The 72,089-nt window shown below is 42.0% G+C and overlaps 1 protein-coding gene across 1 annotated transcript; it reads left to right on the top strand.

The window, feature by feature from the left end:
• The first annotated feature begins 24,831 nt into the window (after positions 1–24,831).
• On the top strand, positions 24,832–54,892 carry LOC147711518 (guanylin-like). Its single transcript, XM_086920203.1, has 3 exons — positions 24,832–25,123; positions 51,699–51,987; positions 54,531–54,892. Exons 1-3 carry the CDS (start codon positions 25,043–25,045, stop codon positions 54,593–54,595), a joined length of 435 nt encoding a protein of 144 aa, XP_086776329.1. The 5' UTR covers positions 24,832–25,042; the 3' UTR covers positions 54,596–54,892.
• The last annotated feature ends 17,197 nt before the right edge of the window (positions 54,893–72,089 follow it).

Here is a 72,089-nt window from a genome sequence, read left to right on the forward strand (position 1 = left end):
TAACAACTTCTGATGATCATGAAAAAATGGCTGAATTGAAATCTCAATTAGAAATTACTTTACAGGAAAGAATAAATAAAAGATGGGAAGCAAGTAAATCCTCTCAATTTGAATTGAAGTTTTTTACAATTGAATTCCGTGGCAGCACCACTAGAGGGCAGTAGAGTGCAGTGCAGAGTGCGGAGCAGTGCGCGGTGCATCAAAGGAGCGAGAGGGAAGGCGAGAGGAAAGCGCACCGTCTCCACCGGCTACACCGGCCTGTTGAAACCTGCCCCCCCGCGCAGTGAGGTGTTGAAACGCGGGGGGAGTGCGGGCACGGGAGGCCGCGGAAGGCCGCCAGTAATCAGAGCCCGGCGCTCGCAGCTGCACCGGGAGACAAGCGGGAGCCGCCCGGTGGCGGCAGGAACCACTGCGGAGCTTCTATCCTGCAAAGGCTCATTCCAGGCTCATTTCAGGCGGCTGGGACAGCGGAGCGGAGCGGGAGCGGGTTCCGAAAATAAAACAAAAAAACAGACAGAGACAAGGACACTTTGCAAACCTTACAGAGACACTCGAGTGGCTTGCCTGCTTGCCTGTAAGGGGTGGAGCAATTATTGGAGAGCCAGCATCTGATCAAGCAGTAGCAGCATTTCGGGACAAACAGTTTTGTCATTTTATCATCAATCCTCCATCAATCCGCAGCTACACCATCACGCTCAAAATCCATAAAAAGCTGCAAAGGGAAGAACAAAGCGGTGGCTGCACTTGGGACGAGCAGCTCGGGCTCACAAGGAGACGTGAGCTGAGAAGCAGTAAGCGGCAGTAAGCGGTAAAGCAAGCATCGCAATGGTGAGTGAAACCAGCAAGGGTGCCTAGGGGGGTGGTCAAGTCACCGTTACAGCCGTCCCAGCCGTCCCCCGCCCGCCCTGCCCGCCCCACAGCCAGCAGCTCACCCCATGGTCAAACACTGTGCATTGGGGTGGCAAGACACCCCACCCTCCCATAGGGGCCTGAGACTTCAGCAGGAAAGGGGCTGAGCCAGCTCTGACCAGGGTTAGAGCACTGAAGTATAGGAGGCCGGCCTAGAACTATAAAATTACCTAAAGTGGAGGTTGCGGCGCAGAGCCTGCGCGGTCCCGGACCCTGCCCTAGCCAGAACCTGTACCTACCTGTACCTACCGAAGTTTTGGATAATATCTTACTCCTCGTTACCGCTCCTAACCCTCCCTGATGGCAGCCGCCCTTCCTGTGAGGGGTAGACAGGCTTGGGAGCACGCTGAGGAGCTAGCGTGGGGTTAGTGCAGGTCGCAGGGTAAGGCAAGGCAAGGCAAGGCAAGGCGACATGAGATCAGGGCGAGTTTGTGGATGTCCCACTAGTAAAGGAGGGACAAACAATCGGTCAAACAAACGAAAAAGATCTCCGAAGGCAGGCGAGGGGGCTAGGGAAGATCAAACAAGAAAATCCAGGCAATTAACTCGGAGTGAAGGCTCATTAACTGACATAGCAACCGACAAACTTGATCTTATCTGCGCAAGCAGTGAACAACCGGCAAATAGAGAGAAGAGCAGTAAAACAACAAAATCCAACCTTGCAATGCTCCAACCAAAAATCTTCACAAAACTTAATTTACTAAAAAACACGGGGGACACATCACCCTCCAACACCAATGAATCTTCAGGCCTTCAGGAACCTATTGAACCTTCCCAGACTTGTCAGTTAGTGTCTGTGCACAATACAGGTTCAGCAACCAACGACAAAAGTCAGAGAAGCCCTATCTCTACAGTCAGAGAATCACTACAAGTGACATCAACCCCTCAGGGAGAGAAAGATAATTTCCCAATGGCTGCTACAACTAAAGGGCCAATATCCGGTACGAAAATCGTTTTAGAACCAAACCTTATTCAAGTGCACAGAGCAATCGACAATAATATAAGCCGGCCTGCACATATGTCACCCAAATGCCTTACAGACCCCGGCAAAACTGCTAGCAATAAACTATGTGAGAGGATGGCATCTGGCAAGGGTAGCGATCCCGACAAACCTCCCCATCGCATTACGAACTGTACGTCAAAAATCCAAGCACCAAACAAAGGCCCTACATACCACAACGGGGCAAGTGGGAAAGACACAAAGGAGTGTTGGGAAGAGAATGTCTTAACTCTTGGGGATCCAACCTTAACACATACCGAATGTACAACTGACCATAACACCACGATGGGGCCAGGAAAGGATGCAGCAGACACACACAGGTCACCAACCTCGCCCCTAGATGTGATAGAAATATCCTCATACCTGGGTAAGGAAGAGTGGGAAGATCTCGTAGCAGCATACACCCAAGACAAAAGCAGCAGTGAAACAAGCACAAATATGTCTTTACCGATCACCATAAATGATGCCTCATTGGATCACCCAGTAATGGACATCGGGACTCCAGAGCTGGCCCAAAAAATCCCCTCGTCTGAGGATAATCTGGTCAATACCTCGAATCAAACAAATCAGGGAGATGCGTGGAATAGCCTGCTCAAAACAACACAACTCCTGGTAGATGCCCTCAACTACCAATCTGACAAAATGGACATCCAACTATCGCTACTTGATACATTGGCTGTATTTGTGGTGGCCATTGACGGGAAGCTGGGCACGCTTAATACGCTTCTTCAGAATAAACCGCCATTGTCGGACCAGGCATCTGGGTCTTATAATGAAGGATGCGGATGCGGCCCAATAATCGACAAGCTGTCGAGTCTACCAACAATAATGAGCGATTTGTGTACAGAACTTAGAAGTACACCCAAGTGCAGGCAAAGTAACTCCTGTACCAGCCCTATCGTGGCGGTGATAACCCATCCAATGACCAAAGAAGCGCTGGGGAGCAAGGGACAAAGCAACCCTATTCCAAGGGCCCCCACACCCACAAAACCACCAAGTCCAGCGGCCAGCGATACAGGAAACTCAGAACCTCAATTCCCCGATAACACAGAAGAAGAAACAACAAATTTAAAAATGAACGCCAAACAAAGACGAGCAAAAAAACGCAAAGGCAGGAAACATAAAATAGATTTGCAACGTAACGGATTCCAACAACTTTTTGGGAACATACCGAACAGGGAACAAAGCGCAGCACACCCTGAGGGTGCCACGCACCCACCAGAATCTGACGAAGTCAACGGCACACCTGAGCCCCCGATCAAGGCAACAACCACCAAAGGGCTGGGGGGTAACAGCAAAACAAAAACAAATCCAGAACTACATAGCATCTGCACTCAAAAAGAACCCGGAAGAGGAACACAAAATTCATGTCTCCAATTCAAAGATACTAGTAACATAACCCCTGCCTCCTGTGCGATACAAGCACAAACAAGCAGTATGCAGCCTAGCTCGGCAGGCCAGCAAATAAAAAATTATGGACCCACTAAGGGAACACAGTTTGGGATCAATCGAGGACCGGCTATTGTTGAGACAGGCAATCAGCTGCTAGTATGCTTTCCAGCCATGACTATGGAAGATGTACTGACTACAAGAAGTGAAGCAGACTCAGCTATTATGGGGACATCGGGCCCTACATGCAATATCTCTAGACCTTGTGAAATTCCCCATCTAGACGGGTCAGTAAGAAGGAACGATCACATCTCTGCCCAAGAACTAAGAATAACTACAAGTAACTCAAATGACGTCAAAGCCACTGCAGCACGACTAGTAGAGGTTAAGGGACGGTCAGACGAACGATCATATGCTGAACCGTTCGTACCAAATGAACTTTTACTCGGCTGACGGTTAAGAGTCACTGCACCCACCGCCAGCCAACTGGAAACAACTTCAACACGACGAGTAGAATTCATGGGACCTAGCCAACCAATAACAAAGAGTGCAACAGCGGGAGAACGAAAAAACTCAACTGGCACTGTCTGGTTTAACCCGGATTACACATCACAAGGAAGACACGACACTCTCAACAGAGGTAACATCTTAAGGCTGCTATCGCACATTCCATCCTTGACAGAATTAAAAAGCTCTGACCTGGAATCCATTGAATTTGTAGTCGATGAGGCTACAGGCAAAGAAAAAACAAAAGCAACCTGGAGAACCCTGGCAATTTCACAAAAAATAATTGCCGAGGCTGACATCTTTGGAAGCTGGGGGATCACAATAGAGCCTTATGTCAAACCAAGGTACCCTGACATACTTGTCCCGGTGGAAAAAGCGGCAGCTCCAGTTATCATGAATACTCTAAAAAACTCGGTCCTCAGAGGAGCGGTAGGACCAGGGAGCAACAAAATCGATCTACACATCAATAGCACTGGAGCCACTGTAGATGAACACACACAAATGTTCGACTCAGGATGGATTGCCAGAACACTAAATAACAACGAATGACAAATTGGCCACAGGCCAAAGGAAGACGCATACGGCTCATTAAAAATATGCTCATGGAACATCAATGGCCTGGCTTCCAAAATAACTGACTCAGATTTTATGAATTACATCAGAAAATTTGACATAGTGGCACTCCAAGAGACATGGCTCGCAGACCCCCCCAACCTCCATGGCTACTTACGTTTTTTCGCAGCTGCAAGTAGGACGGCTAAATATGGGCATTCCAAAGGCGGCCTAGTAACCTATATACTGGTCACAAGTGTACTGACAGCAACAGAAGATGGACCATCCTCTACAGCCGCACTGGCTGTAAAAATCCGCTTGCCACCCAAACAAGGCAATACTGAAACCGATTTCCTTCTAATAAATGCCTACATCAACCCAAGAAGGAAAGGGAAAGCAATTAAAAACCTCTGTAGCCTCATGGAGACACATATAAGGGAAAGATCCATACCAAATGTTGTTCTTACCGGGGTCTTTAACCTTAACCTCATGGGCGAGACGCAGGAAGATGAACAACTAATACAAAAAGCAACTTGGGACATCCCAACACAAGCAACCTCTCAGTTAACCAAAAAAACCAAGCTAGGTAACAGGACACTAGAAGATCTGGAAAACTTTAACATTAGGGCCCTCAACGGTAGGACCTCTGGAGACAATCCCCCAGTCGCAACCTTTCACTCAACAAAAACAAGCAGTATTCTAGACTATACTTTTATATCATTACCCTTTTTCCAGTTTTTAATATCATACCGGATTGGCTGCAGCGGGGAAAGTGATCACTGTCCCCAAGAAATTATCATCAAGATCATAAAGCCGAACTTTGAGCGATCAAAAGCGCCTAAAGAGTCAATCCAAACCATCAACTTTAAAAAAATCAAATACTCATCAGCAACGGATGGAACGCTAGTGGAAAGGGCAAAACAGCACTTCGAGAGTCGCTCTGGGGATAGTGAAATAACAAAATGGGAACATTTTACAAGTACCATGTCTATGTATGCTACAAGACCCAAGTTTCAGTCACAACTGGAGGACGCAAGTTTCTGCAAATTCTCTAGAGAAGACCAAGGGAAAATTAAAGACATAAAGACACTAATCTACCGCACAATGAGAGAACTCCAACGGAAACCCATGGATAACCTAAAGCAAAATCATTTACGAGAACTAAAATCAACACTAAAAAAATTAAAATGGGAAGCAAACAAATCAGCTGAGGATAATTTATGGGCGAGACTTCATTCCGATATTAAACGGAACGATGGAGCAAGATTCTGGAAATCAATAAATGCATTCATAAGACCTGCGCATCACGGGGTTTCCTCAAACATCTCGGAGGAAATCTGGGTTAGCTTTCTTGGCACCCATTTTAGTCAGACTGAAGGGAACAACCAACATTACGAGCCTGACATCTATAAAAATTATACATCAATTACTGACACAAGGCCCACAGAATGCTTTACTCCAAATGATATTGTGAACTTGTCGAACTTACAAAGCACCATCCAGCGCCAAATCAAAAAAGGAAGAAAGGAGGTAGCGCCAGGGCCAAATGGCATACCTCCTATTCTCTACAAACAAGATGTGCCAGGCTGGGCAGCAGCCTTGGAACCCCTCTTTCTGGAAATACGACAATTCAACATCATTCCAAGGTCCTGGAGGGGCTCTATCATCTCCCCAATCTATAAGGCAGGAGATAAGGCTGCCCCAAACAACTACCGACTGGTGGCTTTAATTGACAACGAGGCAAAATACTTTGCAGGTACCCTTCTTGAAGAGCTGACAGCCTGGGCTACAGAGAGATCCTTAATCCCTGCCAACCAGACAGGCTTCGCTAAGTCAGTAGGCACGATGACGAACATCCTGAGCATGGGTATGCTCATAGACAAAGCAGAATCTAACAAAATGCCCATCCATTTCTGCTTCATCGACTACAAGGCCGCTTTCGATAACGTAAATCGGAAGCTTTTGTGGTCTAAATTGAACGACTGGGGGATCTCGAGACCCCTGCTGGATCTGCTCATCAACCTGCACACAGAGACCTGGGTACAGATAAAAATAGGGGATGGATCCGCCTTGTCAAGGCCCATACAGACCAATAAGGGCCTAAAGCAAGGCTGCGTCCTGGCCCCCATGCTTTTTAACCTATTCCTAGGTGACCTTGTCCCAATACTAAATGGCTGCAATTCCCACGCCCCTAAACTAGGAGGGCTCCAGCTACCTTGTCTACTATATGCAGACGATATCGTCTTAATAAGCCACACTAAGGTAGGACTTCAACATCTTTTAGACGCAACACAAAGGTACTCAAGTAAGAACGATCTTACAATAAATCTGGGGAAAACCCAAACAATGACCATTAGCAGGAAAAAAAGGAAACCAACATCATGGCATTGGAACACGACAAGAATCGAAGAAACTCCGACATACAAATACCTAGGAGTGAAGATCGATAACGGTGGGCAGTTCTCGGTTCAGAGATCAAGCATACGAGGGAAAGGTCTTTCGCTAGCGATTTCGTTGAAGGCGCTAAATCACAAACTCTCCGGCCCATCCCTGTTACCCCTGACGCAAGTAATTCGTGCTAAACCTCTTCCAACAATTACTTACGGGAGCGAGGCACTCAGAGGAAGGGATGCTAAGATCCTTGATAACACTATAACAGCAGCTTACAGAACTATTTTCAGTCTACCCAAGCAAACCTCACCCGCTCAAATCAGGCTCGAATTTGGCATCGACCAACAACTCCTGGCAAGGCAGGGAGCCTACGTGATAGCCTGGGACAAAGTGAGGAGATCAAAACAAGGAACCCTGAATGAACACCTGTGGAAGGAGTTAGAACAGCATCCTTCCTCAGCAGCAGCTAAGTACCTCACGGGTAGCCTGACGAATACAGGTCTAGAACAGCTCTGGAACACTCCAACAAGTCATACAAATTTAAAAAAAACTGGTAAAAAAATCAATCAAATTACAATCATGGTTGCAAGACAAGGAAACCCTCTCGAAGAGAACACACGGCTGGTTGACTCTGAATTCGTACACAACTAAAGCACAACAGCGCTATCTGGCCGAGGGTTATTCCAAAAGTGTCAAGATGTGCTTTCTAAGGCACAGGTTGGGCCTGCTACCTTGTACTCAAAACCTCCCACGCTGGCTCAAAATCAAAGCTGACCCCCTCTGTCGGCTATGCGGCTTGGCACAGGAGGACATGCTGCATTTGATATGCTCTTGTGAAAAACTACGAGACGAACGGAAACGCTGGCTAAAACATCACTTCAATCGGCAAGGGATCCGCACTAGAAGGGCGGCGGTCCTTGCATGTTTTCATCCTAATGACCCTGGCTTGAACTGCAGCTTTGTAAAATTCCTGAAGGCAGTTGGGAAAAAGATGCCAAAAAACTCAATCCATAACTGCCCCAATCCAACCGACTTGACATCACTTCGCTGACCGTTTCACTGACCTTATGAGCTCATGAGGACACTGAGCAATAACTTACAAATATTAAGTCCAACTACAAGCACATCGGTCATAAGGAAATGTGAACATTTTAAATTTTAAATTTTAGAGTCTTTTAAAACTGTAGTTTTATCCTTTCTGTTCTTAAATCATTTTTACACTGCAATGGTTTTAAGTAACTATGCTAAATAAAGATTACTTACTTACTCTCAATTTGAATTCAGAGAAGCTGCAGGGAAGGTACTAGCGTGGAAAATAAGAGCTGAAAAAAATCTCAATTACATCAGAGAAATTAAGATACCTGGAGAAGCAGAAACAAGATCCACTAGCTCAGAGATAGGAAGAGCCTTCTTGGATTTTTTTGAGGAGATTTATAAAGAAAATCTCCCTAACGATCAGCAAGCAAGGGATAGCTGGCTAGAAGCCATAAACCTCCCGGCTCTATCAATAAGCCAGAGCAACTTTTTGGAGGCTGAGATCACTGAAGACGAGGTCAAGAAAGCAATTCGCCACTCAAAAAAAGGAAAGGCGGCCGGTCCAGATGGACTGCGGGGAGAAATTTATAGAACGCTTGAAAATATAGTAGCCCCAGTGCTTACCTCACTTTTCAATGGCATATTGATACAAGGGATGCAGTCCCCAAAAACCTGGGGAGAAGCAACAATTGTGCTTATCCCGAAACCAGGGAAATCAACACTGGACTGTGGGTCATACAGACCAATATCATTACTAAACAATGACTACAAACTCTTCACAACTATAATAGCTACAAGACTGGCTAGTGTCATTGGAAAAATCGTTCATCCTGACCAAAAAGGTTTTATCAAGGGCAGACAATTAGCGGAGCTTACACATGAAGCTGTGGGAGCTATAGATATTGCTACGGCTTTCTCGCTACCATTAGCCACATTAACCCTAGATGCTACTAAAGCATTTGACAGGGTTAACTGGCTATACCTTAACGCTGTCTTGAAAAAATTCAACTTCGGGGAGAACTTTCGTAGGATAATTAAACAACTATACAGTACTGCTTCTGCCAGGTTACTGGTTAACGGATCTCTAACCGAACCATTTGAAATAACTAGAGGCACAAGACAGGGCTGCCCGCTTTCCCCTCTCCTATTTAATCTTTATATTGAACCATTTGCTCAGCTTTTAAGAGACGAGACTAATATTCCATCTTTTAGCTTTGGAGAGTGGGAAAGGCGGGTAGCAATGTACGCTGATGATATCATGATTTTTACATCAGACCCAGCTAGAGCATATCCAGTAGTTATCCACCGGGCAGAAGAATTTGGAAGAATATTGGGATACGACATCAATTCCAGCAAAAGTGAGATAATGGTTTGGAACATACCCAATATCCAGCTGGGGGCAAAAATATCCACATCGATGCGCTACTTGGGAATTATAATAACTCAAGACGTGGCGAGAATTGGGCTTATTAATTTGGAACAGATACACACTGAGACAAAAAAACTTTTAAAATCTTGGTCACATCTTCCACTCTCTACCATTGGTAGGGTTAACCTGGTTAAAATGTGTATCCTCCCAAAATTCACCTTCATATTTAATTGTATTCCAACTGCCTTTGACTAAAAAATGATTGAAATTTCACAAAAAGAAATAAATTCCTTCATATGGAACTACAAAACTACAAGAATTGCGTGGAAAAAGCTAAGGAGAAGGAGAGAGAAAGGAGGCCTAGCACTGCCAGATTTACTGTACTATTCATGGGCATTCCAACTATCACACACAAAAATGCTTTTAAAGATGCCATCTAATCTTGCAACTGACTCCATGTATAAGGCTATGCTAATCGGGGCTAATCTAACATCAGATAGTTTTATGTTTAAATTTGGATGTCAGAAATACTTCAAAAACATCAAATTAAAAATCGTACAATCGTGGGCAGAAATATGGTATAATATCAGAAAGAAACTGGGTCTCTCACACTACTCCAACTACGCCCCCATTTGGGATTCACCAGGATTGCCACTTTGTCTGAGGGATAGTCTTTCCACCATAATTGAACAATCAGGTATTATAAGATGGGGTCAACTACTCAAAGAAGGCAGCCTTATAACCTGGGACGAGTTATACGAATTGGTTGGTGTAGGACTGTCAAGATTTAAATATTCAACTAAATAGTTGGGTGAGATCTCAGATTCGTACTGATGCGAACCTAGGGAAAATGAGCTTAACAGAACAAAACTTGGTGGAAAGAGCTACGGGGGGAAAGGAAGTAACAACCTGGTATTGGCAGTTGTTAGAGGAAATTGACGGGGAATTTCAACTCCCAGACGATCTATGGAGAACGGCAATTGGTACCTCATGTGAGGAGAGATGGCAAAATTCCTTTTCTCTATTATACAAAATAGTAAAGCCTTCATGGCTAAGACGGAACCATCTATTCTCTATACATCGTGCATACATAACCCCACTAAAACTATCTAAATTCTTACCAAACAAAAAATGCAATAAATGCAACTGGCCAGAGGCCTGTGACATACACATGTTTTTTGAATGTCCAGACATCCAGAATTTTTGGATCAATGTGAAGGAAACTCTAAACTCTATCTTAAATACTTCTCTAGAAATAACTCTTTCTCTCGTAATTTTTGGATTGGCGAGGTCCTTTCTCTTCTACGCAATTTTGCTGGCGAGAAGACAAATCTGTATAAATTGGGTAGAGAAAACACCTCCATTACACTCTCGGTGGCTTTCCTCCTTATATGAAACATCTAAAAGGGACCTTAAAAGAACAACTAGTAAGATGCATATGGCTTTTTGGAACCTATTAATTAACTGGAGATAAACCCGGGTTTTTTTTTTTCCTGGGTCCAATGATTATGCCTTTTATACTCCTGGACCAGGGTCAGGAAAGTCGTGTTAAAGGTCCTACAGGTTGAAAGACACCTAGATTGAGTAAAACATCTCCAATTCTTCTTATGGGACATCTCTACTACCAATATATCAAATCACGTCTACAAGCCGTGCAAGGTGGTTGGTATGCTCCTTATTGAAGAAAAGGCAAATGAGGACAAAAAAAAAAAACGTTTCATAGCAGCCGGTATATACGCTGCATACAACGAAGCTTGGAAAGTAACTCAAATTGAGACAGCAGAAAAAAGTACAAGAAATTGATCGTATTAATTTGGAGAAATCACTTTCTGTTGTGGACAATGGGTTAATGACTCTGTCCTCCAGAATATATTCACTGGACAGTATTGTATCATCTGCTATCGATATAATAGATCAGGACTTCCTAATGTTACAACACGGTCAGTCCCAATTACGTTCTATTGTACAGCTCGGCTGGACGTTGCAAAATCTGCATTCAGGCTACGTGCCATGGCGTTTGATAAACACAACGTCATTATGCTCTATATTTAACCTTACTGATAAACAAATCAGTTTGGCACAAAAAGGAGCAGACTATACGATTCTGAGCATTGAAAAACTTGAGAGATTACCATTGACAATGTCAGAAAGACCTGCCATTGAATGGATAATACACAGAATAATTACAATTCCGATAACAACTTTCCAATTTAAATACTGCCAAGAATATATACCAGCGGGCCAGTATGAAAGGTTGGGTAAAGGGTACATTAAGTCATCATGGAAATTGCCTTACACACACACATGTTATAGTGAAAAGAAACAGAATGTATTTCTTAGTGGTAACAATTGGAAACAATCACTAAGCGGTATACTTCTGTGCCAAGGTATTAATTTGCATGGGGCCTGTGAGGGGACGTCAAATAACCTTTCATGTTACCAGCACGGCACACCTGCAACACAAATAGAGCCATTATTTAGACAGCTTTCTAACAGGAGCTATATTCTAATAGTGGACCGCAGCTGTTGTGGCATGGTGCCAGGGAAAGCCTATCTCGTAAGTGTTAGTTCCATGATCACTTGCTGTATGCAAGTATTGTATCCAAACAGCACTCCAGATACGGAGGCAATGATTTGGCCTTCTTTGAATATCTCTTCTATTCAAATTGATACTTTAAGCAGAATGAAGTCTGTTCTTTTACAGACAACCGTGCCTTTAACGTCATCAAAAGAAACGTATAATCTTCTGGTTGCAAGGGCAACGGCAGAGATACTTACCCTTTTATCAAAAAATTGCCCCGTGCATTTCGTAGAAATGCTAAGCCAAATCCTGAATATTTCTGATACCAGTGGTATCCCACATATATTTAAGATAATTTTTTCGGGACTGTTAACACCCTTCAAAACAGTTCTTGGCATTTTTCCCAATTTTGTCCATTCTGTCTTTGGCGGCCTACCACTACTTTTGGGACTCGTAGCAGGAATTTTATTTTTGATCCTTCTGCTCCGATATGGCAAGCCAAGTCGCAGACAAGACTCCAGCAACGTTGAAAGAAACGATCCTAGCTATATGCGATCGGGACCGCATAACTAAAGTCCTTGGATTAGCCCGGCTAAGACATCTGAATATGACCTGGTTTCTTTCATTCAGACCAATCTGGCAAAATTGCATCCTACCTGTGCTTCGATGTATGCTATGCGGAGAAGAATGCGTGTTGGACGTCTGTCTTACACTACCATCAGCAGTACCATTGGATACAGATACTTTGCTAAGTCCTGTAACGGCTCATGCATCGTGTTGTCCCCAGAGCCTACCCATTCTGATGAAGGCATTCGTTGAGACTTCACCACTATGATTAGGTGGCAGTGAAGTACGAGATGAGAGCAGCATCACCCAGGTACGACCTTCTGTGAGCATTGCTGATCCTGACATCAATGATAGCAATCATTCTCACGACTGCACTGTTGCAGCATTTTCAAACTTGGTCGAACTTTCACCTGATGTCGTAGACCAATATTTTGCGAGTCTGTCTGAAATGATGTTCTCCCCTGAACAGAAAGAATAACTTTTTAAGCAACGAGAACACAGCGGTTCCCTGAACTCTGAATTCGGCCTTCAGCTTTGATAAACAAAAGCTACTGAAAACATTTGGAACTATTTTATCCCCTGAAAGCGAAATTATTTTTTCCAACTTCCAAAATATTTACCTTTTTCTGGAACATGTACTCTGCTTAAAGTAGAACTATTCTTAAAGAACAGAGCTTCTATTTTTAGGAACTCTAGAGACAATATATTACCTCAGCCTCTAGCACATTTACAGCAACTGTGATGGAATGGTCTCAACCTTCTTTTCTGTATTAAGAGCCATTTCATGTGTAATTTTCACAAATCGTTCAGCTAATATATATAAGCATGTTTAACTGAATGATTATACTGCTTGAAAAGCGTACAGTACCAATAATCATTTTCGTGTATTTCGCATACACCATTTCGAATGTAAAAAATGTATTTTGGGGTGAGTTGGAATACACATGCACCTTTAAATGTTTACTATTGCTTAGTTTTGGTAATGATGGACATTAGATCGTGGAGTGGGTACTGTGTTTTTATCTAGGAACCTAAATCAATATTTCTATTTTATGCCCTTGTACAGTTATAATCAATAATATCCCTATAATGGCATAGGAATCATATCCATATTTAGTTGTAGCCCATGCAGTCACATTAAGCAAGGCTACTTCCCCGGACTCCTAGAAAAGCACAACGAGTTCTCTAAACAAACCAAACCTCCAGCAACCTGGGAAATCCCCATTTGCTTTTGTTTTGATTTCGTCCTAGAACTCCTGTGAAGCACTGTAAGAACGGCCAGTTCTTAGTGACATCTTTATTGACGTCTTATGTCCAACCTTACGTCAAACCCGGCACCTTTCAGGTATAAATATACCAACGTTGCCTTAAGCAAACACACTGTGGTGGTTTTGGAGCTGAGCAGCTATCTACTTGCTCGAGAGCCCAACTGATGCGAGAGCCCACAGACGCTGCCCCTCCCTCTTGACTCACTGAGAGAGACGCTGTCTTTTCTCCTGCCGAGAAATCCAGCTCCGGTGTTCTCAGCCGCCTTCGCGGGCTGCTGGGATATCGAGTCCTGAAAGAGAGATACCAGACCTCCTTCATCAATTACCCAGGTACGGAGCTGACTAAACCCTTGAAGAGAATTCTTGAGTCAGATTCTTGGCAAAACCAACTTAACTTAAACTGCTACTTACTTACTCCTTCCCACGTGTTAGGCTTAGGTCAGGTACACCGGGGTAGGCGTATTTAGAAGCACCAGTTGAGTACGTTAGTCAATGTATATATGTATGTATATATTTTATCCATTTGAAAGTATCTTATGGCTAAGAAACCATATCAATGCTTTTACAGTATTATTTCATAATACGCCTTTTACTGTACGCACTTTACTTTACATTAAGTATTGCAATTATGGCAATTCATTTCTCTTGCATGAGAAAGAAGACTGCTCAATAAATTACACCTTTTATTGAAAATGCCCGTCTCTCTTTTCTCTGCAATCTGGTGAAACTAAGTACGCACGATTGACTGAGTGAAATAGCTGTCTATTGTTTTCACATGACTCTAGAGAAACACTCTTATTCTGAGGGAGCAAAGTTGTCATGTTATATGGTTGTCAGAAGCTAATCCCTTCTTGTCTATCCAGGGAGGTTAAACTACTCCTCGTTTATTCGAGAAAGTTTCTAGTGACCTCTGATCTAGCTGGCAAACCTTAAGTCTAATATAGTCAGTAGAGACCTAGTCGACCTCAGTCCTACGTCTACACTGCTAAATGTATTATTCCAATGCGCAGAGCCTATTGGGAATATAGGAACTACACTACAATCTAAATGACAGAGACTTGCCCACCCCAACATGGCTCCCACCTGTGACAGACCACTGTACAGTAAATAGTATTATTGTGCTAGGCTCTACTTAAACTGAAGTTGATATACGCAGAACAGTATAGCTTGAGGAGTGGTACTTAGACCAACTATAGTACAACTGGATGTGTTAGGGAGAGTGAGGGAGACCATATTTTTCAGACTCAACTAGACCAGATTTTATGCTGTTGTTTTATACATATCTACACCATAATTATATTTATGTGACACGTTTTTGTATTTTTAACATTTCATAGAAATAATATAATTCACTCGCAATTGCATTTTATTGTCAAAGATGAAAGCAGACACTAAGTACCTAGTGATAGCCACTTAGCTTAATCTGCCTTCGACACACAGATGGCAGCAGAGTTCCACGCCTCCGTGTAGCCTCAGGTGATCTCTGCCCCCCCCCCCCCATAATGGTCGACTGACCTTGTTTGTTGGTGGGTAACAGACTTGGCGTTCCTGGTCGTGCAAAAATCTTGCTGCAGGATGGATTGCTGGCTGCATCCATGTAGCTGTGCCGTGGACCGCTGTGGACACTGCGGTGTCTTTTTGAGTTTAGCGGCACGTGACGGGATTGTAAAGGAGAAGATGCAGCGGCCACTGTTAACAGGCGATACTCCTGCAGGTGAAATGAGGAGATAAAGAAAGGCGGCAGCTTAAAGGCTGCAGCTCAATGGTGAAGACCGCAGGAAAAGCGGCGGCGGCTGCTTTCAGTGAAACTCATTACATGGACACTGCTTCATCAGGATTTCTGTAGTGGCTCCAGGAGAAAAGCGGAGCACTTGTTTGATAAATGTGTTTGGCTCACTTTTGAGGCTGTGGCTGGAGGCTCTTGACAGTTGGCAAATTCCGCTGCAGGCTACAGGCTGGGAGCAGTGGGCACTCTATGCTGTGGTGGCTGTGGCTTTTTGACCCACAAAGTTAGAACTGGAGGACGGAGGCGAGAGAATGGGAGGCAAGCTGGCCACGACAGCAGGTACGGGGGTCTGACTATAAGGGGGCTATATGGCAGCCTATTTTCAAGTTTCCGAAAGTAAATACAGAGACACTGCTGCATTCATTCAGTATAAGGAGGGCGTCTGGAACGGTTATTTTTTGCTTTTGCCTTTGCCTCTGCCTTTGTTGGGACTACGTTGTATTACGGCCTGTATTGCCTGACCCTGAGGATGCAGCATATAGTTTTGAAGTACTTAAGGGATCAAAACACCTGTTATACAATCCGCACTACATGTTGGAACCGGTGCAATATTTCTCCGTGCCCCCAAGCCCCTCATAAGGTTGGGAAGAAAATAGTTGCTATCTGGCTGAAAGGAAAATTGCTGTTTATAAAAGTGCCGTGTTTCAGACAGCAAAGAATCTAGCTGTAATAATGGGTAAACCCCAGAAGGATGTCGGATCTGCTGCCAAATCGAATAAAGCAAAGACATCAGCCCACCTTAAATTCAAAGCACGCTTGGCTCGGGCTAAAAAAGCGGCACTCCGAGTTAATAAGACAAGGGACAAGGGAGAAAATTCAAGTTCCCCCGATCTCAATAGTACTCCAGAGAGTTCTGGTGATGAGTCCACGTCTATTGCAGTTTTCCCTCAGCTTGAAGAGCTCCTTGAATCAATGGCTGAACAAGTGGGTGCCTCATTGGAGCTGGCTGATCCCGCTAATACAGCAGTAATGGCTCCTCAGGACAGTCCTATGTCTAAGACAGCCCATAAAAGTATCCATGTGCAGGACGGCGCAGGGAAGGGGCAAAAAGGTGTAAAGGATTTACCGCTATTTGTGAAAAATCTATTTTACTACAACCACAGCCTTCCACACCAAACCTTACCTCAGCCTCTATTGTTTCATCATTAGGACCAGAATTGGTCTCAGCAGGCTCCCCAGAGGAATTGACTTCTAACTCTCAGGCTCAAAAACTGGGGAAAGAAGGCAGGAGAATTGTGATGGACCCCTTGATGAGCTCAATGGCTGCCCAGCCCTTGTTACTATCTCAGCCCCAAGCCCAATTGAGATCTGAAGGGCAAGTTCTGCCAGAAACTGTGCCAGTCCAGATGGACCCTGAAATAGGAAACGTAATCATTGGAGCTGACGGCTCACTAAGTGATCCCTCTCAGAACACAGAGTCCAGTGGGGTCTTTCAGCTGTATATCAGAGACATGCTCAATCTGATTCTGGAGGAAGTCCGCAAAATGATAAGAAACCAGCAAATGGAAATCGCATCTTTGCATAAAAGACTGGGAACGATCGAGGAAGTGATGACCGGACACCCTATCAGATTGCAGGAGGCGGAAGCCAGAATCTCTGTTTTAGAAGATCAAATGAACATGGCAATGGGGGAAGCTAAAGAGGCGGCTAAAAGAAAGAATTACCTTGAAAACAAGTTAGAGGAGTTGGAAAACCACTCTCGGAGGTTAAACCTCCGGATAGTTGGGGTCCCTGAAGGGATTGAAGGGTCCCAGCCCCTCGCTTGGGTCAATACATTTATTAAACAGAGCGAATTGCTGGAATTTGAGGGGGGCCTCACTATTACAAGAGCCCACCGAGTCCCCGCACAGCTCTTCCCAAGCTCTACAATACCTAGAACGATTCTGCTGAACTTTGCTGATTTCTGCATAAAGGGAAGGATTTTAACGAAAGCTATTCAGCAGAGACAGTTCTTTGTTAATGAGACGAACAAGTGTCGTATATTCTCCGATATGACTGCTGTCGCCGCTCACAGGAGAAAGGAGTTTGTTAAAATTTTGCATTTGTTTAAAGCCCAAGGTGCACAGGCATCAATCGCTCAACAGTCCAAACTGAGGGTGTTGGTCAAAGGAAAGTGTTTTATGTTTCCTGACCTTGATGAGGCCCAGGCTTTGTTTAAGGAAATTTCTGCAGGGTCCAGCGGTTTAAAAAAAAAAAAAATATATATATATATATATATATATATATATATATATATATATATATATATATATATATATATATATATATATAACTAAACAAATTGTCCTGTCACAGCGGGAGCACAGTCTAGTGGGTGCCGGCGTTGAGACCAGGACAGTGTCTTAAAATTAATTCAATACAAAAGAATGAAGTCGCTGCACACTTCTTGGATGGAAAAAACACAAATGGCAGATTTTGCTAAATACGATCAGCACATCATGGTATTCCTCCCTTGTTAAATTCTTAGTGTATGTCAATTATACTTCTCTGTTGGAGTGCAAATCAAATGTAGTGCTCATCCACCTTAAGCACAAATCCACGATAAACCACCCACTAAAAGTGTGATAGAATATCATACATATATCACAAACACATCAGTGCACATCCTTGTTCAGTCTCTATTATCCAATGGGCAATATGCCTTATTAATCCAAAAAGTCTCTTGTTGCTATACAACCAATATTCTTTCAGTCCACAATAGAAATGCACAGTATCCGATAATCCACAATTTTCTTTATTAGTTCTTTCTCTTGTCACAGCCGACGCGCATTTCGCCCTACACGGGCTTTTTCAAGGCTGCAATTTATATACAAGAAAAATGCGATATCACAATCACATTCTTAGGACCACCTTCAATTTTTATCCTACATTGATCTTACACCATAGTGCCACCATCACCTATATGATTTCGATGTGCACCTCATATGACTAAACTTCATACTTATAGTTGTGCCCTTTGTACTAGAAAATTATTTTTCTCATTTATAACAAAACCCAGTACAATCACGTTCACCAGTATATTCGCAAAAGATTCTAAAAAATCCACATGCACCCACAATTGTGCTTTCTAAAAACATATTGCTATTTGATTTGAAAGTGTCTGTCCAACAAAATGCCAATCATTGCATAATGTTAGTACCTATTTCCAATTAATAACTCTCTATTGCACTTACCAAGAAAACTATTCAAATTGAGCAGCATATGTTCTAGACGTATTTTAAAAAACAAGTTGGCATTGAACCTGTGAGAGATTATAATAAAGGTATCACCATAGAGCCAGATGTATAAGCATATATGGTTGATCTGTGTTCAGTCATTTCAGTTCCCACTAAAACACAGGCTTACCTCCAAGCCTTTCGTTTTCTTAGAGATGCGTGTATTCGCTCTAGTGCCATCCACATATAGTATGTTATTAAGTCCTCACAGCGATTGGAGCCTTGATAAGTTCCATCTGAGGTATATTAAATAAGTTACTATTAGTTTCCTTAAACACTTGTTCATGTGTTAATCAGTTACATCTATTCCATGTATAATTCAGTTGCATCTGATCCATGTATATTATCCAGTCATATAGCTGAAGGAGCCGTTCTAACTTAATTAAGCCTCAAAAAAGTCCTCTCTCACGTCAGTGCCTAACTCCCAATTCATTTACAAGACACTTTTCTTTAATCTTTTATTTAAAAAAAAGGGGAATTTGGCGAAGGAAACCTTTACACGCCAAAGCTTTCAAAGATATCATTCTCGATTCCCACGTTATACTAAAAACGAGTGTAGCCATACTTTTATACATGCCGGGTATAGTACGCTCCCTACCGCAAGCAAGCCTTTGTATATGCTTTGGAACCCAAAGTCCCATTTAGAAGAACCGGCAACAGCATTTCCCTTCATTCACCATTTTAAAACCCCGCATTGGCGTTTGTATCTTTTTTAAAGTAGTTACCGTCATGTCGTGTATGCTGCTGCTGAGATCTTTGTTTCGTTCCGCGTCTTCCGTTCAACACGCTGACCCTCTCGCCTCCTCTTGGTATATATAGAAATAGAAGATGGGCCAGTATCGAGAGTCTAGTCTACACCTACTACAAGCCTCGCGGCCATTTTGAAGTGTCTTTTGCGCGTTTGTTTGTATTTGCATTGCACGTTAGTAATGACCTTATGTGAAAAGCAATGATATATATCTTCACAATCTACAGAAGATATTCTTTTGTGAATATATGTATGAGGTGATCGCACTTAGCTAACGTTTTTTGTTTGTGCAAAGCAATTTAAAACATTTAGATTTAATATTTCCATTTCCATGTCTCCATTGTGCAGCTTACATATTCAACAATGTTTTCTCACACTGGTTTAGTTAATAAAAACCTATAATAAAATCCAAACATATTAGGGCTGACTCCATGTACATTACTTCATGGGCACATGACATTGATCATATAACAGCACTAATCATATATTATTTGATCATCTCATGCAATTCCATATCAAGTTCTGATGTCCTCATAAGAATTCATACATCTCTTTGTCTATGTTTGCTCCCTTCTCCACTGCACGCAGGGAAATTATCCATTTACTTTCCAGCTGACGTAATTTGCGTACACGGTTACCTCCTCTGTTTCCTATGGTAGCCACATCCACCCCATGGAATCTAATTTTATGCAGTTCGTTATGGTTGTGTGTTGTATTAAAGTGCACTGCAAATGGATACTGCATGTTATTATTACGTATCGCTCTAATGTGTTCTTGCACTCTTTCTTTTAGAGGTCTAATAGAGCTGCCGATATAGATCAGATCACATATGCATATGAGACAGTAAACTGTATGTGTTGTATTACAGTTTATGAACTGACGTATGCTGTGTTGTTTTTGGCTGTTGTATTTGAAATTAGTTGTTTTGTTCAGTGCAAAACAGCATACACAGCAGTTTCCACATTTGAAAAATCCACTGGGTGCAATGGGCATCCATATACATGGTTTGTGTGGGGGAATATAGCTAGGACATTATTCCTGTCTCAAGGTTCTACCCCTGCTGAAAGTAATGGCAGGCTTCATACCCACTGTGGTATGTAGGCTCGTGTCCTCCAATAATAAGTGCCAATGTTTATTTAGTATTTTATACAGGTCAGTGCTTACTGTACTGTATGGCGTTATGAACCTTATGTTCTTCTTCTTTTTGGCAGATCTATGTTGTTTATACTGGAGTAGTGAGTCTCTGTGTATTTTGTCTATTTTATTTCTAGCACTTGTTATCATTTCCTTGTCATACAGACACTCTCAAATCAAATGGCAATATGTTTTTAGAAAGCACAATTGTGGGTGCAAGTGGATTTTTTAGAATCTTTTGCGAATATACTGGTGAAGGTGATTGTACTGGGTTTTGTTATAAATGAGAAAAATAATTTTCTAGTACAAAGGGCACAACTATAAGTATGAAGTTTAGTCATATGAGGTGCACATCGAAATCATATAGGTGATGGTGGCACTATGGTGTAAGATCAATGTAGGATAAAAATTGAAGGTGGTCCTAAGAATGTGATTGTGATATCGCATTATTTCTTGTATATAAATTGCAGCCTTGAAAAAGCCCGTGTAGGGCGAAACGTGCGTCGGCTGTGACAAGAGAAAGCACACTTCTTGGATGTTCACGCAGTTGTTTTATTCAAACGTGCCACAACACTCCTACGCGTTTCGAACCGTAGTTCCTGTTCATGGTAGTAATTGTGAATAGTCCCATTTCGATTTCTATATTTATACTGATGCACACCGCTTTCTTTACCTGGGGCATGCTGAAACTTGTAGTTATTGCAGGTTTTATAGCTCGAATTGAACCGCGCGCTGGGGCCGTGCATGTCAGCGGGGTGTTGATTTAATTACCACACTGAAAGCGTTCTTTAAGTTATAGGACACTGCCGCTTTCTATTCGCAATCGTGACACGCACGAGCGAGATTGATCATGGATCAGTGTACCTGATCGTTGATCATAGTGTGTAACTTTAGACTCCATGTCATACAGCAATTAAGGGCTGGTTGCCCTTCGTCCCCACTGTGTGTCACAGCCCACATTGCGCAATCCAAGTTCGTAGCTGTTGATTCACATTTTTAGCAAATTGGGTCTAACATTTTAAACAGTCACCGATCACCATATTGTTATACAAAGTGACAGCGGTCTTATGGTGCAAATATTGAAACATATTTAGTTAACAAATTGTCCAGTGTCATAAATGAACATAAAGTTCTTCGTCTCCGTTCAGGCCTGCCGGCTGTCTGCTCCGGAAACTTATGATTCATTTTGATTCTAGTCGTCTCAGTTTTTGTGTTCGATTCCCCCCTCTTTCATGCTGTTGGATGTTTGCCAGTCCAAAGTATTTTATATCCAGCCAAGTCTAGGTATCATGGCTGGCCATATGTTTTGCAATGGCGTATGAATGGTCACCATTTTGAACAGCACGAATGTGTTGTAGGATTCTTGTTTTGAGGGAGCATGTTGTGCTGCCAATGTAGGATTTACCACAAAAACATTGCAGCATATAGACGACAAATGTTGATTCACATGTAATACTTGTTCTTATAATGAAGTTCTTACCTTCTGGGTCCTTTAGGTTTTTGATATTTCGACCTATCTTACATGCCTTGCATGTTTTGCATTTGGTGAAGCCATGTTTCCTTGTGTCCAGCCAAGATTCCGGTTTCTTGACTTCAAAATGACATCTAATCAAATGGTCAGAAAGATTTGGCGCTCTTCTGTATGCGATCAACGGATGGTCACCCAAGCTCACTCCTATATCCGGATCTTTGAGCAGCACATGCCAGTATTTCATTAGTACTTTCTGTATTTTGTAGCTTTCTTTGCTAAAAGTAATTATCATTCGTGGCTGTTCCTCCTTTTCTTCTGTTATTTGCTGAGTTCCTGCTTTGGCTTGGTTTCTATTGTCCTCTTTATTCAAGAGAGTCTCTGCCCTGGTTTTGGTTCTTGCTTTTGTTTCACATATATTAAGGTCAGATGCTTTGTATCCTCGCTGTTTGAAGCGTTCTTTGGTTTCTTTGAATTTGTTCTCCATTTCCGTATCTTCTGAGCAGTTTCTTCTCATCCAGCGCGCGGTTCAATTTGAGCTATAAAACTTGCGATAACTACAAGTTCCAGCATGCCCCAGGTAATGAAAGCGGTGTGCATCAGTATAAATATAGAAATCGAAATGGGACTATTCACAATTACTACCGTGAACAGGAACTACGGTTCGAAACGCATAGGAGTGTTGTGGCACGTTTGAATAAAACAACTGCGTGAACATCCAAGAAGTGCACAGCGACTTCATTCTTTTGTATTGAAAAAAAAATAAAAAAATAAAATATATATATACATATACATATATATATATATATATATATATATAAAAAATAAATGAGATGTCGCAGGATTTTAGGGTTTAGAGGAATGTCTTTGGGCCCTGGGTAATATCTGAGGCACTGTTATGGTTATAACTTTAGAATCTGGAGGCTCCCCCAGCTTCTAGATATGGTAAATTTAGTTGTTTGTGGAAATGTTTATTCTATTATAAATGGGGCTATACCCCCTGAATGAACATATTAACATGCTTTACCCATACTCAATAAAATTGAAGAATGCCGGGGGAGTAGGGGCAGGTCCTACAAGGTTCAGAGGCTTAGAAAGGATTTTGTCAGAAGTTCCTTATTGGTAATTGTCTTTCTCTTTGGTACAAATTGGGGTGTTGGTGGGTGAGTCTCCTTATGTTGCTTTGTTCAAAGTATTGTTTTGTCAATTGGTTTATTGGATTATAATTTGGGTGCATACCTTCAAAATATGCTTTAAAAATATTCAGTACATTTTAGAATTTTGGAATTGTCGGGGGACAGGGGTAGGATCACGGTGGCCGGGCCACCCAGGGTGTAAAGTCATGACACCCAGGAAGGTAGATGGGAGGGTTGTAATGTGGATAGCGTTGGTTGCAGGGGTTTTTCCACAATTTAGCTTAATCTGCCTCTGTAACATAAAGGGAGTTAACATCTTAATTTAACATTTCTTCAAATGCTTCTATAGTGGAATATCACACCAACCATATCATAAGAGTATGGCTTTCAGAAAACAATGTTAAACAGTTAACCACTGGACACAATGTTTAAAATGTCATTTCCATTTCAGTTGCCTCTGATATAGTACTTGAGGGATGGAGTGTGAAGTAAGGGGATCCTACTGTTTAAGCACTGATTGGGTTATTGTGAGCAAGTCTCTTGCGTGTTTGATAAATCAGCTGTCTTAATACATGGCTATGGGATAATTTATAATATTGTGCAAACAAATGTGATCATGCTACATGACAAATGGTTAAAGCGATTCCAATAGTGGGGAGTACATGGTTTATGGCCGTGACAGTGTGGGCATGATGACCTAAGAAAGAGAACAATTTTACAGGAAATTCTGATGCAAAAGACCTAGTAATAACTACATTGATTGCCCAAATTGTTAGCATCTCCATAGTTTACCGCCAAGTAGATTCTGGTTGAAGCAGAGAAGTCCGATCACAACAATCCCCAGTGAGATTTCTTCTAATTCTTCCAGTGCTGTAGCAAAAGCGAAATTAAGCCGACAGCATAGAAGGAAAGAGACAAATGTGCCATCATCCATGGACCACTTGTTTGTAAAGATCCAAGACTTGCCTAACTCAATGTATATACAAATCTAAATGTATATATGTTTGTGTTTTAATATGTGGCATTTGTACAGCATGAACCCAATCAGAATGTAGTCGAATGCTGTAGATGGTCATAGACATAGATACTATTAAAGAGCGTACCAAGATGGAGTGGCCCTGGTTTCTGACAGCACAGGTGCACTATTTATTGTATTATGATATTGTGTTGATTAAAACGGTGTGTCTTTAGCTCCTTCCGAAATTGGAACAGAGTTGGTGCAGTCCTCATTTCTAGGGGGATATCATTCCAGATCCTGGGTGCATAGATTTAAACAGACTGTTGTATTTTCCTTTCTTTCACTTCTTCGTCTCTAGTCTGATGTTGTACTGACTAAAGGCACGCTGAGAGTGATCAAAGATGCTGAGTTTATTAGCTAGATAGGAGGGTGAAGATTTACAATCAAGGACCTGAAATTAACTCTAATTTCTGTGAACTCCGGTTTAGATGATTTTACCATGCCATTGCAGACGTCACTTTGGAGGCCGGGAGTGGGACAGACATTGGAAGAGGGTGATGTAATAAAGGAGAAATGGAAATTGTTTACAAATCAATCTGGACACATTCACCTGTAGCCTTCTCCGACGTGACACTTAACTGCATGGAGTTAGTTTACAGTCAAGATTACACTCGTTTTGATAAAATGCCTGGCATTTATGACCTCAGCTCCTGATAAGCACACATTCCCAGCCCTGCCAAGGGCCATATAAAAATCGTATATTCTCATCCAACTGGGCGAGGTGCAGCAGGGGTGTGGCCTAGTTCCTCTCGCCACTGAGAAATAATTAACTCTTTGTCCACAGAATATTTATTGGCTGGTAACAGGTTTACACGCCTGTTTCACGGATTAATGGTTCACCAAATAAGTGCTGGATAAGGCTTATAAGTGGCGGTGATCTGGAAAGAGTGCATTAAGAGCTTGGGGAAGAGCAGCATACCAACATTAAATATTCCCAGAACAAGCAAAAGAATTTGGTGGAAATAAAACAGATCAAGGAAAGGAAAATAATATTTCACTCCCACAAAAAAGGACAAACTTTCATCTACCATGAAATACTTTCTCCTGTTGGTGTTCCCTGCATGTCTGATGATGATGATGATGCAAACTTGTCAGGCAGTCTATGTCAAGGTAAGTTCATTAAAAATTTCTCAAGGTGAATTAAACTATAAAAGGCTCATCTACAAGCCCCTTACGCCGCCATGCGTGTCTTTTAATATGGGAAAAAGTGTAGTACCGGTGGCGCAGGGGGCTTGTATATAAGCCCCCAAATGTGCAATCTGAGATACCTGTACATTTATTTTACATTTATTAGGCGCTTTTTGTATTTGTGAAAAGGTTCTTTTAATAGTAATGAATTTTTTTTTTTTCTCAAATAATGCTTCGATCCACAGTCATGCAGTTTCTGATTTCTGTAACTGATCATCTGTAAATTGAAATGTAATGGTATTTAAAACACCAATTACTTCCAAGTGAGTTTTAGCGCTTGCAAGATTGTAGAAATATTTAGAAACACGTTGCAAACTACATGAACAATTTCAGGTGTCCTACACTGAGTCAAGTGGAAACATGAAAAGTTATATCCGATGAGATAATTGTCTGCCAACCAAAATAAGCATGAAGCTGAAGACAAGATCCTATAATTGGGGAAAGGGTAGTTACATCATAAAGGCATCTTAAGATACTTTTGAGAGCACTACAGATTGTTTTTTTATAAAAGTAATCTAAAGGTTTTACTTTCGAAAGGGAAAACCTAAACTGTTCGATTTCTCCCAAGGCATTTGTTGGTGACGATTATTGACAGGCAGATGGTGCGACATCATATCGAGTTACTTGAGAAAGACTACACAGCATTCTGACTGGCTGATGGAGCACTATTATGTCTCACGTGCAGAATGTATACTTTTTCTGCCTGGTAATGCCCAGTGTGAATTACCTGATTGGCCCGCACAGACCACACCTTCCAATTCATGTACGTTTGATACGTGATGGAGCTGGACCACTTAACGTGGGCCATTTGAAGTGAACCGTCCTCATCAGAAACAGGCCCTCTGATCACCTGGTATCTAGAGCCACAGACCCAGGAGTGAATAATCTTGGTGTGGGACCAGAACCCAGCGCCTCGGTTTCAGAACCCTATGGAAGGCAAATCTCTTTAGACTAGGATCTTATTTAATACCTTCACTGCTGACGCTGGCTGTGGTGAAGGAATACTGAGTAAGGGTGTCTTCACTTCCATCTGGTTGCACTTAAAGCTTCGTCGATCCTTTGTTCAGTTCGCATGCACTTTGCTGACACACTTATGCAGAGGTTGAAAGGCAGCAAATGGTTCTCTATCAAACTTGACAATAAATAAACTCGAGCTGATTTGGCTTAGGGGCTCGAACTGCTGAACATAGGAACCTTGTTCAAATCCTGCCCTTCACTCAACATCTTTTGATTGTGGCCAAATCACTCATTTGTCTATCGCCTAAATAAGGTGTCATGTAATGCTCTCCCGCCAAGTTTGCTCTATATGAAACTGTAAAAAAAATTGATTTCACAACTCGAGGATTTGTAAAGTTAGTAATTTGAAAGCATTTGTGTGGATTTCGAAGATGTGCATAATCTTTTCAACTTAAATATTGGATGGCAGTATGCCAGAAATAACTTGGCCTTAAGTCAATTAGATGGTCTTCCTCTTTCAGGTTAACATTGATCCATAGAACTCTAGTTTGTACTTTTTGAAGATTTTATCAAAATCATGATGAGTGGGGCGTGTTAGAGCAATCTATACACAAGAGTTTATGTAAAAGAGTTGTAAACGATTCCTTATTTGATTTACATTCAAATGGAGTTATTTCGAAAGATAAAATGCCCCAAAACTATAGAATAAACAATATGCATTTCATATTTCACAAAAAGACTTACATTTCAAATATAGCATCAAAATCTACAAAACAAAGTGCAGGCAAAACAGTCAAAATAAGCCTGTTTTCTGGTACAAATTTGGGTAACATTGGGTCATTGTGCAGTTGCAGGTTTGGCTATCTTTTTCTTCTTTGGCCTTTCTTTGGTTTGTATTATACAGATGATGCACTAGTTCAAAGGTTATAGGGATTCCCAAATCTGAATCAAGCATAGAGCTCGCAGGGTAAGTTAATTTGTTGGAACCTTGGTAGTGAGCATTCGCTGGATCTGTACAGGATCACCATATTGCATACATTGTATCACATTACAATAATAACACATTCACCAACATCGACCTACCCACTACATTGCGGATAAGTCTAGATAAGTAGATGCTGAGTTAAAAATAGTAAGTATATTCTTACATTACTATATACTATAGATGTTAGGTCGAAGTAGTTGATACTATATTATTATTGATCCAAATTATTAACCTTGATATGGTGACGTACAAATACCTGATCCATTAAGCCATCTTTGAAGGCACTGTGGTGAGGGTGAAGTTATTTAACCCCTTCCAACGCTCATGACGAGCTCAGCTCGTCATGAGGCACAGTTGAGCTGTGCTGATGACGAGCTGAGCTCGTCATGACACCAGCAAAATGGCAATTTCCAGCACAGGGCAAAAATAACCACAGCAGCGATGTGGTTAAGGTTTCGTAAACTTACTTATACGTCTTTAGGTCTGAAATTGTAATACATATAATTTTTTTAGTAGCAGATACAAACGTAGTGATATTGTGCGGTAGACCAAGCACTTGCTTAAGAAGCATATTTTCCTTAGCAACGTATGTATTATATATAAGGATACCCCCAAAGCAATACCATTTTAGAAATCAATTCTTCAATGCCCTCCAACATCCCTCAAGAGAGCATTAGAGCAATTTTGCAATCAGTTGGGTCTGAACACAAGGATTAGTGAAATAATAACTAAAGTCTTGCTTTGCACAAAACGACTTGTGAGATTGGTATTTACTTTCCCAATCATATGATACACAATGGAATCTACTTATCAGACACAAAAAATACATTGGGCAGGTGAGTACATAACACAGTCTCATGTTGAATATGGTAAGGAGATGGCTGGTTATCACATATTCAGATTCAATTAAATGGGATATATATATATATATATATATATATATATATATATATATATATATATATATATATATATATATATGTATGTATGTATGTATGTATATATATATATATATATATATATATATATATATATATATATATATATATATATATATATATATACATATATATATATATATATATATATATATATATATATATATATATATATATATATATATATATATATATATATATATCAAAGTAGCCACCTAACTATGTACAGACTGGAACCAGGCTGGAACGTAACTGGCCGTATGGTGTGAGCTTTTTTATAGTGCCACATAATTATAGGAGGGGCTAAAAGTACAAATGTCGGCAACTTCGTTTTTGCAGGGAGTCCGGTCGACATTGTTAACACTGCACTTCATAAGTGTAAAATATAAATAAATGAATGAATGAATAAATAAGTAAACAAATACATACAACAAAATGTGCATGCTAATTAGGCGGTGGCCCCATGGCTAAAATTATTGGGAGGTAAATCATGAATTCAATAATGAAATATTAAGGCAAAAAGGGCATTTCAAGAGTTAGTCTATTTTTCAATACTTTATTCTAAAGACTGAGGTCTTGAACAAAGCTGGAGATAATGACATGTCTTAAAATTATAATTCCTGGTCAGGGCTTTGATTGCATGATTGCCTCTCCGCCCTCAGCAGGGTAGATGTGGAGGAAAACCATAAACAGTAACTACATTCAAGGTCAGCGCTGGCAACAGAGATGCAACAGTAATCCAAAGCAAAGCTGAAGATGTGGACCAGTGCCTAAATACACATCGACCACGTTCTCACTGTTTGCGATGTGGTGGCACACCTTTAACTAGGTTTGCCCTGGGCAGTAATAAATTCACCTCCCTCTGAGTAGGTGCAAGCTAGCAGATTCTGCATGCACTGCAAAGAGAGCATGAGAGACAGACGGATGTGGAGAAACGTCCGCCATGTCTCACTGGAAGTGGTCTGACGTCTGTTTAAATCAGGGGTAATGGCATCCTTATACCAGACTACAGGGCAGGGACAGAACGGAGGCCCCTAAGGACTCTGCGGTGCAGAGGTGCACAATCCCACGAGGCCCACATGCAATTGAATATCTATGCATTTGTATGAGGTATGGGCTTCTCAGGTGCCCCTCGCCACATTCTGTATGGGCCGCATCATTTAAAATGTATATGTAAATGTAGAGCGCACAACTACCCGGAGGCATCTCGGCGCTTGTACGAATACCGCCGAGGAACCCTTCCTGGCTTTTCCCTGTGAAGTGTCCACTCCTGGGCACCCCCAAGGTGGAGACCAGGCATCCTAGCATTGTTGGGGCCGCTGTGGAGATTAAGAAAGCTATTGCCCAGAGTTGCAGAATGGGACTCCATGATTGGAATAGGCACCGAGGCAAGAATTATCAGGTCCGAGGAAATTGAGCCCAAGACCTGCCGAGGCAGGAATTGAACCCTGGTCCCGGGCCAAACTTCTGCATAAGGGTCTGCTGCTCTAACCACTTCTCCACTGTTTACTGTTATGCCATTGCTCCAGTGGGATGTCTAGAGAGTCTCCCTGAACCCAATGCTCCCCTCCGATTGTGGTGTCCTGGGGAGGACTGACTTGTGATTCCCTCTATATGACACAGTCAGTGCAACTCCTGACTGCTTCTTTACCTCTTCACCCACATCTGTTATATAGTACTAAGAGAAAATGTTTCTTAATTTGCATGGGGCACCATGTGTTTTGTGTTAAATGAGGTACTGCAAAAATGCCTTTGGCCTTTCTATAATAGAAAAGTGCCTATGGGGAACAAGAGACGGGTTCAAATAGGTGCAAACGCTACTTTGCCTCCATGGAACTCCCAGCTTGCAGGGCTAAGAACTTTGGGAAACATGATTAGTTTATCAGTTTCTCCATGTAAACACAGCTTTTGTTACCTAGCTAGCTGCTTTCAGATATAAAACCAGTTGACAGTAGGCAATGCTTTTGTTTCACCATCAATATTTTACATTTTGGGATGGTGGCGGGTCTGCCATCCTACCCCATGGAATGCCTGAAAGATGTACTTCATTAACCTGGCAGAAGACCAACCGCCATATTTAGAGATCTCTGCTAAATTGGCAAAGATCTTTGTTGCCGCGGCTGACTACTGTGGCGGTGGCTCCAAGGAGGGTAACTTCTTTATAGCGCCCAATCAGCTAAATGCTTTCCAAAAACAGACTCCAAAAAAAGAGGTTGAAATTGAGGCAAAAGACAAATGGCCATGACCTTCTGGCAGTTTTCTCTCTTTATGGAAGGTATTTGTGAATGCTAACTGTAACACTATTTGCAATTCGGTTACAAATCTAGACTTGGAATCAATCGCGATTTTGAGCCCTATTGCGGATTACAGCTGATAAACAAATTGTGCTCCCAGCACTTTTCGTTATGAAAAAAAAATGCTACTAATACCTGGCAAAATTTGTAATATATATATTTTTAAAAAAAATATGTTTGCATTTCAGAAGGCGGTAACCATGTAGTGTTACCAGTTTGTACCCTACTTACAGTACTCAGAATCTAGAGATAATACTGCACCCGATAAATGCTGCAGTGTGCAGAATCATTGTTTAGTAGACAGAACTCCAGCCCAACCTTCGGAAACCCTTCTTCATATTAGAAGAATTGCTATCAAAACATTTCATCTATCCAATTGAAAGTGTTATGCTAAGCCAGATTTATAGAGACCCCCTCCAGGGAGCTGATTAAATAACATTGCCGTTGATATCGAGAGATAAGAAATGTTGTAAAGGTCATAGTCTAGTGACTCAAAGCATGTCTGAAAAGTACTCTCACTATCTCACTATATTGATCAGGCCCCCCCCATGACTAGCGGAGGGGCGCCCTTAGTTGCGCCACGGGACCGAGCCGAGCTCCCTGTGGGCTATAGAGGTGGGGGACTGCAGGTGACGTATGGGCAGGGATGGACCCTGTGACGAAAAGGAAACCAAATCCTATGGGGGCTTTTTAAGAGGGTACGTCCTGCGTCTCTTCCTCTTTGTCTCCCAGGACCCTCTAGAGGTAGCGTCAGGAGTGTCAACAACCCCCCACCCACGCGGCAGGATAGCGTGTCTAGTGATAGAGCGCTGACAGTTAGCAACAAAGGGGCAGACACAACAATGGTGGTTCAGTGCCTGGAGGGGCCCCCAGGAGGGGTAAAATTGCAGTGTGCTTTAGGTTGGTGGGGAGGAAGGACTGGCCTAACTGTGGTCCTCGACTCTACTGCCCTAACCTGTCACTTATGGACTGATGTCAACCTTGGGAGGCTGCCTGTCTTCAGGTATCCCGGTGGGCCGGTGGGCTATGCGGTGCCCTGGATTTCAAGATGTAATTTTCAACAATTTGTAATTGTTTGCTGTAGCGCATTGGGGCCTGACGGCGCAATGTGCACAGTGGAGCGTTCAAGTGTATGGTCAACTTGATACAATGATTATCTGTAAAGTGATTCTTAATTCCTTACTGCCTTAACATGATACTGACGTGAGAGTGTGATGACATGTATAATCCTATATATATATATCCAAATAGGATACGGAGTGTGATGCTATGTGTAATCATCTATATATAGATATATCCAAGTAGGATAATGGTACTCTCCTAGTAGATGGAGAAGAATTCTCATGTTTCGATTTGAATAAAATCTACGCATTGGACACTAATAACTGGTCTGGTGATTCCTTGGTCTTAGTCCTGTTTGGGCATGACGGGAGCCAGCCCGTGCGGTGAAGGATGATGGAAAGTGGAGCTAGGTGGAGAGAGAGAGTGTCATGTTGTGCGCACACTATGTAATTGCTGGCTGACTTTTTCTTAGAGATGTGGTTACCTATATTGTTCCACATGACTAGTTCAATCCAATCTTGTATTTTCATGAAAAATACATGCAAAATATATAGGGGTGCATTTGAGAGGTGTACAATAATTTATAGATGATAACAATTGTGACCACCCAAACACAACTTGGACTGACCTAAATATAGTTCTCAGAGCCCACCAACATCACCTTCTACCAATGGTTAATAAGCTCATGTACCAACCCAGTGGATGAAAAGCAAGTAAAATAGCTTAGACTGCATGAAACCATTTTAGGAAGACCTCCAGCCACACCCATTTTAAAAAAAAAAATGACCTATCTACAATCAAGCACATCAACCATAAAGAGTTAGATGATTACAAATACACTGATGGCAACTACTTACAACTCATTAACCAATCCAGACTTCAGTCTGCAATGCAACCCTTCACACCTAGGCTCTGATCAAGGTGCAAGGCCAAATACGTTGTATGCATTTTGGTTATTCACTGAAATGATGCAGCAATAATGGGAAACTAAAGTTGTTTGCTATAAAGGAACTCCTGGCTTCTCTGGCAGGTCTCTTTGAGAGCCTGTCAGTGCAGCACAGGCTCCATGCTCAGATGGAGTGCAAAGAGAACATTTTTGAGTGGGGAAGAGAAGGGAAAGCACAGAGTGTGGTATGGATGCATGGCAAATCGCCAGATATTTTGTTTTTCATTTGGGACAGGGTGGGGAGGCCATGGGATGTATGGCTTCTCCGTGATTCCTCTGCCACTGAGAAGCAGTGGAAAGCAAAGGCAGAGAATTTTGTGGGACATAAGTAACATTAAATTTGTCAAAATTGAATGAAAGGGAAATTTCTCACTTCGGAGTTCTGAATTCCATCATATACTACCCAAGCTTCACTGTCTATTTGATGCCACTTAATGTTAAACATCCTCATTATTCACTGTTACCCATTACTATTCATAACAACGCGATTGCTACTAAAGATAGAGAGGAAGATGTTGGTTCCTCTCCAGAAACAGTTCAACTTCAGCCCAAATGTGCAATATATTTAATAAATTCACTGTAAAGTAAGGTATCCAATAAGGCCTTATTTTCCATCATTATTTTTTTACTGAGGAAGAATGTTAAATGACATTTTGGATAAGGTAAGGAGAGATCAAAACATTCCAGCATTTTACAAAATACAAAGAAAGCAATAAGTTCCGTTCTATGCCATGACCTGTTTGTTTAAGCTCTAAGGCTGAAGCATTTAAACCACTGGTACATAATGTAGTAGTTTTCAGCAAGCTCGCTGCATACAGCTTCTGTTATGTATATTTGTAAAGTGTACTATCATCCATGACGGTATCCTTGAGCTAAGCATGTGTGTTTCCACCACTTCCTGATGTAGGTTAGTTAATCGAAAAGTCATATCTTCTGCTTCTTGCAGAATTCAAGAAGAGAGGAGGCTCTTATATGAAGTGATAGGCCATTCTATACTTTAGGAGTTATGTAAGAGAATACTCATCCTCATGCTCTGGTCTGTGTATGCATGGGATATATGGGAGTTGGAGTCCAGCAGAGAAAAAGTGTGGGTAGTTGGTGGAAGATGTGACTGTTCAGATAGATGGGGCCTTAGTTGTGTAGTGCCTTGTATGTGCATCTTTAGAGTTTGAAACATGCATGTTTGTGTATCGGGAGCCAGTGGTTGTCCCTGAGGTGGGGCCTCAAAGTGAATTCTCTGTAGGAGGTTCTCCACTGAGTCTGTCCACCGAGTTCTGGATGGTTTGTATTCTTCTGGTGAGTTGTTTGGTAATCCCATTGTAGAGGGTGTTTCTGTGGTCCAACTTGCTGATGACTAGAGCATGAGTGACGTTAAATCTGGAGTTACTTGAGAGCTATTTGAAGATCTTCCTCAGCATCCTCAAGGTGCGTAAGCATGATGCAGTGACGACATTTACTTGTGCGGTAATACCCAGCTTGCTGTTAATGATGTTTATGTTGGTGCAGATTGTGAGTCTGAGTTTGTCTGGCCACCAGCTAGAGTCCCATAACAAAGTGTTTTTGATGAAGATAACTATTTTTGTCTTGTTAGTGTTTCACACAGTTGGCTTTCTTCCAGTTAGTGACTTTTGTCATTCTGGCGGTAAATGTGTTTATTGTATTGTGGATCTTATCCCAGAGGGAGAGTATGAGTTGTATACAGGGGCATTGTGAATCCCCTACTTTGGCAGCTACAGCGGGTTGGTGTTCTTTAGTGCCTCTTCTGCCTGCAACTCAGCAGACACACTATCATCATTAAAGATGAAATACAGTGTCAATAGAAGAGCAAGCAGGAGCAGGGAAATAAGAAAGCTGGTAAACAGAACAAGAAAAGAAAGAAGGAATATTGGAAAGAAGGGTGAATATAAGGAAGTATTGATGAATGAGCAGGTGGAAGAATGAGCATGCGGATAAATGAGTAGTAAAATGATGAGTGAATAATAGCCGGATAGACAGGTGAAAGGATGACAAAAAAAGCAATCAGTGAATGGATAAGTGAGTAAATGGATAGGTAGATGGACAGGTGAAAGGATGGCAGAGTAAAGGGATGGATAGACAAGTGAAAAGATTGCAGAGTAAAAAGATGGGTGGATAGGTGGCTGGACAGATGAAGGGAAGGCAGAGAAAAAGGATGGATGGATGAGTGGGTGAAAAGATGAGTGAATAGATGGCAGAGTGGATGAATGGTGGCAGAGCTGATGAATGGATTGGAGGATGTCAGAGTGGATGGATGGATGGATGATGGATAAATAGAGGACAGGACAGACAGCTGGATGGTTGGTTGGATGGATGGCAGAGGGGATAGATGGATGGTTAGATGATGGATACGTGAGAAGTGGATTGGTGGATGGCAGACTAACTGGATGGATAGCTGAAAGAGTTGATTGATGAAATGACAGAGTGGGTGAATGCAGAGTGGATAGGTGGATGGATGGATAGATGGATGGATGGTAGAGTGGAGGGATGGATGACAGAGTGGATGTATGGCAGAGTGCATAGATGACAGAGTGTAGGGATAGATGGATGGCAGAGTGTCTAGATGATGGTTTAAAAAGTGGATGGAAGTGTGGAGAGCAGAGTGGATGGATGGATGTCAAAGTAGATAGATGGCAGAATGGATGGTTCGATGGGTGGCACAATGGATGGATGAATAGGAGAGTGGACAAATGGAAGGCAGAGTGGAAGAGTAAATGGGTGGATGAATGGATGGATAGGTGGATGGATGGATGAATGGCAGATTGGATGGCTAGATGGATAGCAGAGTGGATGGGTAGATGGCCGAAAAGATAGATGGGTGGCTTGTTGGATGTATGTCAGAGTGGATAAGTGGTTGGATTGCAGAGTAGATGGATGAATAGATGGCAGAGTGGATTGGTGGATGGGTGGTAGAGTGGAGGGATGGATGGCAGAGTGGGTGTATGGATGGATGGCAGAGTGGAGGGATGGATAGATGGCAGAGTGTCTAGAGAGATGGTTCACAGAGTGGATGAAAGTGTGGAGAGCAGAGTGGATGGATGGATGACAAAGTAGATAGATGGCAGAATGGATGGTTTGATTGGTGGTGCGGTGGATGGATGAATGGCTGAGGGGAAAATGGATGGCAGAGTGAAAGATTATATATATGGGAGAGTAAAGGGATGAACGATACAAGGAAGCTGTTCTAGGGAGGATTCAGTTCACTTGCTTCACTTACTTAGTGGCATCAACAGGTTAGTGCAAATGGGGAGCTATTTTAATGTTCTGGCTATTCTCTTGGTTGTATGTTGTCGGTGTAGGAGAGGATGCTGATGTTGAGTGTGCGGATTATGTGCCTGGAGGGGTCAGGTACGCATTGAAGAAGCTGAGCAAATACTGTAAAATACAAAGGAAGCCCTATATGTCATCAGCAGACCGCTTCTGATTGCATGCATACAGGGCCTGAATTACAACAAAGTATTACATTTGAACACATACCAGTACTGCTATGATCGAGTGCAGAAGTCATACTTTTTGCAGTATGCAACACTGTGTGTAGGACACACCAGCCGCAGGTTTCTAAGGGTAACAATGACAATATTATGTGGATTTATACACAGTGGCATTCCACAGAGCGCAATTGTACACACAGTACAATACCGCATTGGGGGAAGGCAGCCACGATGCCCAATTGCACGTTTTTCATTTTTTCATATGGGAACATGTTTTCCTATGAAGAAACTCCTTTACCTGCACCTTTCTGAGTTGGGGGTGTTCCATCTCTCTTTCCACCCTGAAATTTATATTTAGCCCTTTGCTGGCGTAACTCTCCCGTCATTTACTCCTGCTCAGTAGCCTTTCGGGTTTACCTGGTGGGCATCAGCCGAGGCAGTTTCAGTTGTAAGGGTACATTTACGACTGAAGAGGACTTTCAGAATCAGGCCCCGAGTACAGGTGCTAACTCTTTTTCTTTCCTGCCAGGGAATGATAATTTCATTTTCCCCTATGTGAGTGATAGGCTCAGTAAAGGACACTGAAAGCTAATGATTGTATAAAAAGAAAGACAAACATCAAAAGCCAATGTGGTTTAATGAAGGAAACACGTGCAGGAGTGCGTAATTGCTTCTAATACTTTGAAATTGTTCACTCGCCACGTTCAATTGGCCGCCTACTGTTAAATATCAGCTTTCTTTGAAAGTTGACATTCACCCCTTTTACAAGTGACGGTGCCCGTTAATTACAGCTTTACAGAGCACAGGAGAAAGAGATGGTAAAAGTGCCCTAGCATCTTTCATTCTCTTCTGACTCCCCGGTCATTCTTTTACGAAAGAGTTTCACAAATGTCAACAATACCATTTACCAGATGCCTTTAGGAGTAACAAGCTTAGATACAAAGGCATTCTGGAGTACCTAAAGTACTATCACTTGTCGCTTTTTACATACCCTTACCTGCCTATCTGAAGGGGCCCCAAAATATCTAAAATAGAATAAAATAGATATATTAATGCCCTCTTTGCACTTTACTAATAGGGACGTGGACGTCGCTGAGATGATTCACAGAAGCGTGTAAAGGCAATTAAATGGATTCAGTATAAAAGTTTCTTTAAAAAAGAAGCAGTTTAAGATACTTCTTGAACATTGTTCAACAAACAGTGGAGTCCTGGAACAATCTTTTTTTTTTCTTCCCCACAATATTTTTTACTTCAAACCATGGTTGCTTGCCCCAGCGACTTACTTTAGGTCTAAAGGAAACAACAGAACATATGAAAATAAAAAGCAACATAAGATAAAAATGGAGAAAAAAAAACAGTCAAAACACAGCGCAACACAACAGCAACATTAGAACACAACAAAATCTCATTGTAACAAAGGAGCACATATCCACAACAGTACAAAAGACAACAGAACACATCACCACCAGAACAAAATGCCACACGACAAATATGCACAAATATTGTTGTCACGCATTCACAATTCCAGAATCCTGTTTCTATAATATGGTTGTTAAGGTGTTATCAGCACGCTCTACCTTAACTTACCACCAACCACAAGAAATGGCACGAGCCAGAATGTTTTGTGATCTGGCCCTAATGTCAAATCTTGAGATGACCTGTGGATCTCTCTCTCATAGGGACCTTTGTTTGTGTTTTTACTTGGACTAGAGTGACCTGCCAATACTGGCAGGCTGCATTTTCTTTTCTGTTTTCTGTTGATTATAATGATCGCTTGTTTCCAGAAAGGTGTTATTTGCTTTCATGTGTGTGGGCTAGCGGATGAAACCAGCATGTTATTTGATGTTTCACATTTAATCATTCCTTTAAAATGTCATTGCGCCATCAAAGAGAAGCCCATGCTGGGCAAAATAACCACTGCGTGAAGGGCAGAGACAATGAGACCCTGTCGGCCACCGTACCATGAAACCAGAAAGAAAGTCAGTCTATAAAGGCTCTCCTGATGCGTGTTTCATGGCCTACGAAATGGATGAATGTTAATAAATGAAGGTTTATATACACAAAATGTAGCTTTTTCGTTCTTTTTTTTTAACATGCTCCGGAAGCATAGTTGGACATTCTCTCACCTTAATTTTATATGCAGGTAGAATTAAACCATATTTCCTGAGATCTAAGACAGACGTTTAATTCGTTATTTTTGCATTATGGTACGGGGGCGTAACGTTCAATGGTGAGTCTGATGCCAACAGCCAGGGGCCCATTTACTTGCCTATATCTTGGCCATTGGTGCCCATAATATGACACATATTTGGTACTCACAAAAACAGAGTGCCTCTCTGTTAATTTTGTATTTTGAATGTGATCAGTATATAAGAGGGTGCTCATTTTTGTTCAGCTTACCACGTTGGTGTCCGGTGAAGCAGACACTACTTTCTCTTAAAGCAAGTGTTAATTGCATCACAAGATTTATGAAACTGTGAGCCGATTGGCTGTTCACTGGATTGTGAAAGTAGCTTGTCTCATTCATTCAAGTGTTTGCACTGGGGTACAGATTCTCAAACAAATTTGGAAATCTGCATTGTAGGTTTACCACTTCACATGGATGCACATTTTGGAACTGTAAGACGGCACAAGTGTTTATAGAGGTACACTTTGAAACCTTGCAAACCTATAAACATCACTGGTTTTCAGATCTATTCTTGGAAAACGTTTGTATATTAGTTTCTAGCATTATTGCTAAAGTCTTTCTGCATTCACAATTGTGCATATGAGAACATTCTTTTAAAAGAGCAGGGCCCAAGTCCTAAAACAAGAAGTGGGGGGACTCACCAAGTTAGACAGTATGCAACTGACATCATAGCTCATGCCATCACAGCTCATAACGTCACAGCATGTGACATCACACATGGCATCACTGGAAGTGGCCTCACTGGAAGTGACATCACAAAAAGTGAAACCAGATATTAAAACCCCTCTACATATGTTTATCAGGTATATCATGAGTACATTTAAGCGCAGTATGAGATTTAAGAAATGAGATTTTGCGTTGGGGTTTGTTTCACAAAAGTGGCGTAACCCTACCCAGACGCAAAATCTGGGCCTCAACTAATACATTTATGCTTTTTTAAAACCCTACCACAATTGGCAACAAGGAGAAGCATGGTAGTAGATCTGTTCTGCTTAATTGGTTGCAAATTCTGCATTTTAAAATATTTCGCGGGGCACATGCAGCAGAGATCTTTGTGTGCCCAATACATCTCATGCAGTAGTAATAATGGGAAGATAATTCTGGATAATAAAGCTTGTGATGGAGAGATCTGTGTTCTGTATAATCACAGATTTGAATCAAAGTAGTATTAAAGGTTTATGCATCTCCTGTAAAGCACATAATGTAACAAGCAGATGACAGATGTTTATTTTATAAAGATAGGAAAGTGGTTTAATGCTTTCAAAACAGAGAACCTTTTGTTACTTGCAGTTCAAAAATTGTAATTCTTCTAATATAGCACTGTGAGATATGGGCATGTGACTCCTACACCTTGTAAATCTCACTATGTGATGTAAGACATCTTGTACATTGATTTACACACTTACATGATTTATTGTCAATGTATAATGTGTATGTTACGTAAAGCGCTCTCACACCTGCATTGGGATGAGTAGCGCTGTAAAAGAAATAAAATAGTGCTATTTAAATTGATTTTTGTTTAAATACTGGGACAGACCAACACAAATAACATTCTTACAGTGCATGCACTTACATACAGGGACAAAAAAGGCCTCTTCCAAGTACCTGTGAAGTGATAACAGGCTGTGTGCTTTTGTTTCACCTCCGTTGCATTTGCATTTAAGTGTAAGGTTCCAGATCGCGTCCAAGTCAAGCTGTTCAATCAAAAAGAGACCCGACTGCCCCTTAAATTTGGCCTATATATTTGACTCAGCTGGAGGTGCAAATAAAAAAGCCTTCATGTCGCTGCTGGGAATGGAAAGCAGACAATGTGCATGCGCTGGTGAACTTGCCCTGGTTTCTGAGAGTTACACCCAGACAACTTCAGCATATTTTTATTGGGCCCAACTTCTTGGCAGGGTGGAAGGCATCCATCCTGTGAAAATAGTGGGTGGACGCCGTATACCCACGTGTACCCCCGACTTGTTCTCTGTAAAAGAGTATAGTACCATTTTACCCCCACACCCTCGTGCCCCTGTTCCTCCCAGTAAAATATATTACCTTGTGGAGGAACCACTACCCCTACAACCTGTCAGCTAATTTTGTCGGTGGCTTCTGCCTGTTTCGACTGGAAAATATTTGTGCTTGCTCTTAACAGGAGTAAATCTCCAACAGTTTGCCGGTTGGTAATAATTAAAGGAAAACATTTGCGAATACCCATGGGCCTGCTCCTGCTTGGATGAAATGAACCCTCTCTTCCACTTCTTACAAGTAAATATTTGATTAAATCTATATATGGGCATTAAAATCACGTTTTATGATTTACAAAGGTGGTTTCACTCTGGTAAAATGGTTACTTGCACTTAGAAGCTCAACTTCCAAGGTTAAATACCTTTACTAACTGTGCTCCTGTGAATATGAGTACTTCGTTGAATTGTGTGACTCCACCGATATGGCATACATGGCTAAATCAATCTGCAACTTAACTAAATAGTGGAAGAACGGGCACCATGTTCAGCAGAGTTAGCGTATATCCGTGAATAATTAAATAACTTTCAAATAGCATTTTCTCTGTTAATTGTTCTTAGTGGGAAGAAAAGTCTTGCTAAATTCTGAGGTTGGCCGGAGGTCTGTAGCTGACAATGTGCCTAGGCTACTAAATGTCCATAGACCACCACGAGTGGATGTGATAATGAAATTAGGGGTAGTCATAAATTGTGTAATTTGATGTGGCAAAATTAAGCGAAATGACAGCAAAATTACTCGGAATTATGCACGGACATTTCCTAACACTTTGTGCTATTTTTTCAGCACAAAATGCACCCTCACATCTAAAATGGAGTCAAAGATGCATTGCATGTTAAGAAAATAGTGCTAAATGCAACAGAACATAAACAGCAGCAACCAGACGCTGCTCGGGCTCACAAATTTCATAGTCCCTGTGCTCCTGCAGAAATATGTTTTTTCTCAATTACTCATAATTACATGAACAGGTGTAATCTCATAACGTTGAGTAATATTGCAAGAAAAGAGTAACACAAAATTACTGAATTTACTCCAATCACTAAGGTGTAATTATATTTCACCGAGGCCTAATTGAAATTCTATTATTTATTTTCCTAATTGATTTAAGACCAGATCATTTTGGGAAGGACATGGCTTTTGTAGTTCGGACTGGACTGTTCCCATGGGGCACAGGGTCAGAGCTGATTTGCATATCGCCATTGTCTAACCCAGGGTGGTGTGGAGTGCAAAAAAACGATGGATTTGGGCCCAGATCTTTGGACTGGGGTGAATGTGTGACATTGATCCACATTCTGTCCATCACCTGTTTTGTTTGCAATCTCTATGCTAGGGCGGTGCTGATGAATGTACCCAATCTGTTTATTGGGGAACTCATAATAAGCGCCAGGACACTCTGGTAGTAACGGAGCGCGTTATAAAACAGCAAATAATAATAATAATAATAAATAATAATAATTTGACCAGATGACCTCACTATTACTCCGGTAAGTGGAATTTTCCCTGCTTGCTTTCTGTATCCATACCATCATTGCTTCGCCACTGCATTTGAGATTCAACAGCATTCTAGACTTTAAGTTGTGGGCATTGTAAGCAGTGCTGTAGGTTGAAATACCAGTTCACATAGACCAGGCAGTCGCTAGAACCAAACAGTGGGAATATGAACATGAACATGCTGTCCTTGGATGCAATCCAGCATGAATTGCCCTCTAAACCACCTCCATCCTACTGTGGGACAGGCAAGGTATATATGATTGGTGAGTGTCACATTAGAATGGGGGCTCAATCAGTTCTTGGTGTTGGTGGGAACATTTCTAAGTGTACACCCATCAATCCATCATTCAATCCATCAAGTACTATTAGTAAAGCACTACTTATTACCTCAGGGGGTATCTAGGCACTGTGCTGTAGGACTCAGAAGCAAGGGTGAGGTGCGAAGGTGGAGAGGGAGGGTGCTCCATGCTTTGGCGGTGAGGTGAGAGAATGAGTGTCCTCCGGTGCGGCTACAGAAGATGCGTGTTGTCTGTGTGAGTACGAGGTCTGCAGAGCACAGCTTTCCGGAAAATCATGCAGTGGTTCATGTAGTGTGGTCTGATGTTGTGGAGAGCTTTGTACACGTTGGTCAAGAGCTTGAAATGACATCTCTTGTGGATGGGGAGCCAGTGGAGGTTTTTGAAGTGTTGGGTGATGAGTGTTTCCTTGGGCAGGGTTCGGATGAGTCTGGCTGCTGTGTTTTGTATTAACTGGAGTCTTTGCATGGAACACTGTCAGCTTCCTTAGTATGCGTATTTGTTCAAAGCTATACTTCCTGTAATAATTTCTGTGTGCCCTTTACATTTGTATAAGCCATGCTGGTGAATGTTGAAGGTCAGCTAGTAGTTTAGATAAGAACACAGAGAGCCCCTCTTGGGATTTGAGGACTACAACTTAATGTCAAATACCACCCTGCTTAAATAAATGTGACTGCTGGGCTGTAAACAGGGTAGAATATTCCCTAAACCAGACCCAGATGTGCACTAACTATGAATCGAAATCTATGACAGAGTAGCCTTTTAACTGTCTTTAACTACTTGGCCACCATATCTACAATGTTTAAAATATTGTTTTCATTAAAGTTTACAATAATACACATATCATGACCAGTTAACACAGCATATCACCATGGTTCCATTATGGCACTTCTCTTCTTAAGCAACAACAATAACCATTTTGTCAGTATATTGTGCTTGGAAAAGCTCATCTTCTTCATCATGCACCTTTCCACAAATATAACACTTTCAATGCATTTGTTTACATAAACCATTATGTACTCCTTAGTATATTTACTGAACGCCTATGCGCAGAAAGGCTCAATACCCCCCTGTTAGGGCACACTGAACAACATTGCCAACTTAGATTATTCTGCCTGGTCGGGTACACCATTCTCGGCCCATGTTTCTTTACTTATAAGGTATGCTTGATTCGGGCCCCAGTAGTTTTTAGGCCGACTTTTAGGAGACAGTAGCTCGTTAAAAAAAAGCCCGACTGTGTGTGGCAATACAATAAATCTGTGTGCTAGTCCTCTAATCGTGGGATCGGGCCCTTCCCCCACCGCAGTGCCACAATCCTCTTGGCAAGCAGCAATCCAATTGTTCCTAGAGGCCTGTTGGGTTTTTTAATACCCAAGTCACATCCCAAAAGTGCTAATTTCGGATCTGGCTCTATGACTGTACCTGTGATAGCACTCAGTTCCTATTTAAGCCCAATATTCCTTTATTCTGGGACATAGCCAGGCCAAATGCAAGAATCCTGCCTTGCCCTCCCAGCACCTCTAGCATCGCATGTCTTCTCGCAGCTCATACCTGTGCTGTTTCTCAGGGGTGTAACAAACTTGATGTAGATATTTAAAGTGCATAAGCCTGTGTCATCCAATTAGGGAGATAGATTTAGTTTTAGCACCACAGTATTGCCAGTCTTTAGCATTTATGGGTTCCCCTAGATCACGCTGCCACTCTATCCGAACCTGCAACGTCATCGGTTTGCGTGCCTGTATACAATCTTGTGATTAGTTTACACAGTGTTTCTATCTATATCAGCGTTGGAGTGCCCCCACAAGCCCGTGGCTCCAGAAGTTCTTCCCATAGAAGCTCCTGCCATGTGGGTCTAACCCGGTGATAGTGGTACTTAGCCAGCATTGACATATTAGGGTGCCTCTTCTTAATCACATCCAAGCTGTCAAGCACCCCCTCAGTGAAGAAATCGCCCAACGTATTTATCCCCAAAGTGGCAGTGTCTTCTTTGCCCCGCCTTCCTGTCCCATCAGAAAACATAGACACCAGTGTAACGGAATGTGTGGAGAGTACAGCAGCGCTCTGTTCTGTCTACTCAGGAGTGCATGCCATGCGCGTGTTGTGGTTGCCAGGGTGTCAAAGATTCCCAGTTGTCAGGACGGATGGCGGAATAATGTCTTCTGTAAAGTGGATGGATTCGCTGCCTCCCGCTCCAGATGTAAGTGAGACGTGTCGTGTGGTCCGTGGATCCAGTAAGGAGCAAAAGTACTCTAGGCTGCCCTATAATACATTTCCAAGTCTGGGGCGTTTAGGCACCCCGAAATCTACGGAAAAGTTAGTGAATCGCATCTCACACTGCATTGTTTTCCTACCCAGGCCAACTTAACCAGTAATGTATGGAGGTGTTTGAACACAGTCTTTATAAGTGATATTGGAATGTTTTGAAAACTTACTGCTATGCGCCCTATCAGCAACAGTGGGAGCCTAATCCATCTGTCCACATCATCACTCAGTTTTTGTATTGCTGTCCCATAGTTTTCTAATAATTCCACTGATGGTTCTGTATGTACCCGAATCCCTAAATAACGCACTGACTCTGTTGTCCACACCAGCACTCAAGTTTTGGGGACTTTGTAACAGGAGTAACTGGGAAAATGATCGCTTTATTCCAATTTATTTTCAAGCCAGATAGTGGTCCGAACTGTTCCACCTCGTTGAGTACAGGGGTAAGATTGGTGTCTGTGTTATTTACGTACAATATGGTATCGTCTGCATAAGCTGATATAATTAGCCTGTAGCCCGGGAAACCTAATCCTTGGTGACTATGGTATTCGCATAAAGCTTCGGCCACCACTAGGGACAGTAGAGGGGATAGGTTGCACCTCTGCCTAGTGCCCCTCGAAACATCAAATGTGTTGGAGACCATCTCCCCAACATGCACTCGGGCAGTCGGTGCTGTGTATAGTGTGAAACCAGCCTCATAAAAATGTCCCCCATTCCTATTTTATGGAGTACTGCAAACATAAACCTCCACTCCACCCAGTCGAAGGCCTTCTCAGCATCTAAGAATCCCACTGCGGCCCTGACTTCTGGATTCAGACGCTACATGACTCTGAAAAATTTACGCAGATTGGAGGATAGGTTCCGGCTCGGGATGAAAACCTATCTACCCTGGACCTACAATTACTGGCAGTAGTGGCGCTATTCTAGTTGCCAGAATTTTTGCTTACATTTTTGCATCCACGTTTTCAACCATCTCCTCAAATGATGTTTTAAGATGCTGTGCTCACATTTTTGGAATGCCTTGTAAAATGCCACTGCCAGCCCGTTGGAGCCAGGTGCTTTTTCAGTTGGCATACTTTGTAATGCAGTTTAGATTTTGGCCAGTGTTTGGGGCACCATTAGGTGCTCCCTGTGCTCAGGGGCCAACCATGGCATTTTAGGGTGGGTCAGTTAGTCAGCAACTACGTCCTCAGAGTGCTGTATTTGGGAGCTGTCTAACATTTTATAGTACTTGCTAAATTACTGTACAATCTACTCAGGGGTGTTCAGGGTGCCTCCTTCATCATCTTGAACCTCTTTTATCAATTAATCAATCAATCAATTTATCTTTATTCGATTCACACAAGGTGTATCATAAAAGAGTATACAAAGGTTAAAATTTCATAAGAATAAATACAAACAAGTAAAATACATTAAAATCAGAAGGGCAAAAATTTAGTTCACATTATAATTGGGAATTCATGAATCAAAATATTGCTAGTATTGATTTTCTTCTTATTGGGTCGCCAAAGGAACCTTACAAGTATCACACACGTATAAAGGTTTGGAAGCAGTTGCAGGTATAAAAAAGCCGGCCAAGATTGTTTAACATTTAGTGATATCAATAGGATACAATAAAAGAACTTCTCAGATCCATATTCAATTTACAGAAAAGTGCAATGTGCATGGTTGATTCGTTGGAAACATTGTCACATGGACGGCGTTGTAAATCATTTGACCAGTCGTTAGTGTTTGGAAAACTTATCAGGCGGTGGAAAGTATTTAATCTAAAACGTGTTAAAACAAATCTATGGTGGGCATTAAGAACATTGAAAAGATATGGTTGCATGGAAAAGGTGGTCAGGACCATTTGCTTATGTTTCACAGTTGGTTTGGCCAGTTCCACACTTAATCGCAAGTCCTCCAGATGATTTAGACACTTTTAAATTTTTCCTTGATTTATTTAACAGGGATTCTGGTCACTCATAAAATTACGGACAGCCCATATCTATCAGGGACTTCTTGATAAACTTAACCAAGGAATCTTTAGGGCCCTTTCAGAGCCACAGCAATCCTTAACTATGGCACGATTCAAGTCCATATGTTCTGAAGTCCATATTTTGCTTCATACATGAGTGGTTAAATCCTCATCAAGTCAATTAGATAATAGGTCCCCAGTTTAGAGTGACATGCATGATTTGAACAACTGGAGGGAAGTGCTGAAAGATTTTTTTAAAAAAGGCATTTTCCACCGCCTGCAGTGATTCAACATTCGCATATCCCCAGATGTCCAAACCATACATTGCAATTGTTCTACATTTGCATAATAAATAGATAATATTTCCTTTAGTTGGATATTCCCCAATTTCCTGGCAAACTTACAAAGTGCCGAAATAGATCTTAAAAATTGCATTCTTTTAGATTCAATTGCACTTTTCCATGTACCTTCACTGTCCTTCGAGAGAATTGTTGAAAACTTTATATTTAAAAAAAAAAACTTTGGGGCAGAGCAATTTCCTTTTCGTTAGCGCTGAAATGCATAATTGCCGTCGTGCGTTCCAGCAACAGCTGTCACGTCTAGCAACGTCACTGAATGGAGCGTGCAAGTACGTGTGCGTTCCATTAATGAAACGCAAACATTGAGCGGAAGAAAAATATTCAGTCATTGAGAAGGAACTATTAGCCTGTTGGTGGGCTGTTTTGAAGTTTAAGAATTTCCTTTGGGGTAGGAGGTTTTGCCTCAGAACGGATCATAAACCCTTAACTTTCATTCTCAGTGGTAAGAATGTCAGGAGTGTCAATTTTAGGTCTGATCCCATATGGCTTTTCTTACCGAGCAGCACCACCTCAGAGGGCAGGGATGAACAGATGCCATGAAGTGGCAGCTAAGAGTAGTGATACTGTTTAAGAATGCCACAATTAATAAACAGTCACTGTTACTATAACGTAGCATCCAAATTTCATCTCAGTTTTTCAAGTCCTGCTATATGTTTTTCACTCATGACTGTATTAGCTATGTAACAATATATAAGCTTTTTTAGATTAAACATTCACTCTCATTGTGTAACCCATGGATACTTCCTAAGTAATACCTTTTGGTTGGCTTTTTGAGATGGCCTCTACTGTTGCTCCCCATCTCATCAAGCACTCATCTGTACTTTTCTTGATCCTACAGTTTGTATCATCTAGAATAGAGGCAGCTTTAGTTATGAACACAGAGTGCAGGCACCTCTTTTAACAATTACATTTGTTCTATATTTCCTTTGGGGTAGGAGGTTTTGCCTCAGAACGGATCATAAACCCTTAACTTTCATTCTCAGTGGTAAGAATGTCAGGAGTTTTACTCCGAGACTTGCACGCTTATTGTCCAAACTTTTACAGTTTGATTTCTCAGCAGATTATATTCCAGGGAGCAAAAATGCGTGTGCTGATTTTCTTTCCCATTTTTCTTGTATTCATGAGGAAATTGAAAATATGAGGATGCAGAAAAGGAACAATTTTTTGTTGCCGCGGTAGATCTTCCTCAGTTATGAGCTGTGTCTGACTATGAGTGGCGCAAAGCTCTTTGTGATGATGTGTCTTTGAAACAGGTCGTGAAGTTCATTGAGGAAGGGTGGCCAAAAGAGAGGAACCTAAATTTTGAATTTAAGACGTATTTACAGGTAGCCGATGAGCTGACTCTTGAAAGTGGTTTGGTTTTGAGATCAGATAGGTTAATTCCCCCTGTGGTTTTAAGAAAAAAATTAATGAGTTTTTCTCATGAAAGTCATTTGGGTGCCACATTAACCAAAAAAAGAGTTCGGCTTTCATTTTGGTGGCCGAACATGGACAAAGACATAGATGATTTTGTTAATTCTTGTGTTGTTTGTTCAAGTTGTGATAAAACTTTGAAACCATTTTCACCAATTGAATTACTTGTTGGTCCATGGAACAAGTTAGCTTTAGATATTGTGGGACCTTTTCATGCGTTGGATCTTCTAGGTATGCATTGGTCCTTATGGACTACTATTCCAAGTGGCCAGAGGTGAGGTTTGTGAAAGAGGTCTCTGCAAGGGTTGTGGTGGATTTCGTTAGTGATGTGTTTCTTAAGGAGGGTTTTCCAGAGTATCTGGTGACTGACAATGGGACGCAATTTGTTGCCTCAGAAGTTGAGGACTATTTAATCAAGTGTGGTATCAAACATCTTAAAAGTTCCTTGTATCATCCTCAAACAAATGGTTTGGTGGAACGTATGAATAAGGTTTTAGGTGAGTGCATACAATGGGCTTTGTCTAATAAATGTGTTGTGAGCAGTTCTGTGAGGAGTATGCTATGGTTCTATAGAACAACTCCTCACTCAACTACGGGAGTGTCGCCTTTTGAACTTTTACGTGAACGTAAGGCTTCTACGTTGTCCTCTCCAGGTTGGATGAGTAAGTGGATCAAAGGTGAAAGGTGGAATGATTATGAGGTCAGGAAGCGTGTGGAAAGTTTACAGTGTAAACAGAAAATGTATTTTGATAAGAGAAGGAATGTGAAGGATTTGAACATTTCTTCTGGTGATTTTGTACTTATCAAAAAACCTATTCATGTTAAGAAAGGTTTCTCAAAATTTAGTCCACCAATTAGAGTCTGTGAGGTCAGGAAAAATGCTGTAAAGTTAGTCAATGGGCTTTGGTAGAATAAGAAGTGTTTAGTGAAAAGTCATGCATCTGACAATAAGAGTCATTTGTTGGAAGATCAACAAGCTGATAGAAATGTTTTTACCAATGTTGAAGATTGTGCGAGACCCATTGTCTTAAGGCGTAGTTCGCTTGAGGTAAAGATTCCTCATAGATATAGATGTTAAGTTTTTTTTGTATTTGCTATGATAAGTTTTTTTTGGAGATCTTCTTTATTTTATTTCTTGTATCTTTCTTATCTTTTCTTGCTTTCATCCTTTTTGTCTTTCTTCTTTATCTGTTCTTCTTTTCTCTTTGTTTTTCAGATTTTTGTTTTTTTGAAGGAAAAGCGTATGTAGTATTTATGTTACACTTGTCAAGGATTGTTTGAGACTGCTTATGGAACCTTGTGTTTAGGAGCTTCCATAAGGAATCTTCACTGTGCTGGAGATTCTGAATTGGTCAGTTATTGCTGCTTGAAATGCTTGGAAGACGTGTCTCTGCCCGGGAGTCCAGTTATCTTAATAAACAGCATTAAATCAATTTGATGTCATTGCTCATTGCGACATCAGTATGTTAAAAATGTACTGCAATTTAAAAGACCCCGAATACACTCTCTGTGATAAACATGTCACCAAACAGGGGGACAAACACAATTTACAGGTTACAGGGGGCTGATGGAAATAGATCACCGCCAAATCTTGCAGCAAAAAGGGGGGACCAGTCCTGCCTCCTCCTGCGACGCTGTGGGAGCCCAAGCCCTCTTTTCAGCACCTCCTGGCTTGAAAGACACACGTTGGTGCCTCCCCAGTGCGTAGAACTCTGGGGATTGGAGTCCCCTGATGGCAGCAGCAGGCAGTGACTGCAGGCACACAGATACGGGCTCCATCGGACGCTCTTGGGGGTCTCAATATGTTAGCTAGCGTCACTCCTGCCCTGTCTCTCTCTCTGTAGGCCTGCGCAGCTTATGCTTAATTTTGGCCTTCTTTTGTGTTCCTCCCTCTTCTAGCAGCGCTCCCCCCATGGTGGCTATCTCCTTCTCTAGAGTATGCAACCTGCCCCTGATGGAGCTCAACACTTCGGTTTTTAAAGCGCCTCCAAGCGCGCTGAAATGATGGCAACAGCTCCTGCCGCTAGGAATGCTTGGGTCTTGAGTCCATGGGCTCTGCGGGCTCTGCGAGGGCTAACACTAACACCAAAGGCACAATAACGGGTATCATGAGGATAGGCGTGCTGAGAAAGTGATCTAGTTTATGTTTTAGCACCGCCTCCTTATATTAGAGGATTGCCCTTTGCAGCCCAATTCTGTAGCAGTACCTTTGGAGCTGCTATGATGCAGGAAGAAACCACAAATGAATCATGTAACTGCAAGGTCACTTGCAGCTCTTGGGATTCGTCACAAAAGGGGACATGGCATAACCAAAATGTTCTAATGGGAGAGGATGGGCTTCAGGAGCTGTGCATAAAAGAAGGCCCATAAGTGCAAGCTCACTGAGCTGCTGCACAGCCCAAGTACTCAAAGTAGCTTTTACAAAGGCACAGCAGGCAGCTCTTGAAGCTGAACAAGAGGTCCAGAAACACAGTGAGAGCATTGATCTGCTGATTGGCCCTCAGGTTGTGTCAATGAAGCAATACACCAAGCTTTCCATTGCTGACCATGGTTTACCAGATGCACCCATAGTGTTATGCAGTTCATAGAAAACCACAGATTTTTCCAAGTCAGACAAATGGTTTGTCATTTTGATGTTAATAACGAAGGAGCACACTTATGAGTTTTGTGGCACAGGGCAGCAAAACAAATCACCCTGCTGTGTTGCCATGCATCACAGGGAAAGGGCAGGAATGTACCATATTTATCCAATACAGCACATTCCTGTCATAATCCCCTGTGCTTGCGCCATTTTGGCAGCCTAGCGCCAATGCAGCCATGGTGGAAGCGTGCTTGTGTTGTAGGCAGGATTGCTTTTGTGCAGAAAAAAACACCTTCCTGCACAAAAATAAACTTAAGGTGCGTTTTCCTCTTTCTATATGTGCCTCAGAATGCAGCACACATAGAACGGAGAAACAATGAGGAGAAATAAAGATATTTCTCCTCGTGACACCTCTCTTGAGGCGGCATATCTTTTTGGCACATTCTCAGGTTTACATGGTCTTGTAAATCTGAGAATCAAAAACCATGAGAGCGTGGGAACACCAATGTAACGCCCATGGAATGCCTGCCCATGCAGAATAACGTAACACAGCGATTTGCAAAGTGTTGCATTACTCCAATTTCTGAGAGACATTCATAGTAATGCAAAGTGGCTTTACGTGGCTTCAAAAATATAATTTAACTTTTGAGTCGCTCATGAACCAAGGTACGTGGTGCAAGAGTGACGCAAACATGGTCATATACATGGCCCTTTGTGACTAAAATGACCATGTTAATGAAGGCTGGTCAGTAAAGATATTCAGCACTCTGATTAGGGGTGAGGTTAAAATCATTGTTTGAGATGTTATCAAATCTAACTGTTTTTCCGTAGTTTTGACCTGTCTCATAATATTTTTTAATTGTGAAAATGACAAACCAATGTTTTTACATGCAACCTGATTTTGTCAATAATAACAGCTTAAGCAAAGTTAGAATTCTTTACTATCTTCAAGGTATCTGGTTCGAATTGCTAAGAAACAGGATGTGGACTTACACACAAGTTTGATACAAAGTCGCCACCATTATTTTTTAACAGAATCACGTTAAGGGAATATATAAGGTAATGTAATCAAGCAAAGGAATAGAAATCAATGAGATGTATGAGGATTTTCGTGAGACATTTTCGTGTCTAATATTATTATTAGATCATCTGCTACACAAAGCAGCTGAGTAAGAACAAGAAATATGTTTAAAAAGGTTCCAAATCTTAAACACCCTCAAATATTGAAGTACAACAAATTGGTCGCTCAATCAGTTTAGACAGAACATCCTGTTTTAAAAACGTACGTTTCACATGTGTATTTGATTTCTCCTTACAGGATGGTGACCTCACATTCCCACTTGAGTCAGTAAAAAAGCTGAAAGAACTCCTCCTAGAGGTGCAGAAGGGATCCTTGGATGAAACTGGAGAGCACAAGCCCCTTGCGGATAAAACCGAAGAACACATGAATCCACTGCAGAATACTGAGTTGGCAGAAAACCCCAGAGAAGAGAGAGCTGCAGAGGTGAACGTGGATTTTGTAAAGGTCTGCACTCATCCTGAGTTACCAAAGGATTTCTCACTTCTATGCAAGAAAGAGGATGCACCTGCTGTCATGGAAAGGCTGAGTACGTTGACTATAATAAGATATATACTCCTTTCTATTTGCTTACTTTCCTTTCCATATCCTCAAGCCACTCTGTTGCCATTCACATCATGTAAACTGTGTTATCAAAGTGTCAATTTTAGGTCTGATCCCATATGGCTTTTCTTACCGAGCAGCACCACCTCAGAGGGCAGGGATGAACAGATGCCATGAAGTGGCAGCTAAGAGTAGTGATACTGTTTAAGAATGCCACAATTAATAAACCGTCACTGTTACTATAACGTAGCATCCAAATTTCATCTCAGTTTTTCAAGTCCTGCTATATGTTTTTCACTCATGACTGTATTAGCTATGTAACAATATATAAGCTTTTGTAGATTAAACATTCACTCTCATTGTGTAACCCATGGATACTTCCTAAGTAATACCTTTTGGTTGGCTTTTTGAGATGGCCTCTACTGTTGCTCCCCATCTCATCAAGCACTCATCTGTACTTTTCTTGATCCTACGGTTTGTATCATCTAGAATAGAGGCAGCTTTAGTTATGAACACAGAGTGCAGGCACCTCTTTTAACAATTACATTTGTTCTATATCACTAGAATAATATATCCTAGTGTTTTAAATAAACTACATATTGAAGAACACATAATCTAATTTAGAAAATTCAAACTTTCACAGAAGAACAGCAAATTCACTATTTCAAGTTAGCACTTTATAACTACAAATGTATTGACAAAATAGTGGAAATCCAGTTTGAAATAATACAGGCGAATGGGAAAGAGTTCTAAACGATGAGCAGCAACTGAATTGTTCAATATATATGTTTTCACGAGGACTGCATTCATCTAATTTGCTTTTCATGTGAATTTTCCATTTTATAGTGGTCTACAGATTATTAATTTGGATTTTCTCAGATTCAATAATAATTTGCTGTACTCTATATAACTAGCAAATGGCTCAATTCTTCTGTGGTGTCTTATACAGAACCACAAAATAGGACAAATTCATTTATGTACCTCAGTGCTCAAATTTTTGCTGATCGCAATCTTGGATTAGTCTAAATTCCCACTGATGAAACTAACCATACGCTAGAAAAAAAGGGACCTCACAAATATTCACAATCATCTAGATTGGATTGATGGATCAACGCTAGATGTTCATCGTAAATACTGTTTAAGTAATTGAGTTTCTTTTAGAATCGTTAAATGAAAGCTTTTCTTAGGTGCACATTCTAAAAATCCAGAGTTGATATGGCCATCTTGTACTAAGGCTAGATTTCCCTGGTCAAGGTTGTATGAGGGGAATGATCCATGCTAGATTATCGGAATAAACTGATGTGCATGTATATAAATTGGAGAATTTGCAACGCCAGGGCCATGCTGAACATTTGATAATGATTGATCACCCATGGACCACTGTTGCACGCATCTCTGATTGGAAAAATGTTAAAACGTAGCTCTGGGTCTAAATGCCTATTTTCCTTGAATCTACCCTGGCTCAACCATGGAACCATACACACATTCACTGTCCCCCAGCACTGCCACCCCTAACTGAATTAATTCCTACTAACATGACATTTTAGTTGTCTGCTCACAAAACGTCCAGTTTTTATGAACTGTGGGCCTCATCTATGAAAACTGTTGCATTGCTGTAATAAAACAGTGATGCAAAAGTTTTCAGTGCACCCTCCTTGCGACATGATGGTTGTGCCGAATTTAATGTACGGCGCTCAATGTTGCAAGAAATGACAGATACGTTAGGAGTCCTGTCGTATCTGTAGGCGCAAAAGTCACGCATTGCTAGAGTTATTTTGCAAGCATGAAGCAACTCCAACAACGCATGGGGTTGGCCTAGCCCCATTGCACTGCGTCACCCTTATGCCTGCCATGAGGCAGGCGTAAGGTTTTCACACTGTGGACTCCTAGAAGTGTAGCAGTGAAATCTCATAGATTTCACTGCAACACTTCTACGAGCCTTTTTTACGTGGGAACGCCCACCCTGCATACATTATACCTGATGCAGGAATAATGTGGTGCACAGCTTTACAAGGTGAGACATCTACCTAGATGCATCCCCTTGCAAATATGGCGCATTGTTTACGCCGTCGCCTCATCACGAAAAGTGACGCAACGGTGGTGCAAAAGTGTCTCAAGGCCTTCATAAATAAGTTCCTGTGTTGCAGGATTGCCTTATTTTAACGTTAATATTGTTCACCTCGATCATGAGCGTGACAGTCAATTCTGATATATCTGGTAACTTCTGCAAGAGCGCAAGTGAAACTTGCTATATTTACTGGCGGAAAATGTTTTCAAACTCCACTTGTTATGCCTCAGGACTCTTAAAAGCTACCATTTATCGCACATACTTATACTGATCAATTTGGTGTTGGATTTCATTAGGTGCGATAAATATTGCACCCTCTTCTGTGGCACTCAAAATTGGAGCCTTAGAGCAACAAATTAATTTACCTCCCTTTCCCATGTTGCATACCTGACCTTCCAGAACAGACACTACTCATGACCTTGTATATTGTTCCTTATGCTTTTTCTTTTTTCTCCCATCAGTGTTTGCCATCAGGAATGCAGATGTTTGTGAAGTCTGTGCCAGTGCTGCTTGTGCAGGTTGCTGAAGATGATGGCTTCGAAAAAGATGGAACTTTACTCAGAAAATCTATTTACCTTATGACATCACGCTTACAGCGCTTACATTGCTGGACTTCAAAGCGAAGCATACATGTTGAGGCATGTTTTGAGCAATGACTTATTACTGGTCACTATTTTTACTCACTTATTTCTGCTTTTCATAAAAGGAGAAACATGTTTATTATGTTATTACATTCACTTTCTTATTCGATGTACTTGTACATCTCTTTTTGCACCTGAAATGTAATTATGAATAATAAAAGAATGAAACCTGCCCAACCGAACATTGAATTTGCGTTTGGATTTAAAAGATATATTTCATGTGCCAAAGTAAATGTGCCTATAATGCTCATAGAATTTCTTTTAGGAAGCAATAAGTTATGCATTACTGACTGTTAATTGACCGCCGCCAAATGCGGGTCGATTAGACAGAAACACATGAATTGAAAAGGTCACTCAATAGTAAAGGGTAACAGCTGCTTTTAAGTTATTAGCTTTATTAGAATTTAGAAACAAAAGTGGAAATTGAATCAGAGGTGTTTTTATTGACGTTGTGAAAACCACTGAAAGAGTTACGCAGGAGTAGTGCCAAGATGTGTTACAGATTTGGTGCCTGAAGTTAGTATGTCCTTTAAAGTGAGCAACTTGGCAGGAATTACAGATGCTCATTTTTGGAATGAAGGAAGAGGAACAGTTAGGATTGTAGAATGCAGAAGGAAGAGAAAATAAGTTATCTGATTTATTTTTACTGAACAGAATTAACATGTTTGTATATTTGACAATGGAAGTCACATATTTTTTAAATTAGAACATTGGAATGTTGAGAGCTCCATTGAAGACAATGGAGTAGTTCCGGGTTTATAATGGCTGGTATAAGCTGGGAGGTCCAATATTCCAATGTTTGTCTTCATATTTCTCCCTTTTTAATTTAGAATATTCTACCCTTAGTGGGAGCAATGTTCTAATAGCCTTACAGCCCTTCTGGCTCGTACTATGCCGGTTGTTAAAGACCCTCCCTCGTTACAGGCCATCGCGTGCGGCTCAGGCCCATTACTCTGGTTAACAGCATTGTTGTCAGGGTGGTGATGAGTGCATGAATGTTTCTAAGTTCATGATTCAAATCTGTAACTTCTAACAATTGCCACTCAATGCAGTTTTATAATTTAATATACTAAACTAAAATATGTTGCAAAGATCACGTTATAAAGAAATACACTGTTCTTAATTTTGAGGAGTTTTTTGTCATATATGTACTGAATTCTCAGAGCCAAGTAACAGCCAACCACCCCACCCACTCCCTTTCCAAAGTCCTGAAGGTGAGCACTGCTCATGGCAACCCTGCAGGAGACAGAAATCACCCAGTTACAAAAACAAATTGTGATGAACCTTTAAAACCCTTTGTTTTGCATTGTTTATATTTACTGTGCTAAAGTGCTCAAGGCAGGAAATGTTCCGCGCTGTAGTCAGCAACAAAACTGGTCACCACCACCAGTGAAACCGGCACCACTGTGCCAGTCCACTGGGAAAATGTGCGCTGCCAGTAGCACCAGTCTGGGCTGTTAGGGACAGCCAGACACATAGGTTACAGCACAGCTAACCATAACACATTGGGTAGATTTTTACATATGATCACTCCCCTAGAAATGTTTCAAAGCAAACAGGGAACTATGGTGCTAATTTATAGTTGTAACAGAAACTTCCTCCAAGTCTTCACTTGAAGGTGAATCCACAATTTGAAATTCCTCTGCACCCTATATTAGAGGAACTTTCGAGAGCATATTTTCCTTTTGATTGAGCACTCCACAAATCTACATTTTTTTTGTTACCTCAGTGCTAAATCTGGCCCTGTTTCTGTTTTCCCCTGAATTGCTGTAGGTTGACTCTATGAACCATACGGCAGTTATAACGTGCTTTCATCTTTTCAGTGTGTAAAAGGAATGTCCATTTGTATTGAATGTCTTTCACTGGGTACCAGCATCTTAGAACAAACTTATTAGGAACCATATAACAACAGGAAGAGATCTAATCCTGACCAATAGAAAAAACAATTATGTCCAACTGTGTCTTATTGTGAAGATGCTGTGACATTCTGAATCTACCAGGGAGTTAATGATAGTGGTATTATGTCCCCTAACAATCAATGAAGATAACAAGGATCAAAGTATAAGGCCAGCTCTCCAGAGCTTGTGTAACTAAAGGGTAGCAATAAGGCAAACTTTGTCAAAAGCATTGACGCTGCTCTTGAAATCACCAAAACTAATACTACTGTAATCTTTCTTTTGGTGGTGTCGGTGCCATCCTGGTGGTGCAAGCTTTTCAACTACAGGTTCTGCTTTCAGGACGGATGCATCTGAACATGTCTCATTCATAGACTGAAACTTATGTGTAGCTTCAAAGGTCTTGCAGGTGATTATGAGGATGACTGCAGGGGTTGGCTTAGGTAAAACCACTCTCTGGGACGAGAACTCTTTTGCTCAGAAAAACCATGAACCCCTATCTGTGGAGAATGAACATTCATCTGCAGCATGGCACGTTTGTGATAGATATGGTTTTATTTCTCCGGCTTGTGGAGAAACAGAGCCGGTTACTTCAGGGTACATGAGCGGTGCCCTTGATACTTCTCTGAGCAGTAGGTGAGAAGACACTCCTTTATATCCTGTCTGACAGGACTACAGACCAAACAAGAAGTCATACCCCTGGTACATCAAGTAGACAAAATGTCAAAGAAGGGCTTCCTTCCCATTCATGACCTGTCCCACCATGCACAACCTGATCCGGACTCCAACCTCTGATTCGGGTTGTAAAATGAGGTCCTGAATGACTTTTTCCTCAGACATGGATATCAATCCATATCATCATACAATATGGCACTCATAACTTACTATCACTGACCGCTCACATACCAGCACCTTCATGTGTGTTCCCCTATGTCAAGTATGTAAATATGTGACATTACCTACCTGCACTCTTTGTCACAATTCATTTGATTGCACTAGCTTCTACGCTGTCCACTATTACTTCTGTAGCTACACTTGAAACTATGTGTAGTATGAGCTCAGCTATGTTGGAATGCAAATGCTAGTCACTACAACACTGTCACAACAACATTACCAGGCATTCTCATGCAAGATCCACAAAAAATAGACATAAATAGAGTCCACATAAGTGAAAAAAATCTGTTCTATAAATGAAAATCGTTGGAAGGTGGCAGAAATATAGAATGTGGAATTAAGTGATGATGGGGGAGGGCAAGAAAAAAACATACACTTCAAAAAGAAAGCCAGAGCAAAAATGTAGGTTCTACCTGAATCCATTAAAGTATCATCATTTTTGAGGAGGTGAACATACAAATTAAAATGTCTAATTTAAAAAACACAAATACTGAAAGTAATGTTGTAAACAATATTTAGAAAATAAGTGTCCACAGAACAAAAATAAAAATAAATACAAAGCAAAATATAAACGCAAATCTGAAGCCAAAATGTTGGTTCCCCATCAAGGAAATGGTGGTCTTCTGCTGTCTTGGATTGGGGCCATGATTTCCTGGGCATCTTGCTCACTGACAGACTGAAGGGTAAGTATTTCTACATCCTTGAGCTCAAGCGTATTCTGTGGTATGGCAGGGCCAGATACCTCCTGAGGGGTTGACAGTCCACATAGTGCTTGGGCAATGGTTGTTGAATGGTCCAAGATAACAGCTCTAGGGATGGTAGGTGGTGTTTTTCTGTAAGACATTGAGTCACTATCTAAACAACTCGTAAGAGAGGGTCCGAGGGAAGGGTTTAACGACAAAACAGGCTAATACCCCCTGTAAGACTATCTAAATAACAACAAAGCCTGTGAGTCGATTGGTGCTGAGGTATGATAATTGACACTGGTGTAATTGCACAGGAGTGATTCCCACAAGAGACTATCAACTGTAGCTGATTAAGTCCTATCAGCCCACCAGATGGCGGAGCCTCATCATGTAGGACTCCAATACCAAGGTGAATGTGCAGTCGCCCAGATGCAATTTAGCGACGCATTACAAAACCAAGGTATGGTCACCACAGTTGTTAGACCAGAGGGTGAGGCTGATATGTGCAGTGCAAAAATACAAACTAAAGTGATGTGTGTTAAAATGGCTATCAAGGCAAACAAGGACCTTTATTAGCGTTTGCCTGGACGTCAGATTAAAAATAGTGAAAAAACAGTGTGAAAAAATCACTGTTTGTCTTGCTCGGTAGAAAACTAAATAAGATATAAGGGGGCCAACATGTTTCTGCCTTAGATGTGAAAAGTCACTGGCATTCGTCAGGGCCGAATTAATATCTGCTACTGCAAGGCACTATAATATGTGCTAAACTAAAGAAAATATACAACGAAGTGAACAAAACGGAACCATCCTACCACATCTTCTCATTGTTGTTATGGTGATGCGATAGGTCTTTCCTGTGGAAGCACAAGAAGGAGAAAAAGAACAATGTAGACATTGCATTTAAACATTGTTCAAAAAATTAAATCTAAACCAACCATTCTGTAGTGAATGATATACCGTGCAAAACTAGTGAACACTCTCAAACCTCAGACTGGACCATCACTAATTAGTAATAGTCACATACATGGTGCATTGTAATACGTCACCCAGTGGTTAAAATGATATACACAAACTTAACACTTACCCAGCTGTGTGTGGGAAGTGGACCTCACCTCACCAAGCAACAGTTTTGCTTGGTACACTGTCTGCACAGTGAGTGCTGAAGCCTCCAAGGATAACTCGACACAGTGTTGTTGTGAGGTCTGATCTTCGCACCTTCCTAGACATAACACAAATGCAGCTGCTGCCAAAATCTGGCTTTAAGCGGGTTTTATATTGCTTTGCTGGAAACACACGTAACACACTTGATGATGCTTCGCATGCAGAGAGCTGGTGGAAGATGATGTGATCCTATGCCACTGAGATTTTGAGGTATGGGCCCGCCCTGCTAAAACCCAAAAGAGACCTTCATAGATATAATATACAATGCTAATTAGGCAGGGTGAAAAAAAGGTGTTGTTAATTCCTATTCATTTCAGCATCTTAGTATGCTGTCACCGTTCGCTTTTTATGGACTAGTAACTACGCTGATAACTTTGTTTCTTATAATATGTTTGCTTGTATTATATAAGATACTGCGTTTTGAGAACCCTGCATTAGTAAATAAATATTTCAAATATGCACGTGTCCTCACTTACTCCATGTTCTCGTATGAAATGATTATATAGCGAAAGAGTGCTCATGTGTTCCACGATACCTGAGGTATTCTAAGTTCATGTTCTGGTTTGTCTAAACATTGGGAGTTTGTTATGACACTGTAGCTAGCTCGGTAAGGGGATTTTGGGTACTGAGGTGAGTTTTGGGCCATCCTAATTCACTGAGGTTCCAAATCTCTATGCACAGTTCTGTAGGAGAACGGAATTCCCGCTACATGGCGCCCATATGTTGTTGGCCTTATATCATGACACTCGAGTAGTATATCATTCAATCTTTAACCCCTTCACTGTCGTTTCCGGAAAATGGTGGTGTCGGAACAAACCTACCTATTTGTGAAATAGGTCTTTTCAAGCTTGAATCTTTCTAAAACGGTTTCCTTGAATTACTACCCAGTTGTCCTACAAAGTCTACTTTGTTTTTCTATGTTCCTGTGCTGTCATGGCCAATCCCGTGGACATTCCGCAGCATAGTCGCATTGCGGTGCGCAATCATTTGCTGACTTACAATGTACCCGTGGAAGGTTTGGCTGTGATAATGGTGGTGAGTGTGGATGCTGCTTACCCATACAAACAGTTTTATTCGTGGGTGAGATTTCCGGCGGTGGACGCAAATTCTGGTGTGTTCCACACATACACTCCCTCTGCTGTACTGAATGAATATACTCCGTACAGAGCACAGGAAGTTCCTATTGATGTTTGGCAGCATCGAGTTTGGTTTGGTGGCGCCTTTCCCCATTCTTTGATCGCTCCGTGGTTAGGTCATTTGTCCTTTCCAGGCGCAAGTTGGCCTCTTTTGGCTGGATTTACTCCTCATCCTCTACCCGGCAATTGTAACCTAGCTGAACTTCGTAGATTACATGTGGTCTCTATTGCCGTGATTAGAGCCTTAGTGCACTATATTGGCCGTAATCTTCCGGGTGGGCCCCCAGGGGGTGCGGCGCTTCTGGCCGGACAGGGTAGTTTGAAACTCTACGGCACTCCGTCTATGGCTGTCCTGCCTACGGCCCTTAAACGTGTTCAAGATGATCACGGACCGGAGTCTGCGGTTGAGTTGGGTATGCGCCTATGTGGCGCCTTTGATGTGGTTTGCAATCTGATCCTTGCTAATGTCAAGGAGGATGCAGTGATCTTTCAGGTAGCGAACGCTTTGGCTGCGATTCCCGACGCCGAAAAACCCCGACAGTTAGCGAGGATTATTGTGGTGGCTTATAAAACTGTGGGTCGCAATAGTAAGGGTCTTAAGCCTTTTTCTTTTAAGGAGAAAAAGCAACCCCAGGGTCAAGCTTCGGATACAGACGTTCAGCCCAAGTCCAAGAAACAGAATTGGCCTAAGAAACAAAAACAGAGAAAGCAACAGCAACAACAACAAACACAGGTATCTCGTCCTGCGTCTCCTTTGCCTGCGCAATCGAAACGTGTTTATGACTTGCGCGATCGCGCGATGATTAAATCTCTTGATCGATTTCAGATTACCATAGTGAGAGAGGCCCTGCGTCCACTACTGAAGGTGACAGCGATTGATGTTTATGTTGTGATAGAAACAGCTGATACAAGAGTTGCTCCCCCTGATAGACTTTTTGAAATTGTCATGTTAATCGAAGGTGACATACAGCGAACCATAAAAGGGGTGTTTTGGGAAAATCTTTCGTCTACGTATGACATTTTGCTTTCTGAGGCTGACTGGCCCCCACCTTTTGTTCTCTCAGCTCGCGAGGGGAGGAGGTAATCCTCCCCAGTTTCGCGAACACAGTCTCGAAAGAGGATGCACTGCATTTTGCAGAAGAGTGGGCTCTGGCTCTAGCGCCGGCTCTGTACCGCAATAAATGCGGTTGGGATAAATTGTCCCCAAGCCACGAAATTCCTTTACAGTCTCAGCCTCAACCTCAATATCCCATACGACGTGAAGCCAAAGCTTCCGTCGCGGCAATCCTTGAACAATTGGAATATCAAGGTGTAATTGAAACATGTGTGTCACCGATGAATAACCCTCTTTTTACTGTAAACAAGCCAGACGGTTCGTATCGTTTGGTGTTGGATTACCAGCATTTAAACTCGCATTGCTGTAACTGTGCAGTACAGAATACTCACGGCTCTGCCCTAGTGAATAGTCTTGTGCGTAAGCGATTTAAAACCACGCTTGACATTTCCAATGGTTTTTATGCCCATAAATTGGATGGTCTAAGTTCCCAATGGACCTCCTTTACGTGCGGCGGTGTCCAGAACAGTTTCGGCGTTTGCCTATGGGCTATAAGAATAGTCCTGGGATTTTTACTGCCCGCATAGTCTCGCCTTTGGAGAGAATCGACCCGGATGCATGTTCGTATGTGGATTACATATATCTCACAGACGACAAACTTTGGGAGCATCTGTGTCGAGTCAATGGAATTATTTGTACCTTTGCAAATATGGGTTACAAATTTAACTTTGCAGAGTACACATTGTTGTTTCTGGGCTACAAACTCAACAATGAAGGTAAAGGTTTGGCTCCTCACTTCCTGGAGAAATGCGCACAGCTGCGCGCTCCGACAACACTGAAAAAATTACAATATTTACTGGGCTTCTTGAATTTTGGAAGGACATACATTCCGGAATATGCCCAGCGTATCAAGCCTTTGTATGCTTTGATACAACCATCTTTTTCCAAATCATGCTGGCTGCCTGAACATTCTGCTATACTGCAATTTTTGCAAGCTGATCTGCTCGCTTCTAAAATCTTACAGACTCGTGATAACCAAACCAACCTGGTGATAAGAATTATCCCTGGGACGGTGGGTTTCACGTACCTAACTTTTAATGAGGGAGACACAGTACCTATTGCTTACAAGTCACACTTGTACACTTCGGCTGAAATGCGATTTTCCACTGTGGAGAAGGTTTTAACGGCTGTGCAGATGGCAATTCTTAAAGAACGTGCCCTGTCACAGGGAAAACGCATGTTGGTTGTTACCCTGTGTCCTGTCTTGGAGGCAGTTACGAAAGCCAGTGTACCAAATTCTAAAGCTTTACACCCTCGGTGGATTCAATGGGCTGCATCCTTGACGTCTCAGGTTGTCACTGTTTATTTTTGATGCCTCATTACGGTCGCAGGAGTACTTACAATATGAATTTGTTCACCCGGCTCCTTTAGCAATGCGACCTTTGGAGGATTTCCATTGCATCATTTACACTGATGGTTCGACGCAGGTTGCGCATGGCTCTAAACATGCCTACGTTTCACATGCGCCATTGTGGTCGTGTCATGGTGAACGATGAGTTCAAGTTCAGTGTCATGCACATGCAGACACTAAGGGACTGCACCGCACAATTAGCGGAATTTCGTGCTCTGATGCTTGCATTGGAGTACGCTGATCCTAGTGTGACGACTTTGATTGTAAGTGATTCTTACTACTGTGTCCAGTCTTACAATGAGAACTTGTACTTTTGGATTCAGAATGACTTTCGTGATTCCAGGGGTAGCACAATAAAACATAAGATGATCTGGGTCCGGGTGGCTGAACTTAAGGAGAAGTTGCCACTTGTGTTTGTGATTCATACTCTTGGCCATCAGCGTGTTGGAGTCCACGCTGTCGGTAACTCGCTTGCTGATGAAGCGGCGAAATCAGCGGTATCAAAATATTTAGTTGCAGCAGTTACACGGTCCAAAAGTAAGATAGATGATGACATCTTGGCAGTTGTAGCTGCCACTGAGAAGGGAGGTAGATATCCTACGGGGTTCCCTTCAAAGTACACATACCACTTAAGTCCCGATAAGGTTCCTTATGTGAATATACCTGATGTTGGGGAACGTCTGATTCCCAACTTGGATCGCAGGTGTGGCGTCTGCGCATGCGGGCGTTTTGGCCACTGTAACTCAGCTACAACAACGTTTCTGGTGGCGGGGACTGTACAAACAGACGCGCGACTATGTCCTTCAATGTGACATTTGCCAGCAGATTAAGCCTTCGACTGTTGCGCGTCCGCCTCAGACACAGTTGTACATATCTAATAAACCACTGGGTTGCGTTTATTTAGATCACTGCGGTCCTTTTCCTTCTGTACTGCGTATAAGTACATCTTAGTAGCAGTTGATTCATTCACACGCTTTGTGTGGGTCTGGCCCCATCGCAGTGCTGATTCACGGACTGTCATAAGAGATTTGCGTGTCTTTGTAGGGATTTTTGCCTGTGGTACCTTCCATTCGGATCAGGATCCGGCTTTTGCCTCTAAGGCGTATAAGGATGCTATGATTTTGTTGGGGGTCCAAGTCAAGTTTTCGTCTCCATACAGACCTGAGGGTAATAGTATAGTGGAACGAATGAACCGTGACTTAAAGCAATCTTTGACAGCACGAGTTATAGGCACTGGCAGAAACTGGTTGGCCATCTCAATGGCATGCAGCGTGCTCTTAATAATCTCCCTAGAAGGTCTCTGGGTGGGCGGACCCCGTACGAAATGCTCTTTGGTATCAAGATGTATGTCCCTGACCTCGACAGTCTAGACTGCGTGCCCCAAGCAACGGCCTTTGACGTAGATGAACATTGCAATGCTTTACAGGATCTACAAAAGACCATAGACAGTCTTACAAAGGAACATTTGCCCTCCACATCGGATGATGCGTTGCAGATCCCGGTAGTTGGCTGGCTACCCCAAGTTGGAGAACTGGTTCGAGAGAAGATTGATAACGAGAAAGAATTTGGTCCTTCTTATCGAGCTCCGGTTCCCGTTCTTGGAGTGAAGGGCACAAGAACAGTCATTTTACCACCACTTCCAGGTCGTAAGGAAAACAGGTTTATCTCAATTGACAATGTCAAGATACACAGGGTGGCCGATTCTTCATAGTATGACACCGGCGGTCTCCTGTCCTTCGATTGTGAGAAATTCTGTTTTGGCCACTACTTCTAATGCTGAGCCAGGAGTGGCCCTTGAGAAGCCTGCTGTTTCCAATCCTTTATTAAGTACTTTACCAGTTAATAATATTGATGACCTAGATTGCACCTATCCAGCTGATTTATCGACGCCTGATTTGCAAACACGTTTGGCCACAGAATCCAGATTTTCATTTGACTCTGTTTCGGTGAATTCGAAAAAACCCTCACGTTTTGCAGTTTATGCCACTTTATTTAAAAACCATTTTTTGATCCCACCTTGGACATATATTTGGCTGGTATTTTTTTCAATTTACCTTTTTATGTCAATTGGTTTTGTGTTTTATTTTTTCCGCCTTATTGATGGACACTATGTCGAGGAGAGAACATGCATTCGGCATCTTAATGGAACTTTGGCCCCCCTTTTCTCGTCACATGCAGCACACAGACTGAAGAGAGACTTGAATTTTGTTAACATCACTGCTTGGCCTGCTCTTGATGAGATTGTGTGGGATGCGGTTACATTTCAAATCCATGGCCCTACTGAAGTGGTTAATGTCCCTAATGTGCTCAGGGTGAACATGGGGGATGTGATAAAACAAAACATACGTTCTGATGATTGGGATATTCAGGCCGTAGAATCATTATTCTCTGATTTGAAATGTTATGTTGCCTTTGATGCTGAAGATTTATATTTAGATTCTGCTAATTATGGTGAATTATTTTGCTTTCAACATTTTGGTAACCATTATCTGCATAAAACAAGTTCCAGAAGGGGTACTGTAAATTATACACAGTGGGAACATTGCCCAGCACCGTTACAAGGCAGCTCTAGTACATTTTTTAAAAAGTAAACTTATTTTACTGACTTTAATCAATCAAGTCCTGAATCCTTTTATTTTAAAATGACACAAAAGTCCATGTCCAAGGTTAGACTTACCGATACTAAATTGTTGTATTCAAAGTCCTTTCTAGACAAATTAGCTGTAGAGGGCTACAAGCTATGGAAGAAAACCATTGACCTTAAATCAGTTTGGGGTTCTAAAAGTTGGCAGGTACAAGGCATTGAGGCTTTGCACCGTGCATATCTCATTCCAAATCATATGTTGTTTTTAAATTCTACCATTTTCCAGACAACATGCTTTGATTTGGCTACTTCTAAAAAATTAAATACACCTACTATCCCTGATTTGGAAGAATATTCCGGTTGGAATAATTTTACACAGTTTTCCATTCAAGAATTGCAAACACTGTTGCACAATTCATCCTTTAATGTATCCAGTTTGGATCCGAAGGGTTGGCTAATGTGGCACAGAAGTTCTGATTCTTGCCAACGTCGCTTTCTGGGTTTAGCTGATGGATTTACACAAGTCAGGCCTGATCCCCGTTTTGATACTGACCATTCTGTCACCACTTACTCGGTAGGCAAATTGTGTCAGAATTGGCTTCAACATTCTACAGTGGCTGCAGTTAAATTACATCTATCAAGCTGACTGATGATGTGGATTTAAATGATTTCATAAAAGGCCCGGCTAGTGGTAGATCTAAAAGATGGATTTATGCGATTTACAATGAAATCTGGAAAACTTCACAGGTTGAGGCTGCTAAGCATCTTGGACCAATTGATCAAGCTAATTTGGAAAAGGTGCTTGCAGTTGTGGATAACAGTATTAACATGCTTTCTTCACGCAATTACACGTTTAATAATATTGTATCTTCTGTTGTTGATATTGTACATGATGAAGTGTCTGTGTTATACCATGGTCAAAATAAATTGCGTTCCATTATGCAATTTGCGTGGACCCTGCAGACGCTTATGGCTGGTAGGGTGCCTTGGAATTACATGACGTGTCCTCCCTCTTTGCTCCTTTTAATTTGACTGACAAACAGCGCATGCTTTCAATGCGTGATGCATCCTTTTCCATGTTACACATTGAGAGGTTGGAATCTTTACCGTCCTTTGTGGCTGAGGCCACTGCTGCAACGTGGCTTAATCACATTACCATTTGCCTTGTACAAATTTACAAATTGTATGCGATATATTGCGATAAGAAGATATGAACCATTAGGTAGCTCGTTTCACAATGAGGCATGGTCGCTTCCATTCACTTATAGGTGCCTGAAAGATGAGAAAGAAGTTTATCTTAAGGGGAGGAATGCACAGAGACACCTGATCATTCATTGATATGCAGACACATCCAGTTGCACGGTTCTTGTAACCAGGACCGGCCGAATTTAGCCTGTGTTTTGAAGGGTACTCCGGTTCCCGCAATCGTTCCAACTTTCACATTACTGGCAAACGGCAGTTATTTACTGTTGAATAATGAAGACTGTTGTTGGTTAATTAAAGGTATCGCTTATGTGGTAACAGTATCAGAACGTGTGGTGTGTTGCAAAAACGTTCTGTATCCTCCTACACATGGGAATTCAGATGTTTCCATCTGGCCGTGCATCCCAACCTTGAAGGCAGAGTTCAATGGTATGAGTAGAATAAGAGCCCTTTTGTCTCAAAAAGAGGTGGCCCTGAGTTCGGCCCGAGAAACATTTGTCCTTTACATGGCTAACACTCGCACAAAGGTGCAGGCGCTTTTGAATACTGATTTGCCATTACATTTCAGCGAGCTGGTTCATCAAATCTTTAATGCCTCCTCCACTTCTGGCCTCGCACACTTTTTTAAATTAGTTAGCAGTGGTCTCGTGACTACCTTCGAGAAAATATTTGGTGTCATCCCTGCATTTTTTCATTCTATATTTTCAAGCCTGTTTGGTGGCTTCCCTGTTTTGCTAGCGTTGGCTGCAGACGTTCTGGTGATATTTGTTTTATTAAACATGGATGCCCGTCCTACGTTAGAAGCCGCACAGCCCCTCCTGCCACTGTTTCGCAACCGGATGCTTGATTACTATGGCGCACTGCTGCTTGCGACTTTGAGTACGGCATTTGGATTATCAATTCGGTGTTCCTATTTCACATGTGTCCAGCTTGTGTTTCATTGCCTGAGCTGCGATTTCGACTGGGCCATTGATTTGTGTCTCTGCAAGACGGTGTCTCCTGACTTCGATTTTAATCACCTGATGAGTGCCGTAGTTGCTCACGAGTTGATTTGTTCTGGCGTCAGGATTGCCTTGGCAGCGATGCATGGACTAATGGGTCATTGGGACATACTCGCAGCAGCGCATGAGTTCTTGGCACAGAGCTTTCTTGAGAACCCACCGAGTTGTCCTCTGATAATGCTAGAGGATCCAGTGCTGGAGGAGCACGTATGTGCTTTCCCACTACTAAATTGGATGGCTGGAATGTTTTCGGATGATGACAGTGATTTCATGCTGGAGGCTGTTGCTGCATATTTTGCATATTCAGTCCTATCCTGAGAAGCCTTCAGAACTTTTGCTAATAGCACGTTCCTGGTTGCATTGTTTTTGGGTCCTTTTGCGTACAAAAGTTTTTTTCCTCAAACCCCAGGCCTATTGACTTGAGTGAAAGTGGAACAGTTGAATTGTAAAGTTTAGAACTTTTTAGTTTGACCGCTGTAGGGCCATCGCATCATGTTTTGGAATTTACATTAGGTCATTATTATTGAACTCTGCTTTCATGTTATGCCCCTATTCTGGTCTTACCTTACCTTATCTTGACTGTACTCGGATCATTGGGGGGATATCATATAGCTACTTCTTTTCTATATACTGTGTTAAGTTAGCATGAGCTTATTAAATGTTTAAATGCCATTTTTCCTTTTGCTTCATTTTGCACACGACACATAATTGATGTTTTAGCTTTCAAGCTAGAAGAGTGTTGTGATTTACTTGAGAATAATATGTTATTACTCTGATATCAGTTTTGCTTGGTACACTGTCTGCACAGTGAGTGCTGAAGCCTCCAAGGATAACTCGACACAGTGTTGTTGTGAGGTCTGATCTTCGCACCTTCCTAGACATAACACAAATGCAGCTACTGCCAAAATCTGGCTTTAAGCGGGTTTTACATTGCTTTGCTGGAAACACACGTAACACACTTGATGGTGCTTCGCATGCAGAGAGCTGGTGGAAGATGATGTGATCCTCTGTGACTGAGATTTTGAGGTATGGGCCCGCCCTGCTAAAACCCAAAAGAGACCTTCATAGATATAATATACTATGCTAATTAGGGAGGGTGAGAAATAGGTGTTGTTAATTCCTATTCATTTCAGCATCTTAGTATGCTGTCACCGTTCGCTTTTTATGGACTAGTAACTATGCTGATAACTTTGTTTCTTATAATATCTTTGCTTGTATTATATAAGATACTGCGTTTGAGAACCCTGCATTAGTAAATAAATATTTCAAATATGCACGTGTCCTCATTTAGTCTACGTTCTGGTTTAAAATGATTATATAGCAAAAGAGTGTTCATGTGTTCCACGATACCTGAGGTATTCTAAGTTCATGTTCTGGTTTGTCTAAACATTGGGAGTTTGTTATGACCAATGAGACACTGTAGCTAGCCCGGTAAGGGGATTTTGGGTACTGAGGTGAGTTTTGGGCCATCCTAATTCACTGAGGTTCCAAATCTCTAAGCACAGTTCTGTAGGAGAACGGAATTCCCGCTACACTACCGCCAAACTATGGTCTGCCAAATTTTATATTTAGGGGGCAGACCATTGTGTTGGTGGTGAGGATACTCCCTCTCATTGTACTAGGGTATTCTTACCACCAGTGTTCCCTCGAACGTGCGCGCACCTCAGTGCCCCCAAGCGTGCAGTGCTTTGTGTGTGGCGCACACACATCCCCGAGAGCATTCACGGCACCGCTGCAGCGCGAAAAACTGGCATTTTAATGTTGCATAGGAAAAGGCATTTAGCAAGTGCTCCAGAGAGGGAGCACTTGCTAAATGGCTTCTGTATTCTAGAATGCAGCTCTGGGGCTCATTGCGTGCTTTTGTTTGAGTATTCGTGTTAAGTGCAGAGCCCATAAGGAGCTGCGATTAACATGAATGCTTTAACACCTTAACCGCGGCCGTTATTTCGCGGCAGTGTGGCGGTTCCATGGGGTGGGTGGTGCCGCGTCAGCCGATGGACGTTTGCAGCACCTGCGAGGTAGTGCTCGCAACGGCCAACAGACGACGGCAGCAGGGAAGGCGTTAAAAAAAGCACACAATGGGCCCTGCAGCCACACTCTAGAAAACAAAAGAAATGCAGCACCAAACACAGCGTGTGCTCTTAGAATCACCTAAACGCACACGCTGTGTTTGTAGACTTGCTGCATTTCTTCTCTTAATAGTGCTGGGCTGCGTGGTGATTGTTTGCCTTTTTGGTAAAGTTTTCATGTAAATTGCAGGTCATGAATGACGCTGCCAACATGAAAACGTTAACAAAGGCGCACAATCACCCTGCAGCTGCGCTCTATTTAGGGAAGAAATACAGCAAGCATACAAACACGGCATTTGCTTCAAGGGACAAGGTGACATATTTGCTGACCAACGGCCCGGGCAATGAACATGTAAACAGAAATAAAGTGATTATCGTGAAACGAGTTAGGAGGAGGGTGACGTTGCAAATCATGTTTCCCAAACCTCCTCTTCAATGGACATGTGACCATGGACTCGTTGGTTACCCATAATTTTACAAAATGAAAATTCATGGAAAAGTTGGTAACCAAGATCCACAATGTTAGTATAGGGGTGTTTGCGCTTTTGTCATTGGGAATGTGTTCAGCCTGTTTCTCTGTTTGAAAAAATGGGCATAACCTTTAAGAAATAGTTTGGCTTGTATCAGGACGGAGGGCTTGGGATTAGGAAGGGAGGAAGGCCACTCTTCGCAGCAAGAAAGAGGCTCTGGGGATTGTTTGACTCCTGCCCAGCCCTGTTTCCAAGGCATCAATACAGGGGGAGGTATTCACCCGTGTAGACATTTATACTGAAGAAGAACTGTGCCCATGGGCAAGGAGCAAAACGGGGGAGGAATGTGCAAACCATCAAGAACTAAGTTCAAGAGAAAATGTGCACCGCTGCAAAATGCTAACACTGGGAGAAAGGCACACCTCTAAATATTACATACTGAGTTAGACAATCATGTCTACGATAGCAATACTGCACGAGAATTGGGCAGCTCTCTAAGACAGTACTAATGGAGAGAAATGCATATTTGTAGAACAGTAATAATGAGAGAAAATGTGCATAGCTGTCAAATTAATGCTGAAAATCATATCAACATTTGTAAGACTAGACATACTGGGAGAGAAATGGGCTCACTGGAAAGAAAGCTACTGTAGGACATTTGCAGATCTGTAAAACATTGGTATTATGGGGAAATGTGCATAGCTGGGTAAAGGTAATGATTGCACACATTTGTGCACAACTATCGTCCACAAACAAGTGAGTGAAGTGTTATGCCCTTGATAGTTAAAGCCTTGATTTTACTTCCTCCCTTATCTCCGAAGGCTCAGGATCCTGCCGTGTCAGAAGGGAAGGGAGGCATCCAGAGGACAGAAGATATGCATTCTCCACCCTTAACTTGCACTTCTGAGCGGTAGCCATCAGTGTGGATTCCAAAACTCCTGCAGCCCGACTGTTCCTCTGAGGGACTACACAACAACAACCCTTCCAAAACAAACCACAGGAAGAGCACTTGACTGGAGTAGAGCTGCAACCTTGGGGCCTGTGTGTGCGTGCAGGGTGAATATGTTATGTTATGTTATGTTATGTTAAGCATTTTGTAAAGCGCAACAGCTGCCCTGGCAACGGGGCGTCCCGGCGCTAGAACCATCATAACCAACTGGGAGAAAAAGAGGGGAGAAAACCTACATGGGGGAAGAGATGAGTTTTGATAGCTTTGCGGAAAGCCAGTAGGTTGTCAATGCAGCGGATGTGGAGGGGGAGGGAGTTCCATAACTTAGCCCCTAACAGTCTGAAGGAGCGTCCTCCTACACGACAGTACTTCGTGTAGGGGACCAGGACTAAGTGTTGCCCTTTAGAGCGGAGGTTACGTTGGGGATTATAGGGCGTAAGCAGCGGGCGGAGGAGCTCTGGTCCCTCAGTACTCAGAATTTTAAAGGCAAAGATGAGGGCCTTGAATTGGATACGGGCTTCCACAGGCAGCCAGTGCAGTCTGTGGATGGTAGCTCTCGCGGAGCACCTTCTAGGCAGACCTACTATTGCCCTGGCGGCGGAATTCTGAATCCGTTGGAATCTCTTGATTTCCGCTTTGTTAGCTCCTAACAGCAGGACACTCGCGTAGTCCAGCCTGGCCAAGATGGTCGATTGTACAATGAGTTGCCTCGTTTTGGAATCAAAGAAGCCTAAGATGGGATTAAGGCTTCTCAGTAATCCAATGCAGTTTTCAGTAACTTTTTTAGTGTGAGACTGGAAATTGAGTCCAGAGTCCAGCCAGACTCCCAGGTTTTTTGCCGGATTTTTAGGAGGGTGGGGCTGGGC

Source organism: Lissotriton vulgaris, chromosome 5, assembly GCF_964263255.1.
Source record: "Lissotriton vulgaris chromosome 5, aLisVul1.2, whole genome shotgun sequence".
NCBI classification, from domain to species: domain Eukaryota; kingdom Metazoa; phylum Chordata; class Amphibia; order Caudata; family Salamandridae; genus Lissotriton; species Lissotriton vulgaris.

Bases quoted from the DNA above. Each gene is read 5' to 3' on its own strand.
- LOC147711518 (XM_086920203.1), top strand. From the start codon at position 25,043: ATGAAATACTTTCTCCTGTTGGTGTTCCCTGCATGTCTGATGATGATG. The intron at 25,124-51,698 runs GTAAGTTCATTA...TTCTCCTTACAG, and splicing joins GTCAGGCAGTCTATGTCAAG to GATGGTGACCTCACATTCCC. The intron at 51,988-54,530 runs GTACGTTGACTA...TTCTCCCATCAG, and splicing joins TGCTGTCATGGAAAGGCTGA to TGTTTGCCATCAGGAATGCA.